Genomic DNA, 64328 nt, shown 5'->3' on the forward strand with positions numbered 1-64328 from the left:
AGCACGATTGGCCCTAATGGAGAGAGACAGCTGGGTGTCATTTACATATGGCAGCAACCATAGTCCCTGTCTCATTCATAGCACTCCTAGTGTCCTTGTAAACATGTTGAACAGCGTAGAATCCTGTAGTACCTGTGCAATACAGACTTTTGTTCGCATGACCAATTATCCATAATAGCCTACTGGGCTATCCTATTTTAAAAACAGTTTCAGAGCAGCTCTGTTAACTTGGGCAAAGGACTACAACCTTGTCAATAGTATCTCATGTTTACTGCCTGTATCTTAGGTAGCTGGCATGCTGTCTTCCTCCACAGCCAGGAGAAAGGCTTTGCCCCACGCCATTCTTGCCTTTTATGGCCCAGACCTAAACCCTAGTTAGTTTACACCATCTTTTTATGGTGCTTCACCAATGAATGCTTGATATGGGTTCACCCAAACTTTGCCAACTCCATTTCACCAAACCTTTCCTTGACATGTTTATAAAAAGACTAGAATAGGGGCCTTTGGAAAGCAGCAGAACCATCTCCTTTCCCCTGGGAAAACCATCATTGTGGGATTCCTGCTGCCCAGTTGAGAGGTGAATGGAATAGGATGGCACTCTTCTGTGAGTCACAAGGGAAAATTTTTGGTCAGGCCAGCATCTGTCATCAGCAGCTGATCAGGAGAAGTTCTCATTGTAACAGTGAGGAGGCCAGCTTCTGGGAACAGTACTTGAGAGGGAAACTGCCTATGATCAAAAAGCATGCACTACCACTGGTAGGAGAGCTGCAGCGCTGTATCTGAATTAAGTAATGTCTGAGAGTGAGAGATTAAACCCTGTCTTAAGGGGAAAGGTCTGGGCTGCCTATTCTCTCTCTAGGAAGTATTTAGAACGCACATGCCATCTAGTGCAGTGCTTCTCAAAGCTGGGCCGCCGCTTGTTCAGGGAAAGCCCCTGGCGGTCCGAGCCGGTTTGTTTACCTGCCGTGTCCGCAGGTTCAGTCGATCGCGGCTCCCACTGGCCACGGTACGCTGCTCCAGGCCAATGGGGGCTGCGGGAAGGGCGGCCAGCACGTCCCTCATCCTGCACTGCTTCCTGCAGCCCCCATTGGCCTGGAGCGGCGAACCGCGGCCAGTGGGAGCTGAACCTGCGGATGCGGCAGGTAAACAGACTGGCCCGGACCGCCAGGGGCTTTCCCTGAACAAGCGTCGTCCCGACTTTGAGAAGCACTGATCTAGTGCATTCCAAAAGGGAGAAGATGGCTTAGCTTTTTCATAGTGCCAGAGCTCTCTCTGGCAAGGATGGTTCAATGGTACACGGAGAGGAGGCACTGCACTGCCAGCATCTGGGAAATCTGCCCCTCTCCTGGAACAACACCCTCCCCCCCACATCCCCTCATCGTACTTAGTAACAAACCAAAACTAGAAACGAAGCTGTGCTCCAGGTGGTAGAAAACTCTAGAAGAACTGATGTGTAATTTCCTCTGGGCTGTTCCAAGACCTTGAAGATGACAGAGAAAATCCTGAGACCTTTTCTCTAGTTTCCCGTCAAGGTGTTCTTGGGAGCTGACTTTATCAAGAAATTTGCAGGCTGGAAATTTGGATGAATTGCAGGGGGTGCAAAGACCTTCATAGGAATGGAGCTCCTGTTAGAGAGTTACCTATGAAATCCTCTAAAAACATTCTCTACATGTGTAGCTGGGGGAGGCAGGTAACCAATGCATTAATTAAAAGGGGTGCCTGGAAGAGGCTCCTGTCTCTCATTTGTGCAGGATGGTACAAACCGGAAGGAGGGAGGGTGTGTGGGGGAGGAACTGGAGGGATGGCTGAGAAAGGAAATTGACATAAAGCTGAGCTTGTGAGTTTTTATTTATATTTCCCTTTACACCTCTGATTAGCAACTCAAGTTCCATCTCAGTATTTTAATATCTCAGGTGTTATAAGAAATACTTGTTGAAACACTTCTTGAAACAAAGAACATAACTTATGTCTTGTGAACTGTAAAGTTTATTTGTAAAATTCCATAAATTAAAATCTATTCTGTAATGAAAGAGAATTGCAAGTGTGCTCTGTGCGGTATCGAATTCTGATTAAAGGCAGTACTGTATATAGCCTGAAAGGTTGCAGAATAGTCTCCCTAGGGAAGAGACTGAAGTTTCATTACTTCAGATGTTTAAAACTAGCCTGGGGGGTGAGGGGGACTTGGGGGTGGGCTGGAGGGAGCAATCCTACATTAGAAGGCTGGGCTGCATTGGATGATGTAATATGACTTTTCCATCTATAACTTCTGATTACCCTACTTGTGCAGACGCTGGCTTTAAGTGCAGTGCTGCGTTTTAAACAGAAGATGGCACTGATGCCCACTCATACAGATGATTTGATCTGTTGGATTCTTTGGTTTGTGGTGCCCCTTTCTCACATTTTCACTTTCTAAGTGTTCACCTTCTTAAAATGATATGTCCATTCAAAATACTGTCTTTGGGCAGCAAGCCAATTGCCTATTAGGACTTTAGAGTCCCCTAGGGGGCTTCGGGATGCCTGGTGGATTTCACTCTAGTTCACATGAAGCGACTCTGGGCCAGTGGTGCCTGTGTCATTCTTGCTGCTTTTATTTATTTTTTTAAATGAGCATAGTCAGTTTCGACTCAATGTCACATTCCAGGCTCTTGTACCATAGCCCAAAACTGCAGTAGCCTGGTTGTAACCACTTTGTTTGAAAGCAATAAAATATTTATTTAAAAACAACTGTTTCCCACTAGGTTTAAACAAACAAACCTTGAACTATCCTGGCTGCCCTTACAATAAATAACCCTGAACAATAATTTTGGGACAAATGTGACTTACTGCTGTACTCCTAATGCAGTGTTTGAGTTGAGGAATCAAGTATGCTCATCCGGACCGTTGATCAGTAAGGTTTCTTCAGTATTAACTTGGCTCTGTTGGGCATAGACCAGAGCTTCTTGACTGTTTTCAAATCATGGCTATCCATGTGCCCATTTTTTCTGTCAGCAACTCTGTACCTCTGACTATTGGCTCAGTTTAAATCCCAGAAACTTTTGCAATTTTTGCTACAGTTAACCCCTCTTCTTTGCTAATTTAAAATGACTTTTTTCCAACTGTTTCAATGAGCCATTTTTAAAGTTTTCTCTAAAGATAGATGCCTGCCTGTTTACCAATAATTCTCAAGCTTCTGGTTTCAGTCACTGCTACCTATCCTTTATCTCTAAATTTGTCAGTCTCGCTCAATTACTCTGCTTGTACACAAGTACTTGCAATTCCCCTTTTCCTGTTTAAAGGTAAGCTTAATATTCTTGTTTTGTTAAATGAACACCATTCAAATAGTGTGTCAGGTTAATGGAGCCCTGTGTTCTGAGTGCGTGATGTCTCTTTTTGCCTTTTGACGGGCTAGCTAGAGCCCTGTGGATAGGGATGATGGCTCTAAGTACACTGCAGCCTGTTATTTCTAGTGTGGAGAGGAGGCAATGTGTATTAGCATGTAACGGTGGTGGTTGGGCAGAGGGGTGGCAGTAGAGGCAGTGTCCTGTGTACATTGCAATCCCTATACATGTTGTTAAAGGAAAACTACTGCACAAAGCTGGGGGGGGGCGCATAGGGGTGTCCTCTCCCTGCCATGTTTCACTGTAGGATGTAAAATCCTGTGGTCTGTGCCATGCTTTAAGCCTCTGCCCCGTTGGGTATGAGGCCTTTCCTTTTAGGATGTGCCTTATTTGAAAAGGTAAGGCTGGGTTAAGGGGTCCCCTGCAGCTCTGTCCTCAAAGGGGGCAGCCCCAGCCCCCTGTTCCCAGGGGGGCAGGGAGTGAAACCCTGGGCCTCCAGGAGGGGGCACGAGCTCTGCTCTATGGGGCGTGAATCAGGCTCTGAGCTTCCCCCCTAGTGCCTGGGCTCAGGCTCCCTCCCACCCTAGGCCGCAGGCCCTAAGCAAGGCCGGACCGTCAGCTCTTAGCAACCCTGCTCATTCAAGATGGTGGGGGGGAAGGAAAGGGTTCCCCGCAGCTTGGTCACGTGACCTCGGAGGAGGACCGTTCCTACAGGCGCCTGCGGGAGATCATCAGCGCGGGTGGGGGCAGTGCGCGTGCGCCAGGAAAGGGCCGGGCGGGGGTGGGGGCGAGAAACACCAGTTGGTGCATGCGCGCAGAGAAGAACAGAGAGGGTAGGTGGCGCCTGCGCACGAGAGGAAACGAGGGGGTTGGCGCCTGCGCGCGCTCTCCTCAGGAGGCGGAGGCAGGTTGGCGCCTGCGCGCTAACGGCGTAGGCTCGGGGAGGGGGTGGGGAGAAGAAGAGCTCGGGAGGAGCCGCTGCCGCCCGGACACCGAGCGGATCCGGATCCCTGCGCCGCCGTCGCCGTTGTCAGCGGGGCCTGCTCAGCCGCGGTCGGAGTCCCGGCTCCCCGGGGGAGGCCGCGGGGGGAGGGGCGGTCCGGGAGCCGACGCGGGGAGGCGGCACCATGACCGGGCGCGGCCACAACAAGCTGCCCACGACCGAGCGCATCGTGAAGGGTGAGGGGCCGGGGCGGGGCTGGGGGCCCCTCCCGTTCTGTGGTGGCGGGGGACCGGGTTGCGGGGGGGCTGCCGCGCTGGGAGTACAGAGGGGAGGGGCCTGGGGGTTCCCGCTGTATGGGCCCGTGGGGGGGGGGGGGACGTTGGGGCCGTTGGGCTGGGCACCGTTAAGGGGGGGGTTACTGCGCTTGGGAGGGGGGCCCCCGAGTGTGCATGCGGGGGCTGGGGGGCCCTGCGGGTGCGCTGTCTGGAGGGAGCAGGCGGGTGAGTGGTGCAGGCTGGGGAGCTGTCTTTCCTCCACAGGTAAAGGAGGGGGAAGAGATCAGGAAGTTGGGGTTTGTGCCCCCTTCCCCTTAGGGTGGGCACATGGGCGACCCCACTTGCCCGTTTCCAGTCTGGACATTCAGACTTACGGAGCCGAGCAGTGGCCAGTGCTGATATTTTTTCTGCTCCAAGAAGGGTGGAGATTTCCCCTTGCTCTCCCGAGCCCCTGATGTGCAATGCACCTCGTTTTTTGCCTGCACCTGAGTGTCTTCCTGAAGTCCTCCTGTTTTGACATGCTGTGCTTGGTGCACACTGCCCTGTGCTGGGCACCTCCCATAGTAGATGCTATTCTAAAAGAGCTGATGATGTTGGAAGCGGTTAATAGAGAGGAGGGCAAAATGTTAATCGAGAAGTTCCTGGATTAGTTGGAAGCTTGTACAATGTAGATTTAGCTGCCCTAATTAATCTAATGCCATCTCTCATACCCACGTATTGGAGAACATCTATTTTATACGTCTTATTTGTTTAAATTTTTGCTCAGCAGCCATCACTACTATACAATTGCACAGTTACAAAGGCTGCTCACTTGGGCATCTTAAATTGTTATATTCAGTCACACTACCCTTAACCCATCCTGTTACAGGACTGAGATATGGACAGGAATATGTCAAATTTCACATGTATGGAGCCTCTGCTGACCATTTAGATGCTTTCACTGTCACCTCTACCTGCTATTCTAACCTGGGCCCAAATGAATTTTTACCTGTTGTGTTCAGGTGTTAATAGCTGCTGCTTGATACATAGACAAAGTGGAACAGGGTGGCAGCCTGGACCCTGAGGTTCCTGTGAGTTGCTTAGATGTTTAACATTCGGTCTTTTTTTGTGATTTTAGTTTAATATTGCTGCTAGAAATGAGAGGGTAATGTCAATTCAGCTGTCTTCTATATCAACACTATCTTAGCTTACATTGTAGCTGAGCCTTTGGACTCCTTTCTGTGAAATCCTATTAGCAATTATGTGTACATTGTGGATGCACTGGATTGAATACATTCAATAGAGAGAGTAGCTTTGGGGGTTAGCCAGCAGTGCAATATCTAGAAAGCCAGAGTTTGGGAATGGCCTTTGATAATTAGTCCTCAGCCAGGTGGAGCTCACACACATGTAGTGAGTTATTCACTGGAGCTTAAAGGGAGACAGTATGATCATTCACTACACAAATGCATGCTGACAGTATGTAGTGAAGCCTGGGGGATAGTCTCATAAGGAGGCTGCCCTAAAGATAGAGTGCTATGATTATGGATGTCATTCCCGAGGTAGACTATGAACCTTATTTGGACTGGCTTTGGATGCCTGGGGAGGAATTTCATCCATCTTCAAAAAAAAAAAAAAAGAGAGAGAATTTTTATTAAAAGGTGGTGCATTGTTTGCAGTATTTACATTTTAAACCTAAAGAGAAATAAGAGCTAATTTTGTTCAGTTCCTGCATTGAAAAAGTCTCTCCTGTTCCGTTACATATTTTAATAATGCTTATCTTACGAACTTACATTTCCTAAGGGCTGTGAAAACATTAGCCTTAATTATGTTCAGTCATAAGCAAGTGGAAACATTGTAGTTCCTCAAGTTTGTCTACTTACAGCTGTTATTTTAAAGCAGCTCAGTTTTTCAATCCTGTGCTAGGCCCCCTTGTATTTCTGGTTCATCAGATATCACTATTAAGCAGCTCGGCATATAACCAAGTGAAGTCTGTTTTAACGAAACATCTTAATTTTCAAACATAGTTAATGGTTTAGACATGGCCAGAAGTAGGTCTCAGTGGAAGCTGTCAGGATGTTACTTGAAGCAAAATCACTCAGCTATTAAGATAGGTGTAGTTTTGCTTCTTTTTTTTTTTTAACTAAAAAGGCTTGGCATAGATCAAAAGCCTATGAAACACAATAAAACTTCAGAATGGTGGAATGTGATACTTTAGTCAGCTGTAAGCCCTCTGAAATGGGACTGCAAATAAAATTTCTCTACAGTCTCCTTATTAGCAGTCTCAGCAGTGAGGTTAAGAATTGGGTGGATCATGGGGACTGACTTCCCTTCTCACACCTATTGGTGGATCATCCAGGGCAGAGGTGAAGCATGTTGTCAGGGAATAATGCTGTATACCTCTCCTCTGGGTAAATAGGGCATTGATCTACAAAGAAGTAACTTGTAAAAATAGGCCTTCAGACATGTCCGTTGTACAGTAAAGGTTCTATTTTATTCTACATGAAGTATAAACTATCACCCTTGGCTGTAAAATAAATCCTCTGGAAAGTAGTGGTGACAGTGAGAGTAGCTGTCTGCAGTGGGGATCCTGATTTTTTTTCTTAACCAAAAGTTATGTCCTGATGACTCAAGTGGACTGGAGAGAGCAACCCGACTACTGAGCTATATTTATGTTTGTCTTTATGAAGAATTCTTTAAAAAAAACCCTGATATTGTTATTTAAACACTTGGCCAGATCAAGGCAAAGAAACAAGAGCCTCATCTTAACTTGGTGACTTTTTTTCAGGAAGAAGTAATGTCAGTGTGTTGGGATCACTATGAGGAACTGAATTGCTAAAATCTAGCATTTTCTCTTTTGGCTACAACTACCGTTTCATGTTTCTCAGTAATCAGTGTAATAGCTTTATAATGTAATACTTAACACTTATATAATGCTTCTGGGTAGCCACTAATTTGCAACACTTCTGTGAAATAAGGACGCATATTCACTGTTTTACAGCTGGGGAAACTGAAGCACAGAGAAATAAAGTGACTTTCTTAAGGCCATGCAGTGAATGATAGCTAATGCTGGGATTAGCATTTTAGCAGTTCCTGCTTTGGTTGAGACCACATTGATAGACATCTCCCACAAACAAAAATTGTTTTTTCGGGTTAAGATTGAGTTTATCACCTTTCAGAACTCCCTGTGTGCTTCTCTCTCACAAACACTTAAACTTTGTCAGTCTCATAGCTGCATATCCAGATTATTTGTATTAAGGGAACAGCATAAGAGGGGGTGAGTTTAAAAGCCCTCAGCTTTTCTTTGCTAGTGTTTGACCTGCTGCTCTGACAATTCAGCCAACAAGTTTATCATAAGAACGTTTAGTTCTCAAGATAAAACTGTTTCCTTTCTTGTTTCAGGAGTCTAGTACTTGGTTTGGATTTTTCAAATGTGAGTTAGATCTCAAGACCTATCGCAGCATGCCATTGAGGAGTTAGCCAAGAGAGTAAATAGCAAGTCTAGGAAAAAAGGACTCCTAATAAGAGGTAGCCAAAACTTGGAGATTTCAGTATTTATGGGAATGGAAGACACTGTGTGCTGGTCAAGGTGATGCCTTAACAGTACGCTTGTTCAGCTCAGATGAGGCATAGTTTTTGAGTGGAATATAAATGCACAAAAGATGGCTCATCTCGCTCTCTTTGTGCACACCATGTTCTATATATCATTTGTGGCATGGGCAACTCTTAGTATTGGGCAGTATAGGGGTCTGATTATGCAGTCCATATTCAGGCAAAACTCCCAGTGACAGCTTTACCACTGAGTGAGAGCTGTAGGGTTGATGCTAATTTGGTATATTCTGCTTTTCTGTGGCTTTGAAGGGGTTCCTTCAGATTGTGACAAGGCGAATCAAGATGGAGCTAGAAAATTTGCTGCTTTACCTTGCTAAGTCAAAACTGTTCTGAGACCTTGCACTTCATAAAAAGTTGTGGTTTTAAATTATATACCTTGTTAACATACAGTATTCTTATTTTGAAGTTGAATATATTTCTCCCCCATCTGAGGTACTCACAGATGCTGTACAGCTATTTCATAACACAACACATGGATAAAAATATCAAATACTAGCCTAAAACTGCATACACTGGGAATGGGAATCTTATAAGGAGGCATAGAGATGGACCTTAATATGAGGGAAATCTTTATTAAAAGAAAGAAATACATGTTTGAGGTTCTTCATAATAGCTGCCATAATATTTAATGTTCTCTTTTGTGAGATATAAACTTAATTGGTTTATCTTGTCTAATGTTGTAATATTATGACTGAGAATTAATTTATGAAACACTTGGGGGGGAAAAGAGCTATAGGTAGTGGTTAAAAGTAGGCGCAAAGGGTGCAAACTTGTTTGGGGGACAAGGGGAGCTTTCTCAAACCTTGGGAGCACCACGCTAAAAGTGCCAATGCCAGCTGACTTAAGACACCTCAGTGGGATCCCTAAAAGCCAGGTGGTGTCACAGCGCAAGTACTCATCTGGACAAGGCTCAAGATCTTGAGCATAGACATGGCTATACCATTAAGGGCTATAGAAATCTGGAGATCTCACTGAATATTCCTTAATTATTAACTGATCTTTTATGCCCCACAGACACTTCTTAGCTCAGGTGGTCTTAATTTGATGTGGTTTGAGAAGGGACAGCTTGCAGCCTGGGCTTGGATTGTCTGCTGCAGAATTCGTGCTAACGCTGTCAGATCATGTGATGATACATCCAGAAATGCAACAGAAATCAAATGCATTGCAGACCATGGCACTCTGACTAATACCTTATGGGAGAGTGGAAGATTAAACTATAATGTGCATCTGGTATTAAATGTCTCCTGCCCAGTCCTGTATATTAGCAGTGGCACCGCCAGTTCATGTGTCTAGCAACCTTTATAATATGGACCTGGCTGGAGCAAGTGCCCTAAACCAGGTCTTGGTAGCTAAAAATATGACTGCTCTCTCTTGTCATTATGCTGTTCTCTGATTTATCTGCATTTTAACAGAGGTGTCTATGCTGCTACCAAAGACTAAAATATGGTAGCAAAGATATAAAATCATTAGAAATCATTGATGAGGCTTTGTGAAAATATAAAAGACTGGGGTGCATTTGTATTTCTTTGGAGAACCACATATGAAGTGTCGGAATGGTGCAACAACATGGAAAGGAGCGGGAGAATCCCATGTGTAAATGACAAGAGTTGCTGTTAATTTGTGAATCCTCTGTATATAATGTGATTTTTTTCTATTCCTCCTATCTGGATATTCTTCTGTGAAAAGTTAACTCCATTCTTCATATTAAGGTCTGTACCTGCTGCTTAGAAGCCCAATTCTCTAGCAGTCAGAACAAATGAGTTCAAATCAGCCAGGTATCTTGATGAAATAAAAATGCTTAGCATTTTTCATTTAATAAAAAAAGAGACATGACTTGAATCTACCACTTCTAACTGTAATATCATTTTCAGTGTTTAGCTGGTTTTATGGTTAGAAAATGAAGGACGGCTGCTTCCTTAGGAATGGAGTCTGCAGGAAGTAGGGCAGGGTGCCGGCTTAAAATAGTAATGAAGGCTGGCCTGTTTGTGATGAACAGAGCTATTTAGGTAAATCCTGGAGTCCCAGTGGAGGTAGAGCCACACATTAATCTCAAGATATTAGCTTGTAGACCAGTAATTGTCTGAGTTTAGCTCTGACGACTCTTTATTGGTTTTCAGGCATCTCCTGTTCAGTCCCTTACGCTTCTGTACAGATTGCCTTGCAATGCTGGGTATGTTTACTAGCTGTACAGTGTGTTAATGGGTTTAGACATTATTAAGCAGTTTGAAGCAAGGGAGCGGGCTATGTGAAAGCAGCAGTGTTAATATATAAAACTCAGCTGTAAAGCCCTTCTTCAAGACTGGTCTCTTGGCCTGCAGTACTGAGTTGGTTTGGAGTCCTGGGTCAGGAGTACAATGAAAGCTTATGGAGAACAGAATGATTTCTGTTTGATGGTATTGGTGGGCTCCACAGGGAGGTCAGTCTCTGTCTAGAAGGCAGATGGGCTGACAGGATGAAAAACAGAGTTGGGAAGATGGGGGTTAAAAATGGGATGCATGAAGAAAGTCCACATTGATGTGGCAGACCCCAGGAGGGATAGGAGAATGAAATCCTGTTCTGCTCTTTTTAAAGACTTAATTTGCAGAGAGTGGTAGTGTTGTGCTATCTGGACTGCACTCCTGACTTCAAACCTCCAATCTCTGAAGAGGAAGTCTCACTGGCTTCTCTAGCAGCAGCATCTCCAGCTATGAAGCTATAATAGGTTCTTGCTATGTTCCCATTAGTAGCAGAGGTGGATGTGAGTGTATTGAGTAGTATGACCTCTTCCAGCTGGGAGCCTGGGTATGTTACTTACGTGAGACTCCTAAGTTTTATTTATATGAGATCCAGAAATCTAAATCCAGCTCTTCACTGTTGATTTTTTGGGGGGTGGGGGTGGAGGTAAATACCTTCTGGCTTCTGCAAGAGCAATGGTGATGGTTTCTGACACTTAAATTTTGAACCACTTCCTCTGCCCCCACCCCAAGCTGAGAAGGACCAGGTGAGATAGAATATGCAGTGTTCGCTCCCATAGCTAGCTACAGAAGGCTTTCGATTTCATAAGCAGGCAAGGGATGGTGATCAGGCATAACATGGCTTTAAAACGAGTAGTAAGATAATTCATCTTATAAAATTGCAGTGTTCAAATTTGTAACCTGAAGATTTCCTAGAGCATGGCCTATAATAAAGATATGCAGAAGAATTTTCTTTCTGGTGATGGTTGTAGGTTTCTTTGTATGATTACTGTAATGTGATTTAACTTTTTACCTATGTTCACACCTGTAGGATTAATTTTATGGCGCTTACCAGGTTTTATAATTTATTTATGAATAAGGCTGTAAGAAAGTCATGATTTTTTGGTTCAAAAGTTGTTGCCACGGTTTGTTAAAGCTGTGGCTTTGGTGCAGGGCCAAATGTGAGTGTGCCAGGTTGCAGTGCCATTCATTCAGTTGGCCTGATCTCTTCTTTCCCCCCCCCCCCCCCCGCCTGGTCCTGCTGGAGGGGCAGCTGGGCCAACTCTGAGTAAGTGGCGCTGCACCCCTGTGAGTGGATGGCATGATGGAGAGCTGGCCAGACCAAATTTGAGTGAGCAGCATTGCGACCTGGTGCATGTGATCGCGGTGCTACTCAAATTTGTGGAAACTACAAGCAGATGTGATATATGTTAAAAGTTTCTGTTTCTGCAACAAAATCACAGCCTGTGATTTTCTTACAGACTTATATAAGAATCTTTTGATATTCCACCCCATTGTAACATAACTCCTCTTAAAGTGGTGATTGAATTTAGGTGATCTTATAAAGGGGTTTGCTCCTCCTTAGCTTTGTACGCTGCTTGCAGGTGAACTGCTCCTATTGAGCTCTAATATAGGCTCTTTGGGACTGGAGGGTTAGGTTTTATAATACTGTATATTGCAACATCTTTCTTACAAACTATCCAGTGTTTACAAGACATTGCCTGGGTGCAGATGACCGGGAGCAGTGGAGTAAAGACATTGTACAGTGATTTAGACTCTGTTTGTAACCAGAACTGATCCCAGTGTAAACAGAGCTTACATTGAAGCATTCAGCCATGTGGTGAGTATTGGAAGGAAGAGAAATTGAGGCATCCACGATTATACCGTGTGACTTGGTAACTTTTCTGTAGTCAATAATGCAAGTAATTGAAATCTTTTCTACTGGTAGTGATTGTCTCTTGCTCAGTATAATGCAACACTTTGGTCAAAGGTCTGCTGGCTGGGCTCTGCATGCCTGTGTCACAGTTAGCGGTGGAATCCGATGAAAGTGTTTGTGGACGTTACTTTGTTTAGGTTTCCCATATGGAACAGGTCAGCTTATGCCTACAAAGCTGGCTTGAGTCTGATCTTAAAAGTACACTATGTGCAAAATCATGTTCACTTAAAGTAGGTTTAAAACTAGAGCCAACCTCTCAGCCTCCCCCCCGCACGCTGCTGGTAGCGTCAGATTTACATTTACCAGCAGGTGGGGAATTTGTCTTTGACACAAAGACCCTACTGTTTTTGTATTAATGATCTATTAGTGGACTAGCTGTCAGCTTGCTAACCTTGTGAAAACAGGTGGCGAATTTCCCTGTCTGCTGACATCTAGGAATCCCCTCTCGTCTCCTGTGGTTAGCTCACTTTTTTAAGTAGCTGCAGCTGTTTGCTGTGGACCTCATGCTTTTTTTTTTTTTTCCCCAAGCTTAGTGATGACCCTCTCAAGTCAGCTGAGGAAATCATCCAATCTGATAGAGCTGATGAAAGGAAGATGACAAATCTGATGCTGGGTGGCATACTGTTGAGTGATTGTTTCATAGTAATATGTGTATTTTTAACTGCTGAAAAGTCTGTAGAGCTTCAGTGTCTCAAAGATTTTTCAGGGCTTATCTGCTCTCCTTTCTCTATGGCAGCTAGCAGTATGAGATTGCAGTTCAGGCTCCTTATGTTACTGAGCCATCAGAGTACTGAGTCAGAGTAAGTCATGGTCCCTGCCCCAACAAGCTTAAAATCCAAGACAAACCAAAGACAGCAGATCAGTCACTCAGCTTTGGCTCATTAGGAGCTGGAACCATTGCATAGCAGTGCAGATACTTCAAAACTAAATTCAGCTGTCCCAGGCAAGTAGAATATTGGTGTCTTAATCATCAATGGGAAAGGTGGGCAAATAGATTTAGTGTACCAGTGGATAAATTTTCGTAACTGTCTTGCAGAAACTGAAGTAAAATAGGGCTTCTGCAGTAGAAGGCTAGCACTACTGGGCTTCCCAGAAGACACATGTCATGAATTTGGGTCTCAGCTGCAGCCGAGATGTTCAGCTTGGTTTGCTGGGAAATCCCATTGGCAGGAAATGAATCCATGCATGAAGAGTTAATTTACATAATGAAAGTTTTGTAACTGCTCTTCTTGCTATGAGTTGGGTGGCTGATGCATAGCGGCAGTCTTAAGTTGCCTCTGTTTTAATTAGTACTCCTATTTCAAATCTCACGGCACTCTTGTGAAACCATAGAAAAAGGGAGTAGCATGCCCTCCTGTGCTTGCGGAGAGTCTTATAACAAATTCCATTAAACCGAGAGTTCTGCACTGTCTTAGACTTAGTGTGCATTGTAAAAGTTTTCCCAGCATAGCTATAACAACAAACGCCCCCAGTGTAGATGCAGTTTATCTTGGCTAAAGCACTTAATTGCATCTGCTTGAGGGCATTTGCCAAAATAAAAATGTAGGTGGGGGGGGGAGGAATCTCACCCCAACCAACAATCACGTGCCAGCAGAAGTTTCTAGTTGTAGACCTGGCCTCGGAGCAGTAGCTGGAAGGTTAGGCTGTGTTGTATATTGCTTCCAAACTGTTCTTGTGGACTCAGATTTAGTTGGCTTTTATTTTCTAACCTCCTTGTATTTACCAGTAGGTCCCTCCACAGGGTGGGAAGGGCTGTGAGGTGCACTTTCAAAAGGAGCTTTAAAAGTGATTACACTCTTGGCGCACATATATTATGTTTGTTTGCATTTTGAAACATGAAAGTGTAACTTGATTATTGGAATTAGATGCATGTGGCTTATAAATAGACATTGAGGGCCAAATTCTGTTACGCTGTTGGAACAGAAAGGCGAACTTGGCCTCAGAGGTTGAGCATTGCTCCCTTACTGGAATGCAGTTGATAAGCGATGTATTGGTGAGACTTCAGGTTCTGATTTCTAAAGGGAGCATTTCAGTTCAATGGTATATCTGTGTGACTTGAATCTAGTATTGTGATAACTTACTGTGTTTCCCTCTTTCCCCGTGGAAAAAATTGTTCAACTTTAGTATGAATGATTTTTTTAAATATTGTGTAGATTGTTTAGGATTTATTATAGGCATTATCCTAATTTCAGAATAAATGATCTGGTTCAGTATGAAGGGTAGGGTAAGCTTTCTGAATCTGTTCTATAGAAAGGATTAATTTTCATTCAGAAGATATAGCTGACTTAGACCAGTTTCATATTAGATCAAAATTTCTGGTGAGCCCTAAAATCACCCCTAGGAAATCAGGTGCTTAAACACTCCTAATTTATTTGGGGTAGTCACTATTCATTTAAAAAAAAATGGAGTATGCTGTAAAAACAGGGAAGGAGGGTAAGATATCCAGAGTCTGAAATTCAGCATATCATCGTTAATAGGGACATTGAAAGTGAATCCAGGGACTGTCATGGGCACCTTGGCTGTCTGCAACAGTAAATACCCACATGATGACGATTGGCCTGACTTTCAAGGTGCTGAGAACTTGTAGCTCTTGTCCACTTCAGCTGGATTTGTGGATGTTCTGAAATTCAGGCACCATATTCATACCAGAAAAGGAAAATTACAATCTACAGGGGAGATACGAGAATCTGCAAAAGTTTAGGGGGTTAGAGAGGAACAAAGAGCAATAAAGTGGTGTAATAATAAGCATTTACATAGTGATGTGACAACCCTGCGAGGTAGATTCTCATTTTATTAAGTGGCCTGCCCAAGCAAGGCATGAATTGAGTTTGGATTAATAGGATCAAACATTAATGGAGCAAGTTATATTCTGGGGTGGGTAACAGGTTAGAGGAGCTGTTCTTTGCTTCATGTTGTGATTATTTAGTTTCCATGGTGCTTATTTAGCTGAAGTGGTAATTCTGCTGAGGCACATCAATATCCCTACTTGTGCCAGAGTTGCTTTAAACTGAATAATGGCAAAGATTATTTGTCTGGGCTGGTCCATGCTTCAGAAAGTTAGGATGAAACACAGATCTGTTCCTGCAGACGCTTAACTTCAGCTTAGTGCGAGGGAACATCACATAGCTCAAAATGGGGCTCTAGGAATGAAGAGCTCCTGGGGTTGTGTGACCAGAGATTTGTGCAGATGATCATTTCAAGAAGAAAACTCTAGCTATAAATATATTGGGGAACTAACAGCAGGTTTGAATTTGATGAATTTACTTAAATGTTAAGGGTCAGACGGGGTTCAACCCATTTGTGGTATCAGTCTGGGGAAAACTTTAGAAACCTAACTTGGTTTCCTGTTTAGATTGTACACCTATAGCAGTTATCCATATTACAGGAATAGGTTTTTTTTTAATATTATGGCAAGCCTCTGCCTGCCATTAATGTTTACAGCTCTGGTTGTAAAGAAAACTTCATGCTAGGTCTCTTCCACTTTACAGCCTCTAGTTTTAAATGTGATTTCTGCCCCCCCCCCCCCAAAAATGTCCATCTTTAAGCTATGCATAGTGGTTCTGTCAGATCTCACAGGTGAAGCAGGGTTGGATTGGTCCTAGGTGCTGCGGGCAGAGCCGACAAGCGGGGGGGAGCCGAAACAAATGACCGGGGCCCGGCGGTCCGGAAGGGGGCCCGGGGCCCGGCTTCCCCCCCCCCATTCTCGTCAGCCCTGTTTAGCCGGTCTGCCCTTGCTGGGGGGCCCGAAAATTTTTTTTTACCGGGGCCCGAACCCACTCTCGGCGGCCCTGGCTGCAGGAAGCTTGTGTTGAAGATTTAATATGTGGTATTCTCCTTCTGAGTCAGTATAGACCCAGTGTCCCAGCATATTGCTAAGGACAATATATTATTTATTTGTATTCTAGCACCTAGGAACTGCTGGAGCTGCTGTTAGCTGGGGTATAAAAACTGAGGTACTGATGGCTTGTTAAAAATTCCATAGCCCTCTTTTCATGTGTCTTAGAGATGTCAACCCAAGAGTTCTGCCCAAATTCCATCTGGAGGCATTACATGCTGCCTACCTATCATTCCCCTTGCAGTTTAACTTGGATGCAGTATTCACTATGTCTGTTCATTTCCTATCTCTCCGCTATGTACTTGGTTTGAACTGTTTCTAAAATGGTCTAAGGTCTTGGGATGAAAGGCGCTATAGAAGGGTAAATTAGTAAGTTCTGCATGTGTGTGGTGATGGAAGTTTGCAGCGTAACACAGGCTGTAGGAAGATCTTGTTATGGTGCCATGGAATAAAGAGAAATAGTGAAACAGATTGACTAGACTATTGCTGTGGCTGTATAAAGATGTCATCCATTGCTTGCGATCCAAGTATTTGTTCCCTGTTAATTACTGTTACAGCTTTGCGCATTGCTGAAACTTTAGCCTTCTGTGAACACAGAATGGCACACTTGTTACCTTTCATCACTGAACCAGGTGGATTTGTTCAGATTGAGCCAATTGACTGTGAAGCAATAAAAAGAACAGGAGTACTTGTGGCACCTTAGAGACTAACAAATTTATTAGAGCATAAGCTTTCGTGGGCTACAGCCCACTTTGTAGCCCACGAAAGCTTATGCTCTAATAAATTTGTTAGTCTCTAAGGTGCCACAAGTACTCCTGTTCTTTTTGCGGATACAGACTAACACGGCTGCTACTCTGAAACCTGTGAAGCAATAGTCTGTTTGAACCCTAAAAATATGCAATCAGCTCTGTTGAGTAGAAGAATGTTAGGTTACAAGTGGACAAAAAGAGATCTCAGGAAATATAGCATTGCAGTATTTTGTAATAGAAAATGCCAGAGACCTGACATTCATGCTATTCATAATTTAACACAGGAGAGAGTTTCTTGTAACCCTTTAAAAGGTTTTACAGAACTGAATCCAGTGCAGTATTTTTATTGTAAATGTTCCTACCTTGGGCATCTGGGTCTGAGCTTGGCAATAATTAGACCTCTGCTGTGACAGGTGGACATCTGTTGTTATGAATTGTCAGACTGTTAGCTGATTGTCAAACTTTTTAGATGACTAGTTGCAAAGTGGTGGAAAGCGTGAAATATTTGGAAGCTGTTAGAACAATCTAAATAGATTTAGGTACTAAAGGAGACTCTTTCAAGCTAACCTTTGTCTGAGTTTAGAAATGACAGTCTAGCCAAAATCCACTGTGACTTGTACCAAGATGAAACCCTATCTGAAAGGGTACGGTTCTAGTCAGAACTGTGTTAGCTGTTCTTTCAGAATGCTTGAAATGCCTTTTTCCCCCCAGAGGAGGCTTGTAGCCATCTGTTGAACTAACCAGCTGTAATTCCTCCACCCATCTGACTAGAAGCAGACAGGAGAAGGAGCCCATTGCTGTGAATGACTTTTCAGGTATGCTTCCATATTGGGTTCATGACTTGGAGCATTATCTCTCTGATGTTCACTGCTGAGCAATACTGTCATTTTAATCCTGAGCTGCTGTTTTTGGCTGGAAGACTTGGATGGTTTGAAATGTAAAATCTGTCTTCTCTGTCTGGTTCTGTCCATCAGAACTATTAAAGGAGGGCTTGGGAACAAATTAGTCTGTACCAATCATTATTTTAGGCAAATACTTCTTATTCCTTTTTCAGTAATGAGTATTGGTTATTTTGTACAATTGTCCGAGTAATGGTAATATGAGAGCTTTTGTGTTTCCATTTTCATAGCATGGATCTGTTCTTTTTGAAGGTGTGGATTACTTAACTCTGATCTTGTTTAACGTTTGTTACTAGCATGATTTCTTTGACCAGTGATGATAAGCATTTTTTTATGAACACATTAACCACAGTGTTATAACACTATGCTACAGATTGCATTGCCTAACCCAGTCTATGCTCGAGAAGACTATTACCATGTTTAATAGATGCGTAGCATTAGTGCAGCTGTAACAGTATTATGAACATTTTAAGCTGTAATGTAGAAAAAGAGCAGGCCTTCTACGTAAAGGAGCATGGAGATTTGGCAGTGGCAGAGTGACTTTTTTGTAGGTGAGTTGGTTCCACACTTGTGCTGCCTGATATCTGGTTTTGCAGTGTTTCAGCGAAGTGGCTTTTTGTCAGGTTGTCATTCTGTAAATAGCCTTTTGCCATATTCAGCCTCTTAGTTTGCAGGCTAAGAATACCTACAGTTGGTGTGTACACCTGGACTTGTAAATATAGAGCATGTTAATTTCACCAAACATCCATTCTTGCACTGCAGTTTGGCAAGGATATTGCCATCCTCTTTCTTTTACTGAACTCCTTGAAACACAACTAACCCCTTAATCCATTGTAGATCATGGATGTTTACATCTCAAAGTTCACGTGCGCTTGTGTCCCTTTGTCATTGCATGGCACGTGGTATAAAATGTGTGCTGTTTTGCTAACCAGGAATTCTAATATATTACTCATTATACTGGGTGTGTATGGTGCTTTGCAAAATCGTATGCCCCTGCCGCAAGGATTTTGTAGTCTAAATTAGATTTGACACAGGGCATGACGGTAAACAAAAGGAGTGGGCATGAGGATCTTAGTGAATGATCATGGGAAGTTCAATGTTATGTGCACCTTTCACCCTCTTTGAACTTTCTTAAACTTAGTATTTATGGGCGGTGTCTTGGGAGCCTCGTGTCAGATCAATTTAGTACTCTTCATCTTCAGAGTACTTTGACAGTCTGTAACGATCCTTCTCATTCCCCTCCGAGGTAGGTAAGTATTTACACCTTTTACAGATGAGGGAGGATGAGGCCTAGAGAAAAATGTATAGCTCCATGGTGTGAGATGATGGCAGAGCCAGGACTTGGGCCCAGCTCTCGTAGCTCCCAATCTCTCGATCTAACCACTAGATGAAGCAGTCGGTACCCTTTGCAAACTAAAGGTAGTATTGAAAAGAAACTTCCTCCACAGCACCTTTTTACAGTATTAACCATTTCAATGGGGTTGAGTGCAAATGAGGGCATAATCTATAAAGGTGAAAATTAGTACATGGGATAATTACTTGCACTGAGTTGATTAAACCCTTTATACAAGTTATGCTGGCTAACAGGATTATTTGCTTTGGCAACACTGATTACTTAAGTGCTCATCCTTATCACTTACTGTGTGGAGGAGACATAATCATTGCTTAATAATATTGGGTGGGTTTTGTTTTTGTTAGAGCCTCCAATTTTGACCCCTCTGTCTAGTTGGGAGGATTTTTCATCTGTCCTCCTTGTGGACTCTGGCATATTTGGTCCTCTCCAGATATCACAACATGCTTAACTACTGTTCCAGCACCTTACTATAGTACTGGCTTACAGAACAGAGAACACTGTTTTTGGCTTGGTCTGTAGGAAGTGAAGTGAGGAGTATATTCCCATACACAGTAGGAGATGCAGTAGTAATTGGCGCAAATTCTCCTCCTTGGTGTATGTATGCAGCACCCATTCCTCTAGGGTCACTGCAGAGTGGTGGACAAATTGGCAGAGCAGAAAAGAAGTTGATCACGTATATTCGATTTCATCTGGGAGTTAACAGTCACATAAAGATAGCAGTGAAAAGTACATAAAAGTTCTTGGCTGCTCACATCAATGTATTGGCACAAATAATCCTCATTTTATCTTGCATAAGACTCTACTTACTAAGACTACTGGGAAATGGCAAGGCAGAATTTGCCAGAAGTTTTTCCTGGATTGTTTCTGAATTGTGGATGGGCACTGCCTCTTCTTTGGTCACATACCTTTTTCATTAAACATGCTATCCTAAATTCTGTGATCTGACTTTTTCTTAAGAGCTTTAAATGCTTAGGGTGATGTTAGAGTTACTGGCCATCTTGAAGACTTGAGAAAGCAATGACGTGGTATATTGGCTACATAAAATAATTCCTGATTTATCTTGAATTTTCTTCTCCCCCTTATGAGTCATTTGACTCTCAAATTCTATGAGCCTGCCATAAGGTGGAGCTAGCAGGTGATAGGACAAATGCTGAGTTCCATACAAGAATTAACTTTTAATATGATTGATTAGTTACAGTAGTGTCTGAAAGCCCCAATCAGGATGGGGCCCTAGTGTGCTGGGTGCTGTACAAAGATTTGTACTCCACTCATTGGTGTCCCTCTCCTTCCTTCCTTCCTTCCCCTGCATCCAAGCCTACCCAGCTGCCAAATCCTGCAGTTTCTTTCTGACAGTGAGTAAAGTTATGTCACATTATTCCAGTCACAGACTGGGTCTCCTTTCATTACATCCAGTCTTGTTCTCCTTCTGTCCTACATTCCACATTATTTGGAAAATAATGTTCAGCTTCTAAGACACTCTGGATATGCTTACACTGCAATTATACACCCTTGGCTGGCCATGCTAGTTGTCTCGGGCTTGCAGGGCTCAGGCTAAGGGTCCCAAGGCTCAGGCTCTGGCCCCAGCCTGAACATCTACACTGCAATTAGACAGCCCCTTAGCTGGAGTCAGCTGGCAGAGGCCAGCCACAGGATTTTAATTGCAGTGTAGACATACCCTCTGGTACAAACTTGCTGTCTTCCTCTCCGCCCCTGGGTTTCCAAACTAAGGGCAGGTCTACACTATGGGGGGAAGTCAATCTAAGCTACACAATTTGAGTGATGTTAGTAGCGTAACTCAAGTTCGCAGGGTCCCCACTATGCTATGTCAAGAGGAGATGCTATCCCGTTGACTCCCCTTACTCTTCCCGTTCCGGTGGAGTACCGGAGTTAATGGGAGAGCGATTTGTGGTCAGTTTAGTGGGTCTTCACTCCTTAAGGCTTGTCTCCACTTTCATCGTAAGTGGAGACAGCCCTAAGGAGCTACTGTATTTGCACTTAAGAGAGATCAGTTACATTCCTGTTAGTCACTGTATTGTTTGATAAGCAACCTTACCATGCCTATAAATTCAACAGTTTGGCATATTGAATGTCTTTCATTGGTGATTGCTAGGGACATCAACTTCATTTGCATTTCAGTAATATTTTTGTGTTGCATCTGGTTTAGAGTTAAGAGCAAATTCATTTTCCCGGTACATGGTCATAACATTGAAGTTGGAGATGGGAAAGACCTGATACCTTATCTAGTCAAAATTGGGATTGTGTGCTGTGACACTTGGAGATGCAAGCCATGTAGGCACACCCAGGGGCGGGAGTGACTAAGGTGTCTTTAAGCCACTTTTGTGCCATCAGGATTCCAGGGGCAGTCCCCAACTGCTTGTGGACAGCAGTGCTACCACAATCTCCACAGAGATGTGCACTATGGCCCTATCCCCTATGTCACAGCTGATGAGGGATCTGCATAAACAGTACCTGCACCACAGGAATTTTCCCTGACCAGTTGAGGGTTTTTTCCTGTCAATTTACACTCACAGTAGTGTGCAGTGTCCCAGGGGTGTCCCTAAAAGTAGAATTCCTCCTAATATATTTGTACCCTAGCCTCTTCTTCCCAATGCCGAATTGTTCCCTGTGGAGTGTTTCCTAGTAATGCTTTATCTTGAGCATTTAGGTGGGGGCTGTAGGAGAAAAGCCAAAGGTAGATGGTTGAAAAGATACATGGTTATTTAAGATGTTTCTAAAAGGAAATGGATTTAGGACCCAAGATCATCTCTACACCACATCTTTGTGAAAAGAGAGGCAAATAGCTACATGCAAGTCACGTATGTTGGCACCACCTTTAGTTGGGGGACATGCTTTTACATCTGCTTGACGGGATTTTACTTTTAGTCTCCCTTTCTTGCTGTTTCGAAAGCACCCACAGCATTCAGTCTTTCTGAAGGTCATTTTTCAGAAATAGAAACACTGTATCCTTGAAATACTGTGCTAGGGTCACTTGTTTTTTTTATTTTTAATGTCTCCTGACCTGAGAGATGGCAGGGGGAATCTTAATTTGATCACCTCTAACAAATCATTAGAGATTTTTCTTCCAAATTTCAAATACTTCCCTTCTGCTGGAAGCCTCTAACAAATAACACAATTCACTTTCATGAAAGTATAGTGGCTTTTGACGTGTCACCTTCTTTAACATGGTGAAAGTTAAGCAGTGTATCTCAAAGGTATGCTTAGATACTGAAGTGATGGGTGCCTTAGAATATGTGCAATAAATGAATACAGGGTATCAACATGACTAGCCAAGTGCTACCCAGAGCTGAGCCTGTATGAGTCACACTTAAAATAGTGCATGTGCTGAATAAAGTGCAAGATTATTGTAAAGGTGAAAGCAACTTCCTGATAAACTATGCAGGTTGAGCTGCAAGCACTAATGCTCATCCCCTAAGCTCCAGATAACCAACACTTGATTGCTGTTCTCTACAAAAAAGTATGTTTGGTTAGTTATTCTGCTGGTATACAATATTTGCACCCATAACCTATCCCTTCTAAAACAGTGTTATGGTAGTGGTTTCCCTCACTGAAGTCAGGAAGCGCTTTAGTTCCCACATCAACTGTAGTTTTGCACCCCTGTCACCCACCCCAGGTACACAGATAACATTTTGCATGGCTGTATATGGTGATTTTTAATGTGAGGCTGCCTGTTAGCTGGGTTGGAAGCATAACTTTGATATTGTTGCATTTGAGAAGACAAATGTGTATTGAAACAGATGCTTGTGACTGTTCATGTCTGAGTGCTGGACAGAAGTCTAATGCTGAAATGTGAGTATGAGTCCCTTTAAAGAGACACATTGCTAATGTCTTTGCTTCTGTTTTCTAGCTGTCCCATTTCCTCCCACGCAGCGGCTCACACTGAAGGAAGTGTTTGAGGATGGAAAGCCCAGGCTTGATGTCTTGAAAAGCCACTTGGTGAAGGAAGGGCGGCTAGAAGAGGATGCAGCGTTGAAGATAATCAATGATGGGGCTGCCATTCTGAGGCATGAGAAGACAATGATTGAAGTAGAGGCTCCAATCACAGGTCAGAGAGAGCTTTCTGAAGCTGACGTCACATATAAGGGCTATCTAGAATCACAAGCTGCCAGAAATAGCAGATCTGCTGCTGCGTGTTCTTTCCATCATTGTTCAGGCAGTGGGGTTTTAAAATTGCCTTTACTCCCAGAAGACGGAGCATTTTGGTAGCATAGATAAAGTTTTCACAGAAGCTGTATATAATGCCACAGTAGCTTAGGTCAAAGTGAAGCCATGCTCCCTGTTGCTGCCATGACCTTTCTCTTCTTAGCATGTAATTCCCTTTTTTTGCTGTCCTTCCTCCCTTAGTGTGTGGTGACATTCATGGGCAGTTCTTTGACCTGATGAAGTTGTTTGAAGTTGGAGGATCACCCAATAACACCCGCTACCTCTTCCTGGGAGACTATGTGGACAGAGGCTACTTCAGTATAGAGGTGACAAATAAACCTGTGTCTTTGTGGATTACCATGTTAAAGACTGAACTAAGCCTAACAAATATTTCTCTTGCACCATTTTTAAGTTCTAGTATGCTTCTGCATATGAGGAAGGCACGTTGCTTATAGGTCATCTACTTGCAGTGTGATTTGTTAGAAAAGTTTTATTAACCAATGGGACATTATTTTTGAGGCAAGTTGAAAGTTGTGCCCTCAATATGTAGAGACAGGAAAACAACTGTGGCAGGGCTAATGTCTAAACCAGGGATTGGCAACTTTTGGCATGTGGCTCGCCTGAGTAAGCACCCTGGTGGGCTGGGCCGGTTTGTTTACCTGCCGCGTCCGCAGGTTTGGCCGAGCCGCGGTTCGCTGCTCCAGGCCAATGGGGGCGGCGGGAAGCGGCGGCCAGCACATCCCTCGGCCCGTGCCGCTTTCCGCCCCCACCATTGGCCTGGAGCGGTGAACCGCAGCCAGTGGGAGCCGCGATTGGCCCGCCAGGGTACTTTCCAAAGGTTGCCAATCCCTGATCTAAACTCTTGATTCTGAGTCTGTAGTTTTAATTTCACATGTGGCTGTTGGTCTGATTGTGAGCAGATCAAGAGGGAGGGTTGATCACAGGAGCACTCCTCATATTGCCCATAACACACAAGGGAGCAGTGAGTTTCCTAGCAGAGGAAGAAGAGATAATATCTACCCATTGGCCCCTGAAGTATTTAGTGTTGCATGAATGTAGAAGGCTGGAGTTAGAGGGTGGAATTTCACCCAGAACATTGGCCCAAATGAGCCACATAGTAATCACAGTGCAGTGTCCTCTGACTACATACCTAACTATGTTGTAGCTACATGCTTTGTCAGTGTAATGTCAGTCATCACACCAGGATTTTGTGGCTTTGTGACTCCGTTCACTGATCATGTGGTATTGCAGCTAGGCAAAGTTGAGAACTGTTGGTCTTAAAGGACAGATTAATTGACTTAGATCAGTAACTGTTAGCTACTAGCTCTCTGAACAGTTCCTGGTAACTGAACAAGCACATAGTACTCGTGTCAGGAGGTGGTTGGGACTTGTCTCCATGTGGAAGAGTTACTAGTAAATGCCACGGACCCTGCAGATGCTATCTCACTTTGCATGAAAGTGGAGTTGACTATTAGAGGAATGCTTATTCTAGGTACAGATGCAGCATAACAAGTGACATTTGAGACTATCAGAGGGCATAAGATGGCCAAACTAATGATGCCAGGGTTTGTGGGTCTTGCTTCTAAAGGCAATAGAATAAGATGCTGCATAGCAATTTCAGTTAATGTCAGATATGAGAACAAAGGTAATGAAGACTTGACCTATTGGAACTCAAGCAGAATTTCTGTTTGCAGAGATCAGTTAAAATACAAGTGCGGGACTACCAAAGGCAGCAATAAGGGTATTTAGTGTAAATAGTTCTTTGAAGGATATTTACTACCAGAGTATTTAGTGGGGTACCACTGACTGATTGTGTTTTGGCAGATGCCTGGCCTCCTTCCATCCTAATACTTCTGTGCTCCTACATATTGACTTTAAGCCAAGATGAGACACTGAGCAGTTACTGGGATAGTGGACACATTGATGCTTGAGAGGTTGCATTTCTAATGTTCAGCCAATAGGATTTCTGTAGTGCTGGCACTGGTGCCTTTGTGTATTATTTCTGGAAGGGAGAAGGAATGACAGGAGTTTCATGCTATTCCTACTTAAACAGTTTGGTTTGTGCATACTCCAGTGTTGTGTGTTTAAATGTATTTACCTGCCAGAGATATTGTCGAATGCCAGCTTAAGCCTTCAGTGATCTGAGGAATATTTCTTTTGTGGTGTTAAAGTTGGTAGGTGAGAAGTAAAGTTGTGCATACACAACAGCGTGCGCTCTACAGAACGTGGACAGGGAGGTGGCTTCCCATCCCTCAGCCTTTGATCCTTGGATCATATCACAGATAGGCTAAGTTGTCTAGCATGTGGGAGGAAGATTAAGGAGTAAGCACTTAAGTACTATGATGGTGGGCGCAATTTGGACTAAAAATGGGAAAGCGTCAGAACTAGGAAGAAGTGTGTGCAGCAGGCAGGAAAATGGATCACTGAGTAGTCTTGCTGGGGAGAGGATTGAGCTGAGAAAATCTTATAACAGAATAAAGGCAGCAAATTTGAGTTAGTCAAATTTTGCTCAATCTGGTCCCTTTTTAAGCCTAATACATCTTAAGTTGGAGACCTTTGTAGAGCAACCCAACACTTTCAGTCTTTGGAGACATTTGGGACAGCTGTTCTTTGTAAGCTGTCAGCATGAATCCCTTTCATGCCATTCTTGACCCTCCTCTCCCCCTTTCCCTGTGAGTCCGCAGGGGAGATAAAGCCATGAAGCATTCTCTTTCCCCACAGAGCAAGCATTGATCTTTCACGAAGCAGGGTGGGCTTTGATTAGTACACGCGGGGGCTGATCCAAATGTCACTGATAAAACAGACTATAGAAGACTTGCTTCCCTTGTGCTTATTGATGTGTGCCTTTTCTTTCCACCTACTGCAAAGTGCTGCCTATATGTTTAGAGAGATTCCCATTTGGGAGTGTAATAAACTGCAGCAGTACCAATTTCTATAGTGAAATGCCAGCAGTTCAGCAAACAGCTTAGATAACAGCTGTGTGGGCAAAGAAGTGGCTAGTTAACAAGTGGTTAATCTAGTTCTTTATGGTTTTTTCGGGGTTTCTAACATACACATTGCAAACGTTTTCAGAGGTAACTGCTCTCAGAAGGCCGGATGCTGTGATCTGAGATACTTGAGTGCCTTAATTTTGCAGGCACAGTCTCTTTATCACAGAGATTCAGGTGGCTGTAAGGCATCCAGATTTTGCTGTGCTTTCCAGTTTAAAAAGGTGAAGAATGCTGGCATCCACAGGCCCTTTTGTGAGTCATGGCACAAGCTTGTGCATCCATATGCTGGGAGGGGATATTATCAAGTGTCTGCCCAGAGCTGCTGATAATCATGACCTTTTAACTGAGTGAAATAGGATGTAATTGTATAATTGCATCCTGATGTATGCAGTCAGGAAGCAGGATGCAAAACTGGGGACCAGGGAGGTGTTAAGGTAAACTGTATTAGTTGTTAGGGACCCAAGTGACCCCTGGAAGATACCTGTGTTGCCATGAATATTTGATGGATTGCTAGGGTAAAAGTGGCTGTCTATAGCATATGAGCTGAGTATTTAAATATGCCCAAAAGTCAGTTCGGTCAGCTCAGAGATCTTTACCAAATTCTTTCTGGACCCACTGTTTGTGTGTTGTAGTTTAAAAGCAACATCCCGTGGTGATAGTTAAAATGAGCATAAAGATGCAACAATTTTTTTTGTATTATATAGAGGTGGAGGCTTCTCATTCCAAAAGGGAAATAGTCTATGGGAAATGTTTGGTCTCAGTGCCTGTCATTTAAACCCATCATTGCAATTGGGTCTAATGAGCTCTTTATTTGGCAGCCTTTGCAGAAGACCGGGATTGAATAGGAGCTAGAGACTGAACTCTGTCTCTCCAGAGTGGGGTTGTTGATCCATATTGTGTAGCAGTCTGTGAGGGAAGCTGGCATTGTTGCTATTGCTGTTTTTGTACCTGTTCTAGGGATAAACAGAGGCATCTGGTCTCCAGAGCTGTCAGCACTAAACTCTCACCCAATAAGTTAAAAGTAAAGGAAAATGTTCTCATTCCTAGTGATCTCCTGTAGTGACATGCAGTCTGGATGCTATACTATAGGCTATGTGCCTAGCACAATGGAGTCTAACCTGCAGGCAATATATCTGTGCTAAATAACATACTTCATTTGTTCCCTTTCTCAGATGCAAGACTGTAAGCCATTATATTACAATATTCAGAGGCTGGTTAGAATTGTGATTCAGATTGAGATCAATTCCATGTAGCTTCCTCTTTATGAATCTTTCCTTCCTTTCATATCATGGGTGCCTATCTCGGAAAAAGAGATTCATTTTGTTATAGATAGTACTGTAGGTCTCCTGCAGGTCTGGTGGTAATAAGGTGACCAGACAGCAAATGTGGAAAATCGGGACAAGGAGTGGGGGGTAATAGGAGCCTATATAAGAAAAAGACCCAAAAATTGGGACATCTGGTCACCCTAGGTGGTAAAAGCTGAGTGGTATTCTTGCTCGTAAGGAGCCATGATCTTGCAGTCTTTGTAATTCTATTATGTAAGTTCTGGCTGTTTACTGGACTGTTTTGTTTCACATATGAAACATCTAAGTTTAAAAAATAAACAGCCTGTGCACTAGCAAACAGTCTTTCTGCTGCCAGTGATGTGGAGGGTGTTTAACTGATTATCCCCATAATCTGGAAGTGAGAGAGGAGCTTCTTTTTAAAACATGCATATAATATTTTGTGACTTCTATCAGATTTTTAGTCAGACACATTCTATGCATCTTCCACTTTTGTGGGGGATCTCCTGTCGTAGAGGCTCCTACATACAACTGCTTAAATGCCTGTATGTTTCCCAGTGTATCCTGTGCACTGTATTCAGAAAAGGATCTAATGTATAAGCACCAACAGCAGGAGTGACACCTTTAAGATATCAGCTGCTAAAGGACAGGGCACTGGACTGGGACTCAGGAGATCTGGGTTCTACATCAGATCTGCCAGTAACCGTCTGTGACGTTAGACAATTCACTTCCTCTCTGGCCTCCATCTTGTCTCTTGACTGAAAGCTCTTAGGCGTTGGGAATATTTTTCACTCCATGTACAGTGCTTAGTGTGATGGTGCTCTTATCTCACATGGAAACTCTAGATGTGCTACCAATACAATTAATAAAACCCTATTTTATTAAATATAAATTAAAAGAATTGTGACCAGAAACAGAATCAGTTTTATTTATCAGTAGAGGTGAAGTGATGGTGGTGCAGACCTCTTCTGGATTAATTTGCCAAAATAGATTAAAATTAGATCTAACAGATCTTGTTTTGGTTTTCAGGTATATGCACCGAGTAGAATTCCTGTAAATCTTACTAACACTAGAAGGGAGCAGTAAAGAGGTGTGATATAAAATTGCACACCCAGAGTGCTGAGTGCTTTCTTTCTTTGCATCCCTCAGTTTGGAGGGCAGATGTACTTTTTTTTTCCACGATAAGAGGAAATCACCAAAAATTGACCTTCGGGTTCATACTCGTGACTGGCCCAGGTAAAATGAGTTTTGTCTCACTCCAGTTCCAATTCCCAGTAGAAGTGTCCATAAAAAAACCCACAATAGCTGTAATAGACCCAATTTCTGGAGCACTCCTCAGAGTGGCCAAGCTTGACCGGATTGGGGAGACCAAACCCCTAGAGATTGTCCAGCCAAATAAGGGTTTAGACACGTTGACAGGAAACCTTGCATGGCCATTGTAGCTATTCATTGTGGTTTAAGAGAACTTTGGTCTCTAGAGTGGGATTTGTAATTTAGCATATTTCACAAAATTCAAATAAAAATTAATATTCTAGTAGACTTAATGTGGGGCCTGCCAACTTTGACAATGTCACTAACATTTCTAACAAGTGTGCTTATCACCGCTTGGTTGACCCTGCTGGTGATTCTGATACAGCATCAGAGAGAAAAAAAAGTCATGAATGTTTGAAGGGAAACTGACCCCTCTCTGAGATGGGAGGACATGTTTTGCCTTTGCACCTTTTCTTTCAGTTTGATTCTGTTCCGTCTTGTTAGCATTATTAAAGAAAGCAGTCATAAGCTTCTCTTGCTAAACCATGTAAACTGTAAATTCACTTCAATTTAACATACCAAGTTATGTGCAATTGTAAATAAAAACTGGATTCATCTCTACCCCATCCTGCAAGAAGATTGAATAATTCTCAATGTCTGTTTTGGCATAATATTTTCAAATAGCAATCATTTAATCATATTCTCTTGCTTTGTCCATCCATTACATTAGTTGTATCCCAGAATACATAACACATTAAAGAAAAAATGTGGTCAGATCATAGGTTAGACTTCTGAAACTCTTTTTCTGTTCCCTGCTTTGCCAATGACTGCCATTCTCTTTCTCTCCCCCCTCACCCCCCCCCCCCCCGGTACCTGTTTTCCTGTCTATAGAATGGCAATACTTGCCTATTTCAGAAGAGGGATGGAAGGTTTATTATTTATGAGCACTTTGTAGATGCAATTTTTATTCATTTGTAAATCTCAGCTGACTTTAAAATGAACATATCTCTGTTTATAATGCTCGTTATGTGTTTGCATAAAGGGACACTTAAAAAGATTCTTCAGTTTGATTCCTTATGCTTCATTTAGGAAATGTTCCATCATGCTTTATTGTAGGCAGTTCTGATCTCCTTCTTGTAAGTAGTGGTATGTTACAAGAGTAAATCTTTTGTATGAGTATCAGTTTGTAAGGGAAGAAATTAAATATTCATGTACGCCTTGGTGTGTGACTTTAGGCATTAAGGTTACAGACAAAAGGGAAGTTGCATTCTTAAATCTAGTAATCCATAATTGTCTCAAGTTGCTACTGAGATGTTGTAACCATTTAGTAATCTGTTTCTAGGCACAGAGCCTTGGAAAATCTGGATAAGGGATCTCTTTGTAAAACACCAGCTAAAAAATCACATGAATGCAACTGTAGTTATCTCTATTACTTATCATCATGGGTCCTGTAGAGATATCAACAGGCTGTTCAGTGCTCTTTGAACCATGTTTCCCCTTATGTGTTAACTTTCTCAATACCAATGATTTTTCAGGTACTTGTGAAATATCCATACACCATTTGAGACTAAAATGTAAAGTCTGATTTAGAGTTCTGTAGATTTTGTTCTGTTGTCAGAAGTATCATTTCATGGTTACATCCATTATTCTACACTACTATATTTTTTTAAAAATATGTATTTTTAATAGCTCTTCCCCAGGTTGCTAACATGATAGAGATTGTTAAAACTGAAAGAACTTTTAAACTCTGATTTCCACTCCATCACTGCTATATTTCTTCCCCCCCCCCCCCTTTTTACTCCGGCAGTGAAACCAGCTTAGTCAGTTCCCTGATCTTCTGTCTCCATCCCTCGTGTCAGTTTGTCATTTATAGTAACTTTCATTTTCTGGTTCTCATGTGCTAGCCCTGATCTGTGACATTGAGGTTGCAAACACACCAGGATAAAATTGAAATTGCAGAATATTTATAAATTTGTGGGAACATTTCTCCTATAAATAGACTTAGTAAAACATTTTATTCTGGATCTAAACGGGCAACCTAAATTACCTGACAATGTTGCGTTGTCTGTAGTAATATTTAAAATTAGGTTTGTGTAAGCATGTCTCTTTAAGGTTTAAATTCAAAACTACATGGGACTCTGGAAATCCTTACGTTTACGTAGGCAGAAAGGCTCCTTATTCTCTGGAGATTTTAATGTTTCAAGTGAGTAAAATCAAAGCTTGCCTGGAGGTTCAATATTTAAGTACCTTGATGTTTTAGCCATCTGTAATAGAAACTGGATTGGAGTTGGTTTGTCTCTGCTCTGGAACTAATTTTTATACCACAGCAGCTGGCTTCTGGAATACTGTGCACCCAAACCAGCATGTATTAAATACAAAATTTGCTTTCTGATGTCAACCTTCATCTTTCATGTTGTGAAAGAATGTACAGTTTTTGCAACATGTCAGCCTAAAGGGCAAGTGCTTGTTACAAACTTTAATCCAAGCCATACTGCTTGTTGTCATAACAGATTATCTTCCAACTCTCAAAATCATCAAGGCAAACTTGATATCACTTCTCCCATGTTAGACAAATCAGCTGGTTAACAGTCAGTTTGCCAACCACAGGATGATATAAGTATATTCTCTTTAAAACATTTATCTTCAGAGCTTCCTTGGCAAGCTAACCTGGAGTATTTCCCTGGCCCTAGTAAGGCTGTTGTGGCAATTTGATATTGGTCTGTTCCTCAGTGACATTGAGGCACTTGTTCAGTGACACTATTCAAAGCAAGCTTGTGAAACTTTTTTCAGCCCCCAGAGGGTTTTGAGTTTTTCCTGTTTGGGGCTTTTTCATTTCTTCTAGCATCTGTATCACATGAATATAACACGTACTCAGAAGTTTGGTTTTTTCCCCCCATACTAAAACATTAGGCTCTAACTAATATTCAACACATTTGCTATAACGGTCAGCAAGGACTTAATGATCTCCAGTTTACGTTGCAGATGGGACAGCTGTAGAGATACTGTCCATCTGTTTGTGCTTAGCTGCTCTGAAAATGAGTGCTCTTGCTTTGGTTTCTGCTGACAGGGAGGAAGGAAGGAAAAGCTGCCCCCACCCAATGCAAAGTTGGTTTCAGTTGAATGAGATCTCATCTGTCAGTTCTCCAGCTCAAGCCTAATATAGAGAAATGTGTGCTGTGGCTTTTCCCCCACTGGTGAAGTTGGCTAAGATAAGATCTGATGCTGCTTATGGAACTAGGTTGCTCTTAAAGTTCTACTTGAAATCAACTTTTGGGTTTATTTTAAGAGGGGTGAACTCTTGAGTGCATTATTAAATGAGGATATTCAGGAGCGCCGCCAGCTTTTCTGCCGCCCTAGGCGGCGGAAGGTCCCGCCCCGAAATGCCGACCCCCACAGAGGCAGTGGAAGGTCCCACGGCCGCGGTCACTGCCCCCCAAATTGTAGTGCCCTAGGCGACCGCCTAGGTCACCTAATGGGTTGCGCCGGCCCTGAGGATGTTGATATAACAGGCACCACAGAAACTTGGTGGAATGATGATCATCAATGGAACACAGTAATACTAGGGTATAAAATATATAGGAATGACAGAGTAGGTCACACTAGTGGGGCAGTGGCACTATATGTGAAAGAAAGCATAGTCAAATATAGTAAAAAGCTTAACTGAATCAAACACAGAATCTCTATGGGTAGAAATTCTATGCTTGAATCAGAGTATAGCAGTAGCAATATATTACTGACCACCTGACCAGGATGGTGACCATGATTGTGAAATGTTTAGAGACTAGAGAAGCTAAAAAATCAGAAAGCTGAAATCCATTATTATTGGTTATCCCCATATTGACTGGGAACGTGTCACGTCAGGATTGGGATACAGAGATAAAATTTCTAGACATCATTAATGACTACTTCTTGTAGCAGCTAGTCCTGGAACCCACAAGGAGAGAAGCAATTCTTGATTTAGTCCTAAGTGGTGCACAGGATCCGGTCCAAGAGGTGAATGTAGTTGAACCACTTGGTAATAGCAACCATAAATGTAATTATATTTAACATCCTTGGGGAAAATACCAAAGAAACCCACTACAATAGCATTTAACTTCAAAAAGGGGAACACAAAAGTGAGGAGGCTAGTTAAATGGAATTTAAAGGGAACAGTCACCAGAGTGAAATGCCTTTAAGCTCATGGAACCTTTTAAAAAACACTGTAATAGAGGCTGAGGCTCAAACTATATGTATACCCCAAATAAAAGAGAAAACAGGAAGGAGCGCAAAAAAAGCCACCTTGGCTAAACAATCGAGTAAAAAAGGTGGTTAGAGATCAACCGACCTCTTTTAAAAATTGGAAGTCCGATATGACTGAGGAAAATAGAAAGGAATCATACAATCGTGCGCCTGGAAGGGACATCGAGAGGTCATCTAGTCCGTTACTCCTGCCATGAGTGCAGGGGACTGAACATACACTCTGGCAAGTCAAATGTAAAAGTATAATTAGGCAGGCAAAAAAGAATTTGAGGTGCAACTAGCAAAACACACAAATCAACAGCAAATTTTAAGTATATCAGAAGCAGGAAATCTGCCAAACAATTAGTGGGACCACTCAACGATCGAAATGCTAAAGGAGCACTCAAGGAAGACAAGGCCATTGCAGAGAAGCTCAGTGAATTCTTTGCATTGCTATTCACTGCAGAGGATGTGAGTGAGATACCCACACCTGAGCCAATCTTTTTAGGTGACAAATCTGAGGAGCTGTCCCAGCTTGAGGCATCAGTAGATGAGGTTTTGGAACAAATTGATAAATTAAACAGTAATAAGTCACCAGGACCAGATGGCATTCACCCAAGAGTTCTGAAGGAACTCAGATACGAAATTTGCAGAACTACTAACTGTGGTATATAACCTATTGCTTAAATCAGCCTCTGTACCAGATGACAGGAAGATAGCTAATGTAATGTTGATTTTTTATTTTTTAAAGTATCCAGAAGCGATCCTGGAGATTATAGGCTGGTAAACTGAATTTCTGTACTATCGTTTCTACAAATTTGCCTGGTACTGAACACAATTATCAGACACTTAGATGAACACAGTATGTTGGGGAAGAACCAACATGGCTTTTGTAAAGGGAAATCATGCCTCACTAATCTATTAGAATTCTTTGAGGGGGTCAACAAACTTGTGGACAAGGGTGATCTAGTGGATATAGTGTACTTAGACTTTCAGAAAGCCCAATGTCCCTTCCCAAAGGCTATTGAGCAATGTAGGCAGTGTGGGATAAGAGGGAAGGTCCTCTTGTGGATCAGCAACTGGTTCAAAGATAGGATAGGAATAAATGGTCAGTTTTCACAGTGGAGAGGAGTAAATAGCAGGATCCCCAAGGATCTGTATTGGGGCCAATGCTGTTCAACATATTCATAAATTATATATAAAAAAGGGGTAAACAGTGAAATGGCAAAGTTTGCAGATGAGATGAAATTACTCAAGATAGTTAAGTCCAAAGCTGACTGAGAAGAGTTAACTAGTTTTGTGAGATCCCTTTGTGTCTGTGACAAAATGGCAAATGAAATTCACTGTTGATAAAGCAAAGTAATGCACATTGGTAAACATAATCCCAACTATAAATACAAAGTGACAGGGTCTACATTAGCTGTTACCACTCAAGAAAGAGATCTTGGAGTCATAGTGGATAGTTCTCTGAAAACATCTGCTCAATGTTCAGTAGTGATCAAAAAAGCTAACAATTTAGGAACCATTAGGAAAGGAATAGATAAGAAGACAAAATATCATAATGCCACTATATAAATTCATGGTTCTCACCTTGAATACTGGTTGTCCCATCTCAAAAATTATATTAGAGTTGGAAAAAGAACAGAGAAAAGCAACAAAATTTATTAGGGGTATGGAACAGCTTCCATATGAGAAGAGATTAAAAAGACCAGGACTGGTCATCTTAAAAAAGAGACTAAGAGGCAATGTGATAGAGGTCTGTACAATCATGAATGGTGTGAATAAGGAAGTGTTATTTAACCCTTCACATAACACATGAACTAGGGGTCACCCAATAAAATTATTGGGCAGCAGGTTTAAAACAAACATAAGGGAATATTTCACACAACACACAGTCAACCTGTGGAACTTGTTGCTGGGGATGTTGTGAAGGCCTAAACTATAACTGGGTTAAAAAAAGAATTAAATAAGTTCATGGAGGATAGGTCCATCAATGTCTATTAGCCAAGACAGTCAGGGAGGCAACCCCATGCTCTGGATGTCCCTAAACTTCTGACTGCCAGAAGCTGGGACTGGATGACAAGGGGTAGGTTACTTGATTAATTCCCGTGTTCTGCTCATTCCCTTTGAATCATCTGGCACTGGCCACTGTCAGAAGACAGGATACTGGGCTAGATGGACCATTGATCTGATCCAGTATGACCATTCTTATGTTATTCCCAAAAACTCTCAGTAAAGTCTATAGATGATTAGTGCCCTATAAAAGGTTTTATGACATACCATCTTCTTCCATCTTGTTTGTAGTGTGTGCTGTATTTATGGAGTTTAAAGATAAATCATCCCAAAACGCTGTTCCTGCTTCGAGGGAACCATGAGTGCAGGCACCTCACAGAATACTTCACCTTTAAACAGGAATGTAAGTATACCCAGTTCTCCTCAGTAATGACCTAGATGCACTAGCATGACCTGGCCAGGTCAGGGCTCTCAGTCCTCTATTGGCCCTGTCTTGGATGGCCTAGCTGGCTTTGGCAAATGTATCTGCACTTAGCTGTCCTCTCGTTTCCAGTATTCTAGCACATTGCTTTAAATGCTGTTCAATATTTTGGGTTGAACTAATCCTATGGAGTGCTGAACATACGCTAAAGTAGCATTTGAGTTCTCTTGGTAAAAGGAATATGAATGCAGATAAAAGGAGTGCAAGCCCATCTCCTGTGTTACTGACAAATGGTTGCATGCAAAGTCTCCTCCTTCTCCCCAGTTTCTAGACCCAGCACCCTATAATTACTGCCAAGTGACTTTCAGTTCAGTTTGTGCAGCTGGAATTGGTGATTACAGCTGGAAGAAAATAAAGGACTCTTCCTAGTGTTTGTACTGGGCGAATCATTACCTCTAAGATAATTTTATTTTAGTTAAATATAGTATTTATAACTTTTTAAAGTATGTGAAACTAGTGCTGGTGAAAGGTCAAGTGGCATGCCAGCACTGGAGACTGAAATCCTCTCTCCACACAACAAGCATAGCAGAGGCAGCAGTCACTTCGACCCTGACCTGAAAGAGTCGTCTCTAGAGGACAGACAATAGTTCAGTTCTGTAGCTCAGATTGCTGTCAGAGGGGTAAAGTGTGACAGGAACCTACCTGTTTGTTCAGAAATGAGCTGAGAGGCATCCGCTTGCTTCATGCTGAACACTGAAAAGCTATCTGATGATGGTCATTATTTCTCTCTACTGAGCTGGGCTGGATTTGAGCCAGTGATCTAGAGGTTAAAGGTTCTGTATTCTGTTCCCAGGATCCCCTGTTGAAAAGCATAATAAACAAAAACCGCCTTTTCTCTTCCTGTACATAAATGTTTCACTACCGAAGCCTCTTTGAGCCACAGAAATAAGGGCGGGAGAAAATGAAAAATTCAGTAATATCACCCTTTCCTTGTAGATGAAGGTCAATCTTACAGTAACAGTAAGATTTTTCCAAGACATGGTTGTGATAAAACATCACCATCTAAGATGGCTGCCAGACATGAGACCATGTGTACCTTGATGTGGTGATCTCCTAATGTGACTACATGGTGTTGTAGGGTCTTACTACTTCAATAGCATCTGATGGGGGATGTTTCTGAATCTATCTGGCAGCTGGTTGTGAAAACTTAGTTTCTGCTTTTAGGAAACCCATATCACTTCTGTGACACTTACTGAAAACCTTCCTAGCCTATCTGTTAAAACAAGCAGCAAACGACATCAGATTGCAGAGCATTAATGGTTAAGCCAGCAGGTGTCTAGACATACTGCTGCTTAGAACAGCACCTCCTGTTGTATCCATAAAAAGAAATCTAAAACATTGGCTTTTAGAATGCATTTTAATGTGGAGATTGCGGAATGTAACTTTTTTTTTTTTTTAAGCCCTTTGGGCCAACTCAGCACGCTAAATAAGAGAACTTGTTCTCAGTGGCTTCTTTTGGGGGAAGGAACCAGATCATTTTGTGTTCTAATCTGTTCAGGTCTCAGGCAGAAAAGGTTGGGTCAGGTCAGTACTCAGATAGGAGCCCTTGAAATAACACAAGTTGCAGGGAATGGTGCTGAAAGTGCACTGAAGGGCTCTCTTCTCTCTGAATCAGTAATGAACTAGTGCCTCAGCATGGTGAGAGAACTGCTACTAGTTGATTGTATCTCTGACATCAGGCTGAGGCATAAAGCTGAGAACCTGACCATATGTGGACATTAAAGATTATATGCTATTTTTTGTAAGACTTGGTGTGTTAACCCCTGGTAGCCTGGTCAAATTCTAGCTCCTTAGCCTCCCCGAGCCTCCCTTGAAGCACTCGTATCCAACCGAAACCGCAATTCCTTATCTAAACTGTTATTGGTTGTGCCAAGTTAAACAGCTGTTGCAGTTCCTAGTGTATAGTCTGCATAGTAGTTGAAGCTTGTAAGATTCTTTGGGGTCCTTTGAGATGAAAGGTGCAATATGAATGTAAGATATTTACATGATTTTATTAGTAAACCAAGTTCTTTCTAACCCTTGGCAAATGCTGAGGCGCCTCTTCCAGGAAGTTCTTGCTATGGAAGTTAACGTGCACTAGGATAAATTAATTTCTGAGCTTGAGGGGAGAAGATTAAAGTAAAAGTTCCTGACTGGGGCCACGTTGGAAGTCTTTTGACTTTCAGGGTCATTAAGTATTTTCTAAGACAGCTCCATTAATGTGCTAGAGGAAAGCTTTGCTTAGAATGTCATAGGTGTAGACTGTTTCTGTTTCACCTTCTACATTAGCTTCCTCTGACAATGCTACAGATCAGTATGTTAGTCTGAATGCATGAATGGTCTGGAATCTTTTCATCCAACTTGATCAACCCACATTGGGTAGAAGATAAACCATCTTCTCTCTCTCTCCTGCCTGCTCTCCCTGTTAGGTCGAATCAAATATTCGGAGCGAGTGTATGATGCATGTATGGATACATTTGACTGTCTTCCTCTTGCCGCCCTCCTAAACCAGCAGTTCCTGTGCGTCCATGGAGGACTGTCTCCAGAAATCACATGTCTAGATGACATTAGGAAAGTAAGTAATCTCACTCGTCATTCACACTGACATGTTTATTGGGCACTTGTATTACTAGGGTTCGATTTTAGTTGCATACTCACACAACCCATCTCTGATGGACATGAGAGTTATCGCTTCCTCTGGAATCTTGGATTGTTGAAGTTTGGTCTTAATAGGGCTTTCTTTGATCCCTTTACCGAAAGGGTTTGACTGCAGTTTAAGCATCAGGTTTGATACCCTCCTGGGAACCCAAGATCCCAGCAGGAACATAACAGCTTTTTTTCGTTCTGAGGTAAAGAAATTGAGTTCGAAGCAGTTCAGTGTGCGTGGGCCTTTTGGACAATATGTTAAAAAGCCAAAGCCCTGTCTGTTGCATGGACATTACAGCTCCTTAGTCCTTATTATGGAGCGTTCTGTGCACTGGTTAACAGCCTTTGCACCGCACAGGTGGCTGCTGTAGTTTGATGTTCTTTGTCGAAAAACATGCTATGCATGTTTGCTATTCCTCCATTTTATCTGCTGTTTCTGATACTCCCCCATGTATCTTGAGACAGCAGCATGCTCTGTAGTTCTGCAGCACAGCTCAAGCTACTTTGAGTGTTTGAGGGTAATGGATCACACGCTTTCCTTCCTCTCTCCCACCTCATCCTAAATTCTCTCATGCAGCCAGAGCTGGTTGGTTGCAAGGGCCTGACAGATTGTCCCAAGTTGGGCCTTCCGTCAGCAAAATCCAGGCTAATTTAAAAGCCTTTGGGTTGGTTACTAAGACTTGGTTCCTGGTCTTCTTCCTAAATTGCTACCTGGTAGCGTGTCATTGACATAGTTTGCATTTTTAAGTCTGCAGTATGTTTTTCATTATTATATAGAATTTACTTTTTCTGCCGCTATGTAACAAGTTAATAACATCCTTGATGCTGACTGCATTGAATTTCTGTAGACACTGAGTGTAGGTTCTCTAGTGGTTATACCAGGGAGCTTCAAGTCAGATAGTATATGTCGGTTCTCCCACAGTGAAGATCTCTTCTGAATGTATTGAGAGAGAAGAGAAAGCAGGCAGGGGCAGAAAGCCAGGCAACTCATGAGCATCCAAGTGGTGACCAGATGGCTGCCACTCAGACCTTGCTCCCCAAAAGATGGAAAAAGAAAAGGGAGGAAGCTCAGAGCTGTTGAGTAGACTCAGTTTTGGTCTCAGTAAGAGAGGAGGTGTCCAAAGCTCTAATCCTAATTCATTCGAACTAGCCCATCTCCAAAGCTCTTCTGCCTAGAAGCATGTACCCCTTCGTTACAAAGCCACTTGACCTCCACAATTGTCCTCATTTTGTGTGCACCTTCCAGTTAGACAGGTTTAAAGAGCCTCCAGCCTTTGGTCCGATGTGTGACCTACTCTGGTCTGATCCATCAGAGGATTACGGCAATGAGAAGACGCTAGAGCATTTCACTCACAACACTGTTCGAGGCTGCTCCTATTTCTACAGGTAAGCAGAGTTTCAGTGGGGCTCAGATAAACTATGGCTTCTGACTTGCCCTGGGTAGTGTTTAAAAGCGAATGGAGAGATGGAGTGAAATCCAATTGTTGTGTTAAATGCCCCTACTTACCAGGTTCTTGGGCTGTCTGTGTTAGCACAGAAATGCATGAACTTGCATTAAAGCTGTTTTTCCCCTATGGGAAATCTACTTGGGTGGTACCTGACTCCCTGAAGCTGCCCCAGGATGCATCACTTGATGAAATCGCAAGTATCTAAGGTTGTAATGAGACTTCTGGTACCTGTTCTGGTGCTTTTGGAGATAATTTCAGGGACCAGAAGGTATCAAGGGGATTTTAGAAGGAAAGAAATAATTTTAAAAGATAATTTTCTATACTTGACTCCTTGCAACCTGCCTGGTTGGGATTTAGCATAGGAATCCAGACTGACTACTGTTTCCAATGTGCTTTGTGATTAATCTTTAAAAGATGGCACTGTACATAGTTGTGGCCTTATTTCAGAGGTGCTGGGCGCTTGCAGCTTTCATTGGCTTTGAAGGGTGTGACTACGCTGCAGCTGGGAGTGAGCTTCCCCGCCTGGGTAGACAGACTTGTGACTGCAGGGCTCTAGCTAGCATGCTAAAAATAGCATTGGGAATGTTGCTGCACTGGCTGAGGCTCACGCTAGCCACCTAAACTTGAAGCCAGAGGAGCAGGTGGGTCTGAGCTCGGCGGCTAGTGCAAGCCTCCGCTGGTGTAGTAACATCCACACTGCTGTTTTTTAGCATGCTAGCTTGAGCCATGCAAGCGTCAGTCTGCCAGCCAGGGTTGGGGGCTCACTCCCAGCTGTAGGGTAGACCTATCCAAAGATGCTCAGCACATATGAAATCAGCCCACAACTATGTGTAGTGCTATCATTTAAAGATTAATTGCAAAGCTCACGACACCATTAATGCTCTGTGTTCTCATTTCTCCTGCCTCCCCAGAGGAGGGAGGATTTTTGTCTTTGCTACCTACTAATGTATTTAAAACTCTTCTCTTTAGTTACCCTGCAGTCTGTGAATTTTTGCAAAACAATAGTTTGTTATCTGTAATCCGAGCTCATGAAGCCCAGGATGCCGGGTAAGTGCTGCAGAGCTAGGACTGTGCAAGAATGTTTTTTCAGTTTTTCTACCCTTAGCAAGACCAGAATGCTAACACCATGTCCTGCCTTCTAGGTACCGAATGTACAGGAAGAGCCAGACAACAGGCTTTCCATCGCTAATCACGATCTTCTCTGCACCAAATTACCTAGATGTGTATAACAACAAGGGTAAGGCTGGCAAGGCTATGTCTCTGCAGTTGTTTTGGATGCCAGTGCTGTTTGAATATTAACCCTTAGGAAACCCCTCTCCAACTTCCTCCTCCTGTTTTGTTAGCAGTCGCCCCAGTTCACTCCATCCTTCTCATTTGAATGAAACCTCTTCCACTTCCCTAGGTGTGTGCACAGCCTGTGAGCCAGAACATGCTAGCCACTGAGCCAACTGCATCATGCTAGCTGCTGTGTGCTGCTACCTCTCTCTTCCAGCCTGGCCTGACCTGCTGATATGATTCTACTCCCACTCATCTGGTTCTCAGCTTTAAGGGGGAGGTGGGTGTCTGGGAAGTGACAGCTGGGGAAGACGGTGGAACAGCTCAAAACAGGCTCCTCAAGATCCCTGAAGTTAGTATTATCTTTTATCTGCCACAGTGGTCTGATGAAACCCTAAGAAAACATCTCATCTTCAATGTGGTGTGTGCCTGGGATAAGCTAGTGTTGAATCCAAAAGAGCTTCATTAAGTGTCAGTTTGACAAAAGCCTGTAAACTCATAGTGAAGATTGCCACTCTGTGTATGACTTGACCCTATTCCAACCCATGTGTTGCAGCACCAGTGCACAAAGGAATAAATAAACCATGGAGTTAGTAGCTTTGGTTCTGAATTTCTTTCCTTTAGTCAGTTCAAGTTAGATACTTCAGCATCACATTATTTTCCTTTTTTGGATGGTGGCACTGAATGAAAAGTAGCTCTGCTATTAACTTTGCAGCTGCATTCAAATTGGCAGCAAATTGTTGTGGCATTGCTTACTGAAGTCACGCACTGTTTCACTGACATCATCAGGTCAGTGGGTCCACAGGACACACTATAGCTAGAAGCGTTTGACATATGTAAACACGAAGGAGAAGGAAGAAGAAAATTGTTCAGAATAGTCCATTGTGGTTATAAATACAAATAATGGGATGAAAATGAGCAAAGGTAAAATTTAGGCTGAGAGCAGGAACTCTTTCCTAAGAGCCTCATCTGGAGGGCAGAGGAATAGTCTTGAAGAGGAGTTGGTGGCAATCAGTTACTCTGGACACAGCCCTAGTGTATGCTTCAGAGGGAACAATCTTAAACTGCTTGGCCAAGAGTACTTAATAGGCCTTCACCTCTGATTCTGATATCTGTGGGAATGTCATCTTATACCATGTCATCAGGGGCCCTTAAATGAATATTGACATGCATTGGGAAAAGGAGCATTGCTGTGAAATTAGAACCACACGGAGGACTAAAAGCAGCTGCGAATCTTGTTTCTAAAACTAAAAGCTAAAGCATTTTTTTTTAGTCTAAACTGGACTAAGTAGCAAACTTAAACAAGACCCCTTCTTTCGCACTCTGAGCCAGAAATGGCTTACCTGGCTTTAACTGGTTATTAAAGTGTCCCCCTCTAAGATGACAGTTTGCATGCTGTTACAACTAAACTGTCAAGTTATAAGCCCTGGGGGAATGACATACATGCCGGTAATGGCAACTCACCAGTAATAGTGACTACGCCGCTGTAACATGCAGTTGCTGTCCATGTTCATAAACTTTAACCCTTCTGATATTAAATAAGGAGTGAGGGAAACTTTCCACCTATCTTTCTAACCTTAACTTGGGACCAAGAGTTTCTAGTTCATGGTTTCTTTGAGGTGACCGTTTGAAGCTTCTGAGCAGAGTGTACTTTTTCTTTAGAGTCTCATTATATTGTCCCGAGAAGCTATTTGGAAGATGAGCTATTGTGAAATGTCTAAAACTTCATGCCCTGTAGTTGATAAACTGAAAATACCACTTAAGCCTCTTAATTCTAGATAAGTAGTAGTTTGGTGCTGCACAAATTGAACTAGTTGTCATTGTGTGATCACTAATGCTCAGTGCTGAACGAACCTAGAGGGAGACAGTCTTTGAGCCTCAGAGCTCACCGTGCCTGCATACACACATTCTCTCTCTATTCTTTTTTAGCTGCTGTGCTGAAATATGAAAACAATGTCATGAACATCAGACAGTTCAACTGTTCTCCACACCCCTACTGGCTTCCAAACTTCATGGATGTCTTCACATGGTCTTTACCTTTTGTAGGGGAAAAGGGTAAGAAATAAAGCATTCAGATTTCTGTTTGGCCTAAACAGTGACCGATCAGAGCACTGTATGTGTTAACAGTCCCCTGAGGGTAACTAAATATCTGTAAATATCAAATCGGGATTATCTAGGAAGTTTTAAATATCTGGTACAGCTTGGCAGTGTAAAATGGCATTGATAAGTAGTTCAGACTTACCATGACCTATTGTACAGTAGTAGAACTCTGATGGCTAAAGTTCCTCAGATTTTAAGTTTCTTTGGCGAAGAAGGTCTGCTTTGCCATTACCAAGAAGTTAAATAAAATGGTCCCTGTTTCACAATATTTTTGTACTGTAAATAAATAAATAAAATAAATTAATGGAGATATCCTATCTCCTAGAACTGGAAGGGACCTTGAAAGGTCATTGAGTCCAGCCCCCTGCCTTCACTAGCAGGACCAAGTACTGATTTTTGCCCCAGATCCCTAAGTGGCCCCCTCAAGGATTGAACTCACAACCCTGGGTTTAGCAGGCCAATGCTCAAATCACTGAGCTATCCCTCCCCCCTGATTACCTGTGAACCAGCCCTGATTAGGTAATTCCCCCAACTGTGCTGACATCTTCCATGCTACATAAAGAAAGAGATAAATATCATGTAGATGTGTGGCCTATCAGAAAGAGCATTCACCACAGTCAAGGAGAGGTTTTGATTTCAGTTTTAATAAGGTACAGCTGCCTAAAAAAATCCAGATTTTGCCAAAATTCCAGCTTCTTAACAAAGGAGCGCTGTCCTCTCCCAACTAGTCTAGATTCTCATTCAGGGCTTTAGGTTTTGGGGATAGCTTAAAGGTCTAAAATGTTTACTCTGTGGAACCAAAGGTTGAAATCCCAGAAGAGCCAACATTCCCTGAAACAGATGGCGTATTATGCAGTTTTTGTGGGGTGGGGGGAGTGAAGGGGGATTGGGAAGGGACCTTAACTGAGACCCAATCTCTTCTGCATGAACACTATGGATACCCCACTCCCTGACCAGTTCCCATGCAGTTGTGCAGCATTCTGTGCAATGCTCAGATTGCACCCACCTCTGTGACAGAGGGTCTCAAGTATCTAATCCAACGTGTTTTGGGATCCTTTGCAATAAAAAATGCTGCAGAATGTAGCTATAAAATATCTTTGGGCTCCCTCTTCAAATGTGTAAATGACTGATATCATTGGTTCAATCCAGCTCACCCTCCCCCCTTGAGCAGTGTGAGCGCCAGCCCCCTCTAATCTTCCTACCTATTTGTCACTACTTCTTGCAGTCACAGAGATGCTGGTCAACATCCTCAACATCTGCTCTGATGATGAGTTGATTTCAGATGGTGATGAAACTTTGGAAGGTAACAACCTTTATTACAAGTTGGGCTGTTAACAGTTGTGAGGGAATGGTTTAAAGCTAAATTCAGAGAGATTGGCATCCACTTTAGAACCAAATACCAAACTTTGTCCCCTTGCAATCCAGTGACAGTGAAGTGCATAGGGTTGTACTTATTAGTGGCACTAGATCAGGGGTCGGCAACCTACGGCACGCGTGCCAAACACAGCACGCGAGCCGATTTTGAGCGACACACAATTCCCTGCCGTGGTCCTGGCCCTCAGCCCCCCCGCCCACCACTCTCCCCTGCGGGGGCAGGAGGCAGAGGCTTGGTTCCGCGGCAGCCAAGCTTCCCCCCTCCCCCGCGTCTTCCCCCAGTGTGGTGCTTTCCGGCCCCGCCCTGCATCCTCTCCGTCCCTGGCCAATCAGCTGATGGCCCTAGCGAGGGGGCGGGGGAAGAGCGGCAGCGTGCACACAGCTCCATAGAGGAGGCAGAGAGAGGTAGGGACGGAGCCTGGGGGAAGGGGGTGGAACAGGGCATATCCCTTCCAGCCCCCTGCCATGAGCCGCTCAGGGCGGGGGCTGGGAGCACCCCTACGAGCCGAGCACCCCAGCCCTCTGCCCTGTACCCCCCACATCCCCCAGCCCTCTGCCCTGAACCGCCCCCACCCCAACAAACACCCAGCCTTCTGCCCTGCACCCCCACAGCCCCATCCCTCTGCCCTGAACCCCCCCACACACTAAGCCTTCTGCCCTGCACCCCTATACCCCCAACCCTCTGCTCTGAACCCCACACACCCCCACACACTCCCAGCCTTCTGCCCTGCACCTCCACACACTCCCAACCCTCTGCCCTGAACCCAACACACACCCAGCCTTCTGCTCTGCACCCCCACAGCCCCATCCCTCTACCCTGAATCCCCCCCACACACTCAGCCTTCTGCCCTGCACCCCCAAACCCCCAGCCCTCTGCCCTGAACCCCCCACACCCCAACACACACCCAGCCTTCTGCCCCACACCCCCTCCCCCAGCCCTCTGCCCTGACCCCTGAAACACCCACCCCCAGGTCTGGGGTCCCGGCCGCAGGCCCTACTCAGCCCGCTGCTGGCCTAGGTGAACAGAACCCCAGGCTGGCAGCGAGCTGAGCAGGCTGGTGGCGTAAGATCAGCATTTTAATTTAATTTTAAATGACGCTTCTTAAACATTTTGAAAACCTTGTTTACTTTACATACAATAGTTTAGTTATATAATATAGACTTATAGAAAGAGACCTTCTAAAAACGTTAACATGTATTACCGGCACGCGAAACCTTAAATTAGAGTGAACCACTTCTGAAAGGTTGCCTACCCCTGCACTAGATATTCTGAAGAGTGATTTCCTGGCATTACCAGGTCATGGGACTATTCCCCATGTTATTTTTTCTCACTCAAACATTATTACCCAATTTACTGTGTAGACCGTCTTTCCGCTGCTACTCTGCCCTGCTAGATCTAAACTTTAACACTAAAGCACTGGGCCAATTTGTCCTTCCTTTTCATACTAGCTCCAGAAATAGCAGCCAATTATTTGGTCCTGATTAGTGATTTTTGAAGTGATGATGTGTGAAGGAAGCTGAATGCAGGTGGGGCAATACATACATTTTGATAAATGGAAAAGTATTGAGAGAAAATAAAGTAAATGCGGCATGGAAGTAGTAGGAGAGGTATAATGTAACAAGGTGCCACTTCTTTCAACAGGTCAAGACTTTAACCCGCTTCTCCCATTGAATTTCATTTTTGATTATTTTTTTCCCCCTCCCTCCCATGAAAATTAAATTTGTTTCTTCTATCTCTGTCTTCATCTCCTTGTTTCTTGGTGTCTCCTCTCCCTGAAGATCACTACATTTCAAGCTATCAGAAAGGTACCCCGCTAGAATTTGCTACAAGCTTAATTCTCACTGCCTGTGCCAGCAGATTCCTTGGAGTGGATTTGAATAGCTGACTAGTTGGGGAGGCTCTCCATCCCCCTTTCAGCTTTAACAGAAGCGCTGTGTGTTTTTTAACCCTGCTGCGTTCCTCTAGGAACTTGAGATGGGGTCACATTTCTATTTGACTTCCTAATGCAGCCACCTAGTGCATGGCAGAACCATTGGTGCATGTTCGATCTCCAGTGTGGCTTGTACTGTTCTAATGTGTGATAGTGCCATTTGAAGAGTCTGAGCTGAGAGGAGATGTCTCTATCCTATTTTATCATCAATCACCTTCCATGCTTTTCTCCCAGTGTGTGTAATAAAAGGGGAGTACATCTACCGCACTGTGTTTGAGTGAGGGTCAAAGCAGAGTTGCAAGGCTCCAGCCAGCCATTCACTGTGTGTGTTTATGCCAGAGGTGATGCTTGTGTGACCACTCTCTCTTCTGCAAGCACAGCCCAGCATTCCAAGGTATTCATCAGCAGTCAGATTTGTCCGTTGTCTGCCTTACCAAGCTGTCTACATGGCTGGGTCATTTGTGTTACATTCTGTGTAATGTGATCTGACCTGTCGAGTAAAGATCTGCTGCTTCAAGCAAGAAGTGTGTGATCCATTCTTCTGGTGGTTCTACTCTTTCCTTAGACCTTTATTCTGTGTCATTTTGTCAGTGTCACCATCCTCATTTCCATTCCTACCCCCTCCAAATAGACTGTTTTCTAGAGAACATAGCTGTGAATTTGTAATCCATGATTTCTCTTTTCTAGAGCCAGACAGATGGTGCATACTGACATTACCTGTGGCTTTAAAAGGGGGGCAGGAAATTCTTACACAATTTTTTTTCTTTCAAAGCAGGCACGACAGTCCGTAAGGAGATAATCAGGAATAAGATCAGAGCCATTGGGAAGATGGCGCGTGTTTTTTCAGTTCTCCGGTAAGAAGGCAACGTGGGATTGTTTTGTGTCTGAGTTTAATGTGCAATCTGGGTACTGGGGGTTGCTCCTCTGTTTGACCTGTATGAGTGAAGGTAGTAGTATGCAGGCAGGAATCCAGCTGAGAGAGACTGCAAAACTATATCAAAATGGGGGGGTCTGGGTTTGGGAAAATTGCTCCCATGTATCTGTGTCTGGTGCTGCAAAGCTGATGGTCAATCCTGTTCTTTGGGGACTACAAAAACCTCCATCCCATCAAAGCTAGCATCCTCATAAACAGAGATTAGACCTATAGTAGGGATCCCTCCAGATCAGATGCATTTCATGTAAACAAGGAAGTACACCTCTACCCCGATATAACGCTGTCCTCGGGAGCCAAAAAATCTTACTGCGTTATAGGTGAAACCGCATTATATTGAACTTGCTTTGATCCTCTGGAGAGCGCGGCCGCGGCCCCGCCCCCCTGGAGCACTGCTTTACCGCGTTATATCCTCATTTGTGTTATATCGGGGTAGAGGTATATTGGGGCAGTGATTGCCTTGATGTTGGCTTTGCTGCACGTCATCCTAGTAAACAGAGCACCTCAACCTACAAGGTTGTATTAAACTTCCTGATAGAAAAAGACATCAAATGTAAGCTGTTTGGATCACCTTCAACAGTTTACTGCCAAGATAGTACAGACCTAGGCTTGAGGGTTACCCAAAGGTAAATATGTAGCATTCCCCTATGAGGGAAGGAATATTTTAGTGATCATGCCTCTGGCTGTAACCCTCTTGCCTAAATGCTGGCTTTGGTAAGAGTAATCCATCCTTCTGCATCCTTTTTCCAGAGAGGAGAGTGAGAGCGTGCTGACTCTCAAGGGCCTGACTCCCACAGGTACTCTGCCCCTGGGAGTCCTCTCAGGGGGAAAGCAGACTCTACAGACTGGTGAGTACATGCGAAATAACCCTTACACTGTGCATGGAGCTCACTGAATCTCCTGCTCCAGTGTTACACATGTACATAGGTGCTTCTCGACGTGTGGTTTGGGACGCGTGAAGGAGCCACCAGCACTTGTTTGGAGGAGTCATGATTCTCTATTCGCCCTATCTGGTGTTCTGCTGAAGCAGAGCTGGCACTGAAATATCTGGCCTTCAGGTGCCACCATAAACCATTGTGCCAGTTCCTACAGTTCCTCCCCTGCAGCACAATGGGAATGGGGGAAAGGATTCTCGGGAGGACCATTGTGTGGGGTCGTAGGAGGGAAAGGTTGAGAACTCCTGGTATAAACTGATACAAACTGGGGTGGGGGTAGGGGGTCTTTTCTAAGATACTAGTATAATCTCGTGGTCAGTAATGGTAGCAAGGGTTGAGACTGAACAGAATCAGGCTTCAGGCATGTGTATCATCTCATTTGTTATAACAACTATTAAGGGTTGTGCCTCCCCTCCCCCCTTAACATTGCCTCCAGGCATTCTCTGCTTCAGCTACTCTGCTGCTGCTGTGTACCAATGTTCATGAATAGTATGATAAATGAGTCTGCTTTTTAGTTCTTTTTATCAAACTAAATCCCTTTGTTTTCAACCCTAATATTCTGATTCCAGGAGGGGGAAACTTATATTTTTACTTTGAAATAAGTTAATTCTCTCAAGTCTGTTTTTAATGTTCAAACTTGGCAGTCCTAATGACTTGGTCCATTGGGTTTGAGTAGCTTTCCTGTATGCTTGTTACTTTCTCTGTATTTTTGGCAAGTACACTTGTTGCTCCGCACCTGGGCTTCCCACCAATCAGTCTCAAATTACATTAACGTTCTGAGAGTGGCATTGATCAAACCTCACATAAGTAGAGTGTTTCAGGCCACAGGGAGTGGTGATTGGCTGGTGGTCAGGGAATGAGTTATCGTAACATGTGTCCCAGAGGGAATCCTGTAATCTAGTGTTTTAATCCTTTCCTGCTGCCAGCCCTTCAGTACTGGCATATAATCGGCCTGCTTTCCCTTCCTATCAGCATTGGATGGTTTCCTGATGGCTCAGAAAGAGGTTTGTTCTGGGACTGGCTGGCTTTGATTAAATATTTCATGTGTGCGTGAGAGGAGAATTGCTGTAGGATCCTATTGGGTTTGGAGGATGTGGCATCTTCCCAAGTTTTGTAGGTTTTCTTTGTCCAAGGAGATGTGCGAGTTTACTTTACGCTCTGTCCAATGTGATTTCTGTCACACTAATTAAGCTACGGGCATGAGAATAGAAAGTCAGTAGGTGAGAAAGCAGGTGTTCATCTTGAACGTGCTCTGATAACCTTGGGATACAAAAGACTAGAGCCAGGCTTAGTCATGTAACATTGTTTTATGAAGCTCTAGTTTGAAGGATGGTACATGTTATAGACCGGAGAGGTGCAAACAAGCTTAGGACACAGACTTCTGTCTATTGCTTTTTTAGGTTATTCCTCTCCCCAGAACCCCCACCTCCTCAGAGGTGAGGTGCAATGCAGACATATCCCAAAGTTTCCAAAGAGCCACGCTTTGACCTGAAGTGAAGGATTTTAGCTTTACACAGCTTCATAATGAGCTTTGTGGTTTAATCAGAATAGTGAGAGAGATGGCAGATCGATTAGATCATTCCTGCTGCTCTGACCCTGTTCTCCCTCCTCTCCTTCAGTCTCTGTTGACTTCCCCTCTTCTGCATGAAGTCTGAGCTTCTCACCTTCAAGGCAATCCATAACTCCACTGCTACCTGCATCTCCATGCTCAGCTCCTAAGCACCGTCTTGCTTCTTATGCCCTCCCCATGCTTCTCTCCTCGTCATTCCTTGTCCCTCTTGTCCACTCCTAACTTCATGCTACCCATATGCTTGGAACATGCACCGAATGACCTCCTTCAAAGACCACTCTGGAAACCCCCCTGTTCTGTCATGCATTCCACAGATAATGGCCACACCAAGCTGTGAGCATTCAGTGTTGTATTGGGTCATCTTGCGCCCTCATTTTCAGGGCGGGGAGGCTGGGCGTTGGTTTGCTCCCCTTCTCACCGTCTCTGAGCCTTTTACAGATCTTTAATAACATGAGATTAACAAGAGTCAACTAATGATCCTCAAGCCAGAGCTACGATGTTAACGCACAACGCTACCCCTTCCTCACCCTCTGTCTGGAAGCCCGAACACATGACCTGTGCATTATGCCACAAGGATTTAACAATCTCAGGCCCTTTCAAGCCTAAAGGGGAAGTAGATTCCAGTTAAGGTCCCTCCATTGAGAATGCCCTGCTACCAGGTGTTCTGACAGGGGTTACTAGCACAAGCACGTTGACAATCGCAGCAGTTCCAGGGGCGGAGGGAGACATGACATTGCTGAAACCTTATGGTGTCCTGTTGCTTAGTAACCCTTTTTGTGGGAGGAGTTGAAGCCAAGTAGGTTTGAAATATCTGCCTGTGTTGCGTTCTACTTCAAGACATCAGGAGCTGAACAGCCTAGTTACTGTGCTACTAAGCACTTCACTCCCAGAAAAGGAGCCAACCCCCTTTGCTTCCCCTCCTGTCCAAATGCCAACCTGTTGGTTAAGGTCAGTTTCTTCTTTAAGTGACAAGGTAGGTTTGTGCACTGCAATTTCCATGAGGCAGTGAGTTCCATCCATGGAACTCTCCTTCCCAAAGCATCACTAAGCTGAAGGCAATAGCAGGTGCCCATTAAAGGTTGGCTTTGCAAACTAATGGAAACGGGACACTCTTCAGTCCAGGAGGTATCAGCCCCATCACTATCATGGGGGACACATGCTCCTGGCCCAGGAGGTGCTGAAAGGCCAGCCCTGTTAGTTGCTTTGTTACTCTGTTTTAGACTCAGTAGTTTGACATGTATGGTGAAGTTCATGCCACTAAGAGGAAGGAGGCTCCCAAACAGCCTGAAGTTTGAATCCTCAGCTGGAAATCCCAGCTGAGTGAAATCCCCTTCCAGCCCTTCTGTCTCTAGCTCCTGTCAGTCCTTCTCTGCCAACTGATCTTCATCATGGTCCTTACTGGGGCGGGGAAGGTTGTGGGTCTCTGTAATGGCAGCAATAATGTTAGTTCACTCACTCTTTTCTGTCTTCATTTTTGCATGCCACTGTTCCTCCTGTATTACAGCCACAGTAGAAGCGGTAGAGGCACGGGAAGGTATGGCTAGAATCCTGCGAGAGACTCAATCATGTTTGTCTGCTAATTTTAAGGAGCTTTATCAGCAGTATGAAAGCTTTTTACTCTTGCATCACCAAAAATGGGGGAGGATTGGCCCCTTCTGGGAAAATAAATAAAATATTGGGCTATCTCAGATCTGTCTCAGCCTTGATGTCACAGAGATGAGTTGGGATGCTTAATTTCATAAGACTGGGCATCTGGGACTGCTGTATTCCTGTAGCAGAATCCCAGACTGAGAATTCTGGTGTCTCATCAAGGTCCTAGTGTTGATTCCTGAAACTTCATCACTGGATGGATTGTTGCTCGGCTCAGGCCTTTGACAATATGTTTCTGAAGGCTGCACGAACAGTTGACCAAAACCATACAGGAAATATTTGATTGTATTTATTCCTATCCTGGCTCCTTGGGATCTGATCTCAGCCTTTGCCTTCCCTTCGGGTGGAGTGAGCACAGTGTGGAGAGGCAATACCCTCTCTGCAGTTAAATACCAGAGTAATGAAATTACTGCTTTGGAAACTTACATTCTCCTTCACAATTTCATCGGATTTACATTGGGTAAAACCGCACTATTCGGAGATCACAATATCCGAAAGAATTTAATCTTTAAAAACGCTTGAAGCAAAACCTTTTACAAACTAGCTAAATGCTTTGTGCAGGGCAGTCCCTGCAAGGGTCTTGAATTACTGCAAGGTTGAGTAGAAACAAAGCATACGCATCTGCTCTGTCCCATGCGTTTAGCTCCTGGTCATGCAAGATAAAATGCTTCCTTTCCGATCCAAGGATTAGCTCTTTCTCCTCTTTGTGGTGTTGCAGTGCGTGGTTTTTGTGTTGAAGTAAAACGCCCTTTGTTGATTTGTCCTCACTGTTTTTTTAGTATTATGTTTTTCAGCTTTGAAAGTGTGCTGCTATTTCACTGCATTAACTCTTCAGAATACAGGGCACATGTCTGGCCTGCAAGTTGCCCCCGCTAAACAGTATCGCGAGGGAAGTCATAAGCGAAAACAATGCAAATAAGCCCTGGCTTTATTGGTGCTGCTGAGTAAATTGAACTGGACCCTCAAAATTGGTTTAATGAAAGATAATGCAACTCTATATGTCACCAGTATAACTTTGCCAGTTCATGAGACAATGACAAAATCATACACAGATCCGCTGCTTACTTTTTCTTACCCAGACATGTGCTCTGTAGCCACGACTCTCGGTTCTGTAGTATGGTGTATGCTGATAGGCTGTTCTTCGGTATGCTATGGCACAGACTGACTCTTCTTTGCCCTCCTTACTCTAGCCATCCGTGGATTTTCACCGCAGCACAAGATCCGCAGCTTCGAAGAAGCCAGAGGGTTGGACCGCATTAACGAACGCATGCCGCCGCGCAAAGATTCAATGCACCCAGACGGGCCGGTGAACTTGGTAACCTCAACAAACTCTGCGGAAAAGAACGGCACAGGGAAGAAAGCTTAGTAATGGTTCTAATGCCCAATCTGCACCACTAAAGGATCCAAAACTTAATGAATTTTATTTATTTATTATTGGGGTGGGATAGGGATGGGGAGAAATAAACTTAACCTGGAGGCACGTTCATAATCCAGTTTGCATCCATTCTGTAAGAAAGGTGACCATTTTGTAATTTTTTAATTTATGTTCAGTATATAAAAAGTCCATCTTTTTTTTTTAATTTAGAAACCAATCTAATTGCTAGTGCATATATGAAGTGTTGTGCTGTACAGCTGACCTCTCCCCCACAGAAGGGGAACCTCTGAGGATTTAAAAAAAAAAACACACGGAGTCCCAAGCAACTTTGATCTTGACTTTGGTACAGTTTTAAATTAGCCTGTGCTTTCAAAAGCAGCATCTTTCATTTTAAAACGTTTTCACAACTGTCTTCACAGAGTTTGCTGTTATTTTCTTCGACTTTTATTGTCTAGCTGCATCTGCTGCTTTAGCAATTGATTTTGTGGAAGATGGCATGCTGCATGGAGCGACTGGCTCAGACCCAGCCTTCTCTTTTTGGAAGACTTTATCCTAGGTGACGTTAAAGTGGATAGTTCAGATTCCAGCTGGGGTGTTGGATTATCTCTTGGGGATAAGGGTGTGAATTTTCCAAAACTAGCATATTTTTCTTCAGGATTCCAATTTATTCCAATAGAACAAAAAACCTCTTAGAATGACCTGGAAGGTGGGCATGGGAAAGCATCCCCTCTAGTCGCCATTCTTTCTAAAGCTTCTGGTTTTCAGACTCTGAAGCAAACCATTTGCATCGTTCCATCAGTACAAACAACACTTGAAGTGCATCTAAACGTTCTTTACAGAACACTGTGCGTTTTGATTTGTAGTCTATTGAAACAGGAGTAGGTCAGTGCACACTAGGGAACATTTAGTGCACAATAGCAATGTCCATGTAGCCAATTAGTGCACTAGGCTTTACACCCCAGCTTGCCGTGCACTAACTGTGTCTTGACAAGCCCTTGGTGTTGGTGTTGCCACAGACAGTAGCAACCAGAACACACACACACCAGCATAAGGGATTAGGCGAGCAAGAACCTAGTGACTAGTGGAGGTATGGACGATGTATGCTGCATGGAAGATGGTGAGCCATCCAGGGAACATCAGTGACTCCATCTGAAAGAGGGAGTAATTTACCTGGCCTCAGATAAGTGGATAGATGGGATGGGGAAGGATTGGTGATCCATACTGATCGTTGCCCCCTTCCCCTAAATATCTGTGCTGTTGAATGGTCAGTGCAGAGAGGGACTTGTGAAACACGTACGTTCTTGGAAACATCTGTGTCCTTTGCTTGTACTGAGGAGGGTAATTTTTAGAGAAGGAAAGTGGCTTGGAGAACTCAGTGGATCTGGGCTAGAGATTCTTGAAGGCTGTTTGTATAGTACATCTCTTTAGTGAGTTGGGGGAAGGAGATCTCTTTAGGTGATGGTGGGTTTCTACTATAAATGCACCACTGGGGATGCCAAAAGAATGGCCTCTATACATTGTAAAGAGTTTTGAAGTTGGAATCTAAATAAGCAAAGTACCCAGTTTGGTTCATTTACTTATTCAGACTTTGACTGAATCCATTTTTGAAACAGACCTTGAAAAATCCAAACCTGGTTGCTTATTTTTACAAAATGTAAACTCCTCTCTTTCTGCCTTTCCCATATCGGTCATTTTAGCTGAATCCCCTCCTGCTTATTACATTGCATCAAAGCAGCATCACTCAAATGCTAGGCCTTGGCTGCTTTTTGCTCCCCTTCCCACTTGAACAAATGTATGACATCTCCTAGTGCCACCAAGCAGAGGAGCAGGGTTAAACTCTACCCTCTAGGTGATCCATGCACCCTGTTCTTTATTTTGTCTTAAAGCCCCTTGATGTTACTATCTTCCCTTCATGCTGTGGGCATAGTCTTTGATTCCAGTCCCAGAGGAAGGCAGCTGCCTCACAGGAATCCTTTAAATTGTCACTTCTAATGATATGTCACAAACTTAATTTCATACCAGTTATTTAGGACACTGCATCTGAGCAGAAGGGGGTTTTAGCGATGGACTCTTAAAGTCACGTGTCACCATTTTTTTTTTTACATGACTGCCGCTTTGTGAAAGTGAGTGTTTTTGGAAGGCTTGTCTTTTCTTACTCTGTGTGAGGCAAGGTGTCCCTCTTGATATCCCCTTTCTTTCTATGGCATCTGTTCCAAAGCAGGAATAGACTTAAACATTGCATCTTCCTTTCAAAACTGGCTGGTTGTGCAGTGTGCTACCCTAGTGTGTAGTGCACACACTCTGACCTGGCTGAGATCTCTGAGCAGCATCTCTGGTTCAAGAGCCATGTGACAGGTACCAGAATGAGATGAATCTGTCCCTCCTTAGGGGTTAGTGAATAATCGGGTGGGGGAGGGGGGGGGATGTTTGGCTTGGTGGGAGACCTCCTGTCCATAGTAATGGTGGGAGAAGACACTGCCAAGGTATCCTCTGCTCATCACCCTTCGGAAGCTTAACACTGAAAGTTGTTTCTGCCCCAGTTGCAACGGAAGCTTTGCTCGTGGATTCCAGGTTGCTGGTGTTGGCTTTCTTGAAAAGAAAAGGCGTTTGTTCATGAAACGCTGTCCTGTTCTGAGGTGTTTTTTTTAAAGCAGGTTGCACTTCAGCCCTACCAGCTTCTGCTGTGACCCTCTTTGCCCTTACTCCTCAAAGAAAAAGATTAGTTTCTGTTTCAAACCTGGAGGCTCACCATAGCATTGCTTAAGTGGTGTTTGCAAAGCATGGAGCTTCGAAACCATAGTTACTGGAGCTGCATGCCTGCCGAAATTGATCCATCCTCAACTAATCAGGGGGCATAACTGGGGGTGACAGCTGGCTTCCTAAATTCTGATTGGCTTGTGACTTAGCAATACGTTGAGCCAGAGGGGGCTTGTTTTTAAGCTTGTTAATTGTTGGGTGTTCCTTAAACAGGAGTCCCAAGTCATCTGCTAATTGTCAGTCAATGAGGCTGTCTCCGATGGGGAGGAGCCCAGCTCTCACATTAGTCACAATCAGCTCGAATGAGCAGTACTGAGCGGCTCTGACAGCAGTCGCTAGCCCAGTGAGTTGTGGGCGGAAGGAGCTCTCTGGATGACTCATGGCTTCCCCATGCAGGAGCTATCGGGTCTTTCCCCTCCTTATTCTATCAAGCTGAGAGCTGCTGGAAACGTATTTCATATCCCACACAAGCACATGCAGATAGGATGCTGTCAGGCGAAGCACAGTCTCCAGTTGCTATGGGAACATTGGTGCCAGGGTCTGTGTTTCTTCAGCACAGTATGCAGTGTTCTTAATGGGGCGAGGGGGTGAGCAGCAGCACAGATTGGGGAGAGTGGGTGTTAATTACCCCCTTAATTGATGTTCATCTTGTAACCTTCCCTGTCCTGGCTTTTCCTCTTTAATTCAGAGGTTAACTAGCTCCTGTTGCGCCGAGTGGTGCTGTAAATGGGTAGCAGTGTGTGAGCGGTGGTAATCGTGCATTGACAGTAGGGGAGGAGTGTACCATCACCAGCTGCAGTTATCTTGGGCATGTTGAGATTCCACCTTCAATCAGAGCCGGGGTGGCCAGGATTTTTGCTTTAAAAGTATAAACACAGTATGTGAACCAACCTTCAGTGCTAAGCATTTAAACCTCACAGTCCCCTTCACTTCTGTTCTTTGTATCCCAAGGAAGGAGGGGGAGAGAGACCTCTAAGCATAGGCCTTTGAGTGCTGGGCAGCTCTGGAAAGAAAGTAGAGCTCATTCCCAGCAAAGCATCACGCCACAACCACAGCATTTGGTGCGAGAGGGGCTCCTGCACTTCTGCACTGTAACAGACGAGCACAAAGAACTGTGGCCTTCAAAGCCATGTCTGAGAGAGGGAGGGGCTTAAATATTCCCCCTGCTCCCAGTGCAAAAGTATTGCAGAGACTTGAAGTAGTTTCTCCTCTTCCAACTCCCCATCCCATCTCCCAGAAATCCAGCACTGGTTCTGCTTTGGAACTATGCATGTCTGAAGAGGCCTCATCTCAGAGCTCCATTCCGTCCTCTGTTTCCATCCCCTCTTGCCAGCCAGCTGCAGAAGCTTGACAAATGAGACTTTGCCAAAAAAAAAAAAGAGAGAGGAAAAAAAAAAGAATAAACACAAAAGCCAAGGAGTACAATCAGTCCATGGAACTCCAGACTATTAAGGGCAGTGCCACTGCACTCCTTTCTCCACAAGGCTGTCCCTAGCAGCCTGTCTTATTTTTGCATGTTATAGCAAGGTGCATGTAACAAGGAGGGAGTCAGCAATGGGATATTTTAGCATTGGGAACAAAGGTGCATTTACCTTGTTTTGGGAGAACCTTTTACTGTGATGCCATCCCGCACACCTATTTTTAAGGGCCTTTCTTGGCACACCACCACACTCGGGTAAATCTTACCTAGCTAGATTCTTGTAACGGAGCAGCTCGGAGGCTTGTCTGCCTCAGACCCAAAGGACCGTAAAGCCCCTAAGAACATGTGTTGGATATGGTGATGATGACTTAGGTTCTCGCCGCTGAAGGAGCGTATGCCCATTGCCTGGAGACTGCCTCCTTTTTTCTTGCTTTTTTTAGTTATGTTTAAAGAAAAATGGTGAAAAATGTTATTTATTGGCAGAAATTATTTAATATAATTTCTCTTTTTTGTGAACAAGGAATGAATTTGTTAGAACTGTCTTAATGTAAATTGGAAGTCATCTTTAAAAAAAAAAAGTTAAAAATTAAATGACAGTCATTTGGCTCTGGTGTCTTTATTCAAATCCGATTCACTGTGGTGCATCTGAGGATCAGTGGGTTTCTAGTCATTAGCATATAAGGCTTGGAGAGGAAAATCCTGCCTGTTTGCTCAAGGGTTTGTTCCTCAGAATGGTATTTTCGGGGAAGGAATTCCCTTTCCATATCACATGACCTCCAGCCACACCACTGTTGCGGTGATCTCACATGTTAACACTGCTACCTCTTATGTATAACACTTTGGCCAGAGATCTCACGCCCCGTACAAAGGAAAATCTGTATTTGACAGATGGGGATTCAGACCCAAAGAGGGGAAGTAATTTATCCAAGTCACCCGGCCAAGCCAGGAATAGAACCCAGGTCTCCTGACTCAGTCCATTGCCTGATGCACTGGGCCACACTGCCTCCTGCAGCTAAGCCTGGCTGGGCTGAGTCAGGACTTGATGGGAGACTTCCAAGAAGCAGGTTGGTGATGCAGGAAGTTCTGTTTTATTTAGGTGTGTTAATACCACGCTTATCACCATGGCCTCAGAGTACCTCTGTGGTGCCCTGGATCCAGTAGGTGTGCTCCTCTTAGCATGGCTCACGGAGCTGTGGTCTAGGACGGAGTCTTCTGCGTAAGAGGGGCTGAATAATCATAGTGTTTAAAGATGTGGGTGTTTAAACACAGTGAAACTCCAATTCAGGTAACTGTACTCTGGCTAAATTCCCTCTTTTGTTTCAGATGGACACTTCTTCCCTTCCTACCTTAAATTGGTATAGTGCATTCACTACAGCTGCTGCATTGCAGGCTAGAGGTTGCTCATATTCCTATATTTCACCTCCCTCCCCAGGTAGGTTGAAGGTTAATTATAGTTGTAAGGTGCTCTGATCCTTGTCTGAAAGGCAGTAGAGCAGTGGGTGATACTATTCCAGCAAATGCCCGTGAGTTGTCCCCAGGGCCGGCTCCAGGCACCAGCCGAGCAAGCTGGTGCTTGGGGTGGCAGATTGAACGAGGTGGCATTCCGCCCAATCCTAGGGTGGCACAGCTGCTTTTTTTTTTTTTTTTTTTTTTTCCCCCGCTCCGGCCGCCCTGTAGGGGGGCGGCGGCGTGGAGGACAGGAGCGCCCTGCAGCAAGCCCGGCAGGGCAGTCCTCGTCCTTCCCTCCCTGCCGACCGGAGCGGAGCCCTCCTGGCAGGGGGCAGGCGGCGTGGCGGGAGGGGCCGCGTGGCAGCGCCCCGCTGTAGCCCTGGCCGCCCCCCTTCTCTCTCTCCCCCCGCTCCCTCCCCCTCTCCCCTGCTAGCCGGTCCCCCTGCACCCGCACTCCTGCTATTCGGTAAATAGTGTAATCTTTTACAGTCCCAGGGCTTTCATTGGGAAGCCTTATGGTTTGAAATGGGCTTCATTTTTAAATTGTACTTGGAGGTAGCTAGTCTTTCCCACCCCCTCTACTGAAAACTCTATAAGCCAGTGCCTGATTCCCTAGTACTGCCTGGATTTGCTGTGTTCACTGCTCATGCTGCCATTACACCAGCAGAGGGCGCTGTTGCTCTTGCAGAGAATCTCAGGTCAGGTGCTGAGATGTTGGTGTTGCTTTACTTTTAACATTCAAAACTGAATAGGGTTTATTTTACTGATCAGTCACTTGCATCCGGCCTCCTCCACTGTCTCTCTTTCCCCCCCTCCGCTCCAGCTACTGTTTAGCACAAACTGGCAGGAGAGACATTTCTCCCAAGTCAAGTGCAAGGATCTGAATGGATCTTGGCTAAGGACTCTTACCTCTTGTGCTTCTTTTTTTTTTTAATTCCCTGGTCATGTCTGTGCAGAGAGAATTTCCATTTTCTGAACTGTGGCCATCTAGTAAGATGTTGCAGGTTCACAATGGTCTTACTATTAAGTTATATTCTAGGAGGGCCTCAAATCTCCACCTGAGACCAGGGCACCTATGTGCTAAGCACTGTACACACTCAGGTTGGGACAATCCCTGCCCTCAAGAGCTTTCAGTCTCACCAGACAAGATAGGCATAGCGTGGGACGGGGAAGGGTTTTGCCCAAGGCCACACACAAGTGAGTGGTTGAGCAGGAAATAGAACCCAGGTCTCCAGACAGCCTGTCTGGTGCCCGATCTGCTAGGCCCGGCTTTCTTTTGTAAAGCTGAGTGGCATGTAAACACCCAGTAAGCTTCCAAAGCTTGGCTGATAAACATTGTATATGGTGCCCATGTTTTACGGTTCCTCCTTTAAAACCCCCACCACTTCCCTGCTATAGAGCAGCAGTTCTTCCCCCCGCCCCCTCTCATTGGCATTACAGAGCAGCAATTGAAATCCCTCCCAGTTCAAGTTTGACAGGGAGGGTAAAGTTCTTACGAGTCACGTGACATGTGAGTTACAAAGACACATTAAAACTAGGTTAACCTAGGATTTAAATACCCGTGGAGGAGGGGAAAGTTCAAGGAGGACTGAAGGAGGATTAGGTAATGTGTATAACATGACTCTGACCTTGCACAGCAGTTAGAAAACACTGCTGGTCTTAGTTCCTGCTTTATTACTGTAAACAATGATTGTGTCTAGAGCTGTGCCAACTGCCTTTTAGGGCCCATCTGCCCCTCCCCTGTAGTGCTACAGATGCTGTGGTGACAAGAGCCGTGTAAATACCAAGAGAAAGCTCCGAGCCTTACTGCACCTTATTACTATGCTGTTCTCACTGTTTAAAACAATCTCTGCGTGAGTCAGGCGCCTACGTTTTAGACAATCATTGCTGTCCATTTATCACCACCCCTTGGAATATGTGCAAATGTCTCCCAAATTTGCTGTAGGGGATGGAGCCCTGTTCTGTGAGTGACTCCCTCAGCAGGGATTAACTTCATTCTATAGCTTGTTCCTGCTAGTGTACTGTGTCTTTCTATGGGCTTTTCAGAGGTTAAACAAACATTCAGCTATCTGGTTCTCTTGCTGGCCTAGATCTTTGAATGGAGATTGAGTTCTACCTGCCGGAGTTACGCCTGCTGTTTCTCTTTAGAATCCTATTTCCCACATCCCCGGCTAAATTCTAAATGGTGGCTTTGCAAACATGACCAGTCCCATGCTGCTCTTTGTGGTCACTTACCAGAACCCCCTTGGGGCTGTGGCAGGTCTGAGCAGAGGCGATTAGAAGCTGTAGCTGATGCCTTAACAACACACCACAACAAAACATGTTCTACTTATCTCCTGCTGTTCCACTGTATTTCTGTTCCAAAAATGACCCTGCTGCAGGCAGAGCTGCCAGAAGAGCTATACCATATACCCACAGGCCCTGTCCTCTAATGTCTTCCATTTTAGGATTTCCAAGCACTTCACCAATTGTGATACATTCAGCCTCTCAGTTTGCCCATTTTGCAGATGGGAATCAGAGATTCATAAGCGTTCAGTAACTTGCCCAAGGTTACATAGCAAATTAGTGCCAGGGCTGGCAATAGAACCCAGGAGTCCTGACATCCTGCAATTGTCTTTTCTTTTCTCCCTTTGCAACACTTTTTATCTAAGCAGTACAGGTCATCCTGTGCATGGGGTGGACCTGATCCTGTGTGGTATGGAAAGCCCTCGCTGACTGCTGGAGCATATGCCTTCCTTGCACAAGTGGGCCATCGTGCAAAGGCTATGCAAATAGATACACGGCTGCCCCTCTGGGCTCGCGGGGACTCTGTCAACATTAACCTAGGCCAGGCACAAAGGAGCACACAAAACCAGCTGCTAGAGGGCAGCAGCAGTGGCTGTCACTTGTGCCTTTCCTAGAGGCATCTGAATGGGTGCCGCCAATTGCTTGCTGATCTGATGGGGGCAGCGATGGAGTGCGGCTTTTGAAATGTGTTCCCTCTCAACGGAGAGGGGAACCAGGTCAGTTGGGTCTGGTCTCAGGTCCTGCTGCCTGAGCCTGCTGTGGGTAAGTCCTTGGAAGGATATGAGCACTAAGACCAAGGGTAGTGCTAAGCCAAACAAGCGATGCAGGGAGCAGCTGTGGCGGTGCTTGATAGGCTTGTATGGTCACTGCTGCTTTCTTACCAGCTTTCCTTTCACTTTGTGAAATCTCGTCAGTTACCTTCAGTTCAACAACATATACCCATAGCTAGATGGCTTGCCCGGCTCTAGTTTAACATGTGCTGTTCAGCGCTTGCCCACCCTGGTGTCTTAAAATATTTCTGCTGCATCGATTCCATTGAATAATGGTGAGTTCATCTTTAAATACCAAAGGAAGAACACCTCCCTGCAGGACCAGTGGTGTTCTGAGCCTGCAGCTTGTACATAAGTTCGGTTAGGCAGGTACCAGTACAGGTGAGATATCAACAAGCAGCCCTAGCCCCCTGCTTGCACTCTTGTTCATTCTGCCCATTGGGGTATGCTAGGCCATCCAGGGGTTGACTTGTTTTCCTAGGGTAAAATACGGGGTTAGCCACGGGAAAGTAGCCAATGGTAAGCCACGCTGCCTGCTTATACATGAATGCCTAGTGCAGCCGCTTGCTGGACCTCAGTCCCCTGCGAGAGCTTTCTGCTTGAGTTATGGAAAATCAAGCTGGACAGAGCCCTGGAGAGTATACCGTAGGGAACCATACTGCATTGGCCTGTGGTTCCATAGACAAGGTGTAACCTCATCTGTCCTTCCCCATCTCTCTTTTCTATGGTGCTTTCAGTGTGAAATAGGAGGCCAGTGACTGACTGCAGGCACTAAGCCAATGGTCCTGAACTATAGATAGCAAAACTTGCATAGACTTCAGCAATAGCAGGAGGAGGTCTCATATCCTAGCCCAGGCAGGAGGACCTGGGCAGAAGCAGAGTCAAAGGGTAGCATGAAATCTCTCTCCCTGCAGGTTCCTCTATATCCCCCATCACAGTAGAAAATCTGAGCCAGAGCTGATGCAGGTACAATTTATTTTTCTTTATTATTACTATTCACGAGTATAGCATTAGTAAACAAAGGCCTCCAACCAGTGACTGGGACCTCAGGGGCATACAATCTAAGGCCTGGTCTACAGTTAAAACTTAGGTCAGCTTAGCTATATTGCTGACGACTGAAAAATGTCACGCCCCAGATAAAGTAATTAAGTTGACCTCACCCCCGAGTGTGGGCTCAGGTAGGTTGATGGAAGGATTCTTCCCCCCTCTCAGAGAGGTGGATTTACTACAGTGCTGGAAACACCCCATCCATGACTGCAGGAAGTGTCTGCACTGTAGCCAGCTGCAGCTGTCACTTGTTGTGTGGACATGTGCTAAGCAGGGGAGCACGACATAGAAGACCATTTTGACTAGTGTAATAAGCAGCATCTCAGCTGTAGAAACCTGGCTGCACTGCTGTGCATCCCCCAGGATTTCCTTTCATGTTCCAACCAGCCATACCCAGTTCCCTGCTAGGGTAATCCAGCAGGCACTTTCCTGAAGTTGGAAGTACTGTATTATAATTGTGACTACCGCTAGAAGGTGCTGAACACACTATGTGCCTATATTGCTACATTTCAGGTATTATTTTCTCTTTCCTTAGGGCATTAGCGTTGTTATGGCTATTTTAAAACAGACTGGATCCTCATCTCTTCTCCAGTGCCCCAGTCCCTAATAGTGTTTTCCCTCCGCTGGCTCACTGCCTCTATCCCCTCGGCCTGCCCATCTCTCACTCACTTTCCCCTATTTTCCTCCACACCCCCCCCCCCAAATCATTCAGTTATGTTGGACAGAATAAATAATGAGAAGGGATAAAAGCCCCACCTGCTTCAGGGCACTGACTCATGCAGGTCCGGAAGGAAGCCCACTCATGGGTAGGTTATTGCCTAATTAGCCACTAGGGGACTTCCTGCACCTAGCTCTTGAAACAGCCAGTACTGGTCATGTCAGAGCCAGGATACCAGGCTAGATGGGCCCCTGCTCAGATTTCGTCTGGCACTTCCTCTGGTCTTGTCTGTTTTCTCCTCCTCACTAGGACTGGGAACTTATTTTTCTGAGCAGCCTACAAACATAAGAATGGCCATAGTGGGTCAGAACAATGGTCCATTTAGCCCGGTATCCTGTATTCTGATAGTGGCCAATGCCAGGTGCCCCAGAGGGAATAACAGAACAGGCACACATTGAGTGACCCATCCATCCCGTCATCACTCCCAGCTTCTGGCAGTCAGAGGTGGGGACACCCAGAGCATGGGGTTGCATCCCTGACCATCTTGGCTAATAGCCATTAATACACCGATCCTCCAGGAACTTACCTAGTTCTTTTTTGAGCCCATTTATAGTTTTGGCCTTCACAACATCCCCTGGCAACAGGTTCCACAGGTTGACTTAGTATAGTGTGAAGTACATCCTTATGTTTGTTTTAAACCTGCTGCCCATTAATTTCATTGGGTGACCCCTGGTTCTTGTGTTATGAGAAGGAGCAAATAACACTTCCTTGTTTACTTTCTCCACACCAGTCATGATTGTATAGACCTCTCTCATATCCCCCGCCCTGGTAAGTTGTCTCTTTACCAAGCTGAAAAGTCCCAGTCTTTTTAATTTCTCCTCATACGGAAGCCATTCCATACCCCTAATCATTTTTGTTGCCCTTCTCTGAACCTTTTCCAATTCCAATATATCTTTTTTGAGAGGGGGCGACCAGAACTGCCCACAGTATTCAAGGTGTGGGCGTTCCATAGATTTATATAGAGGCAAGATGATAGTTACTGTCTTATTATCCACCCCTTTTCTGATGGCTCCTAACATTGGTCGCTTTTTTGGCTACTGCTGCACATTGAGCGGACGTTTCCCTGGAACTTGGTGTTCTCTTTGAAGATCTCCTTTGCACCATAAAAATTCCCCCAGACACCCACCCATGGCAGCTGCCTATCCAGTGTAAGCTTTAAAG

The 64328-nt window shown here is 44.1% G+C and overlaps 1 protein-coding gene across 1 annotated transcript; it reads left to right on the forward strand.

Moving 5' to 3' along the window:
- Positions 1-4450: 4450 nt before the first annotated feature.
- On the forward strand, positions 4451-53209 carry PPP3CC (protein phosphatase 3 catalytic subunit gamma). Its single transcript, XM_065397986.1, has 14 exons — positions 4451-4496; positions 22975-23172; positions 23472-23596; positions 35317-35428; positions 37915-38060; positions 39378-39517; positions 40549-40626; positions 40722-40816; positions 42784-42909; positions 44180-44257; positions 47032-47113; positions 47941-48038; positions 51200-51229; positions 52536-53209. The coding sequence occupies exons 2-14, from the start codon at positions 23145-23147 to the stop codon at positions 52709-52711; spliced, it is 1314 nt and encodes a 437-aa protein (XP_065254058.1). The 5' UTR covers positions 4451-4496; positions 22975-23144; the 3' UTR covers positions 52712-53209.
- The last annotated feature ends 11119 nt before the right edge of the window (positions 53210-64328 follow it).

The sequence above is a fragment of the Emys orbicularis genome, chromosome 2 (assembly GCF_028017835.1).
Source record: "Emys orbicularis isolate rEmyOrb1 chromosome 2, rEmyOrb1.hap1, whole genome shotgun sequence".
Taxonomy (NCBI): domain Eukaryota; kingdom Metazoa; phylum Chordata; order Testudines; family Emydidae; genus Emys; species Emys orbicularis.

Coding starts and splice junctions, on each gene's coding strand:
- PPP3CC (XM_065397986.1), top strand. CDS start 23,145: ATGATTGAAGTAGAGGCTCCAATCACAG. Junction 44,258..47,031: donor TGGTGATGAAACTTTGGAAG/GTAACAACCTTT, acceptor TTTCTTTCAAAG/CAGGCACGACAGTCCGTAAG. Junction 47,114..47,940: donor CGTGTTTTTTCAGTTCTCCG/GTAAGAAGGCAA, acceptor TCCTTTTTCCAG/AGAGGAGAGTGAGAGCGTGC.